The following is a 68,192-nucleotide window of genomic DNA, read 5'->3' as shown; positions in this document are numbered from 1 at the left end:
TCTCTGCTCCCATGACTGGAAATCTTGTTTGTACTTGATTGCTTCGTTTCTTTTCCTTTCTCTCAAAGACTATGAAATATATCAAAATATATCATCTGTTGGAAAGAGTACATATAATGCATGTATGTTTTAAAATAAGAGGAAGATTAAATAAAGTAGACATTTGCACTCATCTCTCATTCTAGGAAATCAGATATTTCCATCATCTTTCACTGTGTGCCCCTAACGGATGTATCACTCCCTCTCTCCTCTAGAGGTAAGCATCAATGTGCTTTTCTGTGATAGTCATTAGCTTTTCTTTGGAATTGTTTTACACATGTAGATATCCCTAAACAGTACATTATCTAGTTTTGCCAGTTTTTGAACGTTATATACATGGAATCACACTGTATGTGTTCTGTGACTCGTTGTCTTTGTTTTTGAGATCCACCATCTTGATGCATTTAGCTTTGGCTCATCCATTTTCACTGCTGTGTAGTATTTCAAATATGAACAGTCTATGTTTTTTTCTTCTCCACTCTACTGTTCCAGAAATTTGGTTTGTCTCCATCTTTTTGCTATTATGGGTAATGCTGCTCTAAACATTCTCATAAATGTGTCCTGGCACACACCTGCAAGACTTTTTAGGGTATGTGACCAAGAGTGGAATTTTTGAGTCTTAGAATGTGCATATATGTCGTGTTATTAAGTGAGGCAAGACTATCTCCCAAGGGTTGTATTTCTTACTCTTCCTCCACTGGCAGATGAAGTTGCAATTGAACCACATCCTCAGCATCACTTGGTATTGTCAGACTTTCAACTCTTTGCCAGTCTGATGTGTGTGAAATGTTATCTCATTTTAGTTTTTGTTTCCATTTGCCTAATTATTAATGAGGATGAGAATTTTTCATTTTTCCTTCTTTTTTTGCCATTTGTATGTCTCCTTCTGTATAATGCCTCTTATGTCTTTTATCCATTTTTCTGTTGGGCTGTTTTAAAATTTATCTTGTGGATTTATGGGAGATATTTGTTTTTTCATATATTCTGGGGACTAATTCTTTGTTGGTTGTATGTGTTACACATATCTTCTCAGAGTTTCTGGCTTGTCTTGATGGTGTCTTTTGATGAAGAGAAGTTCTTCATTCTAAAGTAGCCGAATTTATCATTCTTTATGTTGTGGATTCTGGGTCTAGTTTAATAAATTCTGCCTTGTCCCAAGATCACATAGGTAATCTCCAGTATTATTTCATAAACATTGAAAAGTCTTGTGTTTCAAATTTAAGTCTTTAGTATACCTGGATTAATTCATTTTTATGTTTGGAGCCAGATATGGATTTGTTTCTCTTTTCTTGATGGTTATCTGATTATCCCAGGACCATCTATTGCATATGCTCTTTATCCATTTATTCATCCTCCAATACTTGTTGAGCACCTACTTTGTGCTAAGTACTTTTATAGATGCTGGGGCTCCAGCAGAACAAGAGAGACAAAAATTTCAGGGGGGCTTACATTCTAGTGAGGGAAGACAAATAATGGACAAAATAAATAAATATTTGTTACGTTACGTGTTGATAAAGGATCCCTATGGACAGTTCACACAGAAAGAGAAACAAAATAGCCTTCAACATGAAAAAATGCTTAACCTCACTCATAATAAAGAAGGAGCAAATAACACAGGGATTTTATTTTGCACCTGTCAGAATAACAAAAGTTTGGCATACACTTGATTGGCAAGACTGTGAAGAAACAAGCCCTTTCATTTATTGCTTGTAGAATCCAACTTAGGATAAACCTTTTGAAAAACAATTGGCAGTGTGTGTCAAAATTGCAGGTGTATATACTCTTTTTTTTTTGTGGTATGCGGGCCTCTCACTGCTGTGGCCTCTCCCGTTGCGGAGCACAGGCTCCAGACGCACAGGCTCCAGACGCACAGGCTCAGCGGCCATGGCTCACAGGCCCAGCCGCTCCGCGGCATGTGGGACCAGGGCACAAACCCGTATCCCCTGCATCGGCAGGCAGACTCTCAACCACTGCACCACCATGGAAGCCCTGTAGGTGTATATACTCTTAAACCCTGCAATTCCACAATTCCATTTGTTGGAATTCATCCTACAGATATGCTTACACACATGCAAAAAAATTGTACAATTTTCTTCATTGCAGTTTGTCTTAACAAAAGATTGGGAATAATCCATACATCCATCAATTTTGGACTGGCTAAAATTTTATACACACACACACACACACACACACTCACAGGAGTACTATGCAATGAAAAACTAATCACAATGCAGGAGTTCTGTGTGTACTTTTGGTAAGATCTCCAAGATATATTGCAAGTGGAAAGAGCAAGGTGCAAAACATTGTGTATAATAGGCTAGTTTTGTGTTTAAAAAAAAAAAAAAAAGAGGAGGGAACCAAGAATCTCTTGATAGTTTCATAAACTGGAAGGTACACAAGAAACTAAAGAAGGTGGCTCCCTGTTTGGAGACGAAGCTTGAACTAGACAGATGGTGGGCGCGATTGGGAGCAAGAGCCTTCACTGTCTCTACTGTGGCAATGAGCGCTTCTTCAGACAAATGGACAAATAAGGGAAGGGTGTCCGCATAACGCGGAAGCTGCATTGTGTCACATGCAACTGTCCCAGTATGTGAATGTTTTGCTCTGAGTAGCAGCAGCTGAGTGCAAAGTACCACATGTAATTGAGCAGAGCAAGCTGCGGGAATATGATGCTATAGACAATGCCATTCACCCCACCTCCTTCCTCTCCTCTCAGTATGGACACATTCTGTATCTTGAAGTACTTATTAAATAATTACCCCGATCTTCATGAAGTTTAAAAAAAATATTTCCTTATTTATTTGGCTGCGCCGGGTCTTAGCTGCAGCATACAGGATCTTCATTGCAGCATGTGGGATCTTTGTTGCTGCATGCGAGATCCAGTTCCCTCACCAGGATGGAACTCGGGCCCCATGCATTGGCAGCGTGGAGTCTTAACAGCTGGACCACCAAGGAAGTCCCTTCATGAGTTTTTTGAGGACGAGACTAGTAAATGCTGGTGCTGTACGATTCTACACAGGAATGGCAACAAATTTGTTTGCTGATGCACCCCTCAAAAGTGTGGAAGAAAAATGTCATTAGGCTGCCCTACAAGAGCTTTCCTAGGTGTCTTCTGCTTTTAAGTAGAAATGAGACCCATTTGCAGTCATAGAAAATGATGATTTTGGTGCAGTCTGTGCTCTGTGGCACAAGGTTGTATTTGGAGCTCTGTAAGCTGCTTCTCAATAAAAGAAAGAAGGTAACGAGGCAACCAAAAAAAGCCAGTGCAAAAGAACAAACACGAAACAATGAGCCAAAGCCACCCATCATCAGCACCTACTTTTTGTGCAAAGTCTCAACTGATTTTGTTCAAAATCACAAGCAAATATAAGTTCCTGATATGACTTCCCTAACAGTCTCCCTTGACTCCCAGAACCATTCCCCTTAGAATAAGGTGAATAACCATTCACCTTAGATAAGGCAGGTACCCCAGATCCTGCTTCTCTCTCTGTCTGCACTCTCTCTTAAACTTCCTCTGTGGCCCCTTGAGGCATGCTACGTACCTCCTCCAGCACCTGTGAATAATAAACTTCCCTATTTCCATTTCTCTTGTGGTCTGTTGTTGAGCCATGCTCACCATCTAGCACTCTGTGCTCTACTTAACAAATGTTAATTTAACAGTCATAAGATGAGTCTTATGGGACTAAAATCAAGATGTCAGTAGGGCTGGTTTCTTCCGGAGGCTCTGAGGGGAGGATCCATGTCTTTGCCTTTTTCAGAATTGGATGGACAGATTCCTTGGCTTGTGGTTCCTTCCCCTGTCTTCGAAGTGCATCACTCCAATTTTTTATTTCTTCTTTTCTGTAGTCTAATTTCATTCTGCCTCCCCCTTATAAGAACACTTGTGAGCACATTTAAGGCCCACCTGGATAATCCAGGATAATCTCATCATCTCAAGATTCTTAACTTAATCACATCTACAAAATTCCATTTGTCATATAAGAAAACATTCACAGGTTCTCAGGATTAGAGTATGAATATCTTTGAAGCCCATTATTCAGCCTACACCCTCTGGCCCCCCAGAATTCATGTCCATCCCTAGGACAAGATATATTCACCCCATCTCAGCCATCCTGAAAGTCTCAACCCATTACAGCATGAACTCAAGTTCAAAATTTCATCTATACATCACCAACTCAGAAGACCCAAATCTCATCATCTAAATCATTAAACCAGGTATCAGTGATCTCTGGGTATGATTCATCCTGGGGCAAAATTCTACTCCAACCATGGACCTGTGAATCTAGAAAACAAGTTATCCTCTCAAAATTCAGTGCTGGGACAGGTATATGAAAAGCTATGTTTCCTATTCCAAAAGGGAAAAAGTGGAAGGAAGAAAGGAGTCACTGGTCTGAAGCAATGTTAAAAGCAGCAGGGAAAATTCCATTTGGTTTCAAGGCCCAGAAATAATTCTGTGGCTGGCAGCTCCATCCTCTGGGCCTAAGGCTCTGCCCTCAGAGTCACCCTTCCTTTTTCTGGAAGGGTAGCACATACATGCAACTGAGTAGTTTTTTGCAGCCTGTTTCTTGCTTGGGAAAAGGTCTCTGGTGCTTGGCCTCCCATTGTGGACTGTGGAGGCTCCTACAAGGAGGTGGCCACTTACTCTTACAGATGCTGGTATTACTACTGGGGGTGGACAAACTACAATCGCTCCTGGCCTTTGGGACGCAGCCTTGGACCTTGCTAACACCTACTTTTCTATAGTCCTCCAAACAGGATCAGTTTTTCTTTCTTTAGCAAGTCATGCAATATATTTTTGCTATACTTCCACAGGGGCTTTAAAGTATTGTTCAATATGCCATCAATGGGTTGAATAAAGCTCAGCACAAGGTAAGCCACTGATATTATATGGATAGCAGTCCCCAGTGAAGAAACTGTTCAGCCCACACTGCATATCTGGCTAAGGCTGGGTGGGCCTCGAGTGAGGATAAAATCCAGGGCTCTGTATCTTCCTTGGGAGCCATTCAGACAGAGCCCAAAGAGACCCTCCACCACCCAGAAAAGATAAACTGTTAGCCTTACAGCCTCCAACTGCAAAGAAAAAGTGCCCTCAACCTCCTGCCAGTATCTGATTAACCTTTGGGTATTGGGGGCAGCACTTTCCCTGACTTTGTACCAAATTCCCAGACAAGAAACAAAATTTGAAGGGGACTCTGGTAACAGGAAGTCACAAAAGCATCCAAGCAACTGTAAAGAAGTCCTGCCGTTGGTCTCCTTGCCTTCTTCAGGCCTCACAGAGCAATGGGCGACTGTGACCAAGCTTCCCAGCGTCTCTGGCAACAAGATTCTTCCAGCACCTGCCAGCCCCTGGGCTTTGGACCTTATGAACTTTCTCCCTGTGGAGCAGGACAGCCCCTTGCACAGCAGCTGCCAGCTGTTCCTGGTCCAGAAAGAAAGCTGGTCCTCTGGTCAAAGGCAAAGTTGTCACTCTCCAACTAGGCATCCTCATCCTGCTATGAGGTCTATTGTGCTGGGAGTATAGATAATTTTTTTTTTTAATCTTCCTGTGGTTTATTAATTTTCTTTGTTTAAAACTTTTTGAATAGTAAGGGACTCACATGATTCACATAATCAAAGAGTATAAATATATAACCACAAAAATAACAGGGTTTATGGGGAAAATAGGGTTTTGGCAGACAACTCAGAATGTATACTTCTTTGTAACCTTAACACTAACAAAACAATCAATAACAATCCAAATAAAAACACTAGCATTGTTTTTAAAAGACTTGTTAAATAGCTAATAGATAAAGATTATGATATAAGGTAAAGGACTTTTATTGAAAAAAAAAGGTAAAGATATGTTGAGAGGGTAAGGAAAGATGGAAGCTGGTGGTTTATAGAAACAAGGCAGGGGGTCGTCACCAACAGAAGTTGCAGGATAAGCAGTTGATAAGATAAGTATCTTTGATGGAAAGGTTAACTCAGCAGGCCTGGGTTGCTCAAACCCTGCACATTCCCAAGAAGGGCCTGTTTTCATGACTGACCTTTGGCCAACTCCTGGGAATTGAACTCTTAGAATGTTCTGACTGATAAAAATGTTTTGCATGATGTGGTGTAAGCCTTAAAATTATGTAATTAATATTATAAAATTATAATGAGCTTAATATTATATGCTGCCTTGACATTGGGTAAAACTGGGGGAGCCCTGAATGGCCTAACTGCAAGTTCCCCTCCCCACTCTGTTCTTGTGGATAAGGGTCCTAGCCAAACAACCCTCCTTATCAAAGGGACCAGGCACAGTTCCTGCTTAACCCTGAGTGGTGAGTGGTGTCAGGTTCCTGACAGCCTGAAGAATTATTCAAACAAGCCAATCACATCCTCCTCCAAGAACCAGGGGTCACTCAGCTTCTTGATACTACAAAGCTGGCCTCCCACAGAACCTAGCTGCTGAAAGTGTTACCAGGTGCAACCCCTTGGTGCCCCTGCGTGGTGTATCATGGGGTACTTTGCCTTTGCACACAATCTTTGAAAGCAAGACTTTAACTGCATCTACCCTTCTCCAGAAGAACAGGTATGATATTACACTGATGACACTGTCCTCTGAGAAGATTCATTTGACACACTCATTCAGGACATAGAAACAAAGGAGCTCACAAAAAAGGGGTGGCCCCACACGTAGTACAAGACCCTGCCAACCACCTCTGTTCAATTCCTAAAAATTATTCAGCAGGTCAAGGGCTGCTCCATCCCCTACACACTGTTAAGAAACCTTTGACCCTCTTGCCATCCACAATGTTAATAAAAGCTCAACCTTTTGATCTTTTGGGGGGATTCTGTAGACAACTGTGGCGAGCATTGCCCTCTGAGGAATGCGCCATTAAGACCCTCATAAGCCTCAGGGCCCGATTGTACTCTCCTTGGTATGCATCCTGGACTTTATGGTTTGAACGTAAAAAAGGAGATGGCCTTTGGCCAGATCGCTCCAGAGACCTGCTCAGTTACTGAGAGTCCCTGGTTGTTCCCTAAAGCTAGGAAAAGCAACCCTGGAGGGGAAGTTGGTGCCTTTGTGGAACAAGCAATAAACCTGCTGATGCAGATATGGTGGCGACTAGCCGAGAGGAAAGCCCAGTTCTATTGAAAAATGTCTATGCAAAGTCCCTGCTTTACAATAACTATGCAAAGTTCCTGCTTTAGGGGTATATATATGGCTATGCTTTGTTATTAAATTTGCCTTGCAATCATCAGTTGCTTGTTCCCTTCAGATCCCATACCTTGATGCTTTCCGTTCCCTACCCCCTCTCGTCGATTGTTGCTGCACTTTGAGGACCCGCCGCGGCTGGCGGCAAGTGGCGCCCGAACAGGGACCCGACGAGAGGGACATCTGAATCTCGGTAGGTGAATCCCCGGAGTTTAGAGTGGCCACATAGTAAAATTGATAGTAACTCGGGGCAATAGTCAGAAGTAAAAGAATATGGGACAGAAAGTATCTAAGGAGCAACAATTGTTCTCTCAAGTTTTACTTTCGATGTTAAAAGCTCGCGGCACTACTATGACCGCTTCTCAAGTTTCTGATTTTCTACAACATGTTTATGAAGTCTCTCCTTGGTTTCCAGAAGGGGGCTCTGTGGATGCCGCTATATGGAAGAGGGTTGGAGAGGATCTAAAAAGGCATTACGATAAAAACGGACCGGGTGGGGTACCGTTATTACGTTTAGTCTATGGAATTTGATTAAAGACTGTTTCGAGCCCATATATGATTCAGTACCTAACTTGTGTGATATTTCCCCTCCGGTCCCGACTGCTCCCCCCTTGATGGCTAAAATGGCTCTTGAAACCTCCTCTGACGAGGACGTCTCTTTCGATTTAGCTGATACGGAAGCTAAATATGAAGCTGAAAAATACCCCGATGAACATATTCTGGCTCAGGTGGAACAGTCTGTTAAAAATTTACCTTTATCTTCCTCTGCTCCTTTAAAACTGAGCCCCTTACAGCAGGCTGTTAGAGGGGCATTATCTAGGGGCGAGGATCCTTTATTTTGTTGCCCTGTGGTCGAACGGCCGGATCCCCAGAATCCCCCAACAAAATCTTCGAGAGTATCAGCCCTTATCTTTTAAGATACTTAAGGACTTGAAATCTGCCTGTGCCCAGTACGGGCCCATTGCACCACTTACTATAACTCTGCTTGACACCATTGCTGCTGAAGCATTGCCCCCTGCTGATTGGAAGTCGATAGCTCGTGCTTGTTTGAATGGAGGGGGGATTATTTGCTGTGGAAGTCAGATTATTATGAGAAGGCTGCGGAGCAGGCTGATCGCAACGGGGCTCATAATTTGCCAGTAACTTATGAAATGTTAGTAGGTGAAGGACAGTATCTTGCATTACAGGATCAGTTAGCTTTTCCTTTTGTAGCCTATGCCCAAATTAATCACATTGCTCTTCTAGCCTGGAAAAAGCTTCCCGCTTCTAGTCGAACGGAAGATCTTTCTAAGATACGTCAGGGGGCTGATGAACCTTATGCTGATTTTGTTGATAGACTACTACAAGCTGTTAGTCGTATTACTGCTGATGGCCCATCTGGTACAATTATAGTGAAACAATTAGCTTATGAGAATGCAAACAGTACTTGTCAAGCAGCTATTCGTCCTTGGAAGAAAAAAGGAACTTTAAAAGACTACTTTAAAGTTTGTGCTGATATTGGCCCATCATATTTACAGGGAGCTGCCATTGCTGCCGCTCTCACTAAAGCTGGATTTGGTCCCCAAACTAAAAAGGCGCAGACATGCTTTAAATGCGGCAAGCCAGGTCATTTTGCCCGAGTATGCCGCCAGGCTATATCAGAACCTGGCGCGGTGAAACCAGAAAATAATAATAACACAGCTAAACCTATGGGAATTTGCCCTCGATGTCAACGAGGCCGACATTGGGCAAAGGAATGTAGATCCCAAACCCATAGAGATGGGACTCCTTTGTCGGGAAACTTCCTTCGGGGCCAGCCTCGGCCCCAACAAACAATAGGGGCAATGTCAGTAATACCCCCTCAATCGGTTCAGAAGAATTCAATGACGGGACCAACAATAAATTCCCCATGTCTGCCTTACAGCGGGCTACAGCAGGGAGTGCCGGATTGGACCTCTGTGCCTCCTCCGACCTCTTATTAACCCCTGATGTGGGACCCCAAATAATAAATACAGGAGTTTATGGGCCCCTTCCTAAGGGAACAGCTGGCATTATACTAGGGAGAAGCGGCATAACCCTAAAGGGCTTAACTATATTGCCTGGATTAATTGATGAGGACTATGAGGGAGAGATCAAAATTATGGTACAGTCTCAAAAATCTCCCGATTATGATTGAAGCAGGTACACGTTTAGCTCAAATTTTGCTTGTGCCATATATTCCCGAAGGGCAGGTTTTGCAACATCAGAAAAGAGGTACTAATGCTTTTGGCTCCTCTGATGCTATTTTTGGGGTTCAACAAGTTAAAAAGAAACGGCCTCAGCTTGAATTAAAGATCAATGGAAAAATATTCACTGGATTAATCAATACTGGAGCTGACGTCTGTTATTTCTTGGATGCACAGGCCGCAACAATGGCCTACTCATTCTACAGTTACTCATTTACAGGGTATTGGTCAGTCCCATTCTCCGCAACAAAGCGCACAATTGCTGCATTGGCAAGATTCTGAAGGTAATAATGGAATGTTTAAACCATATGTTTTACCGCATTTGCCTATTAACTTGTGGGACAGAGATGTGTTAGAAAAAATGGGAGTCTTATTAATAAGTTCTAATTCAGCAGTTAATCATATGTTATTGAACCAGGGATTTGATCCCAGATTAGGATTGGGAAAAAATCAACAGGGTATTAGAAACCCACTTGCTGCAATTCCAAAGTCGTCTAGAAAAGGTTTGGGTTTTTCTTAGGGGCCTTGGATTCTCCTACAAAAAATAAAAAAGGGGGAGTATAATAGGACTCCACAGAATATGTTATGGCATGCAGTATTTATTTTAAATTTTTTAACAGTGAACAGATTTGGTCATACTCCTTATGAACGCCTTTTTCCCTCTACTTTGCGGAATTATGCTGAGGTTAAATGGCGTGATCCCTTAACCTATGAATGGAAAGGCCCTGATCCTGTATTGATGTGGGGTCGAGGTTATGTTTGTGTTTTTCCAAAGGATTCTGAAGCTCCCGTTGGCTCCCTGAACGATTGGTACGACATTATCATGCCTCCCACAATGGCCAATCTGACCCGAAGGACGCGGCGTTTCTGCCTCAGTCGACCAGTGAGTGTCCCTCGAGCCCCACGAATACCTCGCAGGATGAGACGGAATCGAAGGCAGAGGAGGCGCCTGATACAGGAGGGAGGAAATGAATAAATAACTTAGTTTCACTTACAATGTTTAGTTTTTCAGGCACGGCGGTTGATGGAAGAAGGGCCAGCACCCCGTACCGCACTTACATTATTTTTGGCTGTGATTGCAGTGCTTGGAGCTCCACCAGTTGAAGGCCTTTCTTATTGGGCCTACATACCCGATCCACCTTTATTACAACCAATTACTTGGGCAGAGGCTGATTTTCCTGTGTTTTATAATGATTCTACTTTTGGGAGAGTAATGGGGAATCTTCCCATCATGAATATGTCCATAAATTACACTAATTGGTTTAATTCTTTTCCTGTTTGTTTAAGCCCTTTGAATATAGAGTCAGGATGTGTTAAAGCTATAGCTTTGGAACATGCAATGGCTTATGAAACAACTATACAATCGCAATTTTATTCCAAGATTATTTCTGAATATAAGAAAGTAGGATCATCTGTACTTCTTCCTTGTAAACAAACTGTTTCTAAATGTGGGGATTTGACTACCGATGTGTTTTGGTATAAAGATCATAAGCCTGTTCATTTTCAAGGTCGTATATCCAGACTTAAGGTTATAGTGATCCCTTAGATCATTCTATTTTTATTGATCAGGTTCAGATGTCTGATACAGGATACTATTTGTGTGTTGAAGTATATGTAGGAGGACAAGGGACTTTACTGGCCGGCCATAGTTTAAAGGTAGTTAAAGCTGTTACAAGTTTGAAGTTTTCCTCCTTTTTTCCTTCTGATTTTCCCCAATCTGATTTTGCAGTATGTAATGATACTTGGAGTAATTCTCGAATCTGGTGCACCTTAAATTATAATAATGGTACCATTTTAATTTCTTCAGTTCCTGTTACTAATAATAGTTTGGTTTTTTATAAGCATTGGGATTTTTGGAAGTTTGCATTGTCTTATTCTTATCAACCGGTTATTACTTGTGTTGCACCCCCATATGCCTTGCTAATAGGAGATTTACAGATTGAGTTTACTTCTGGTTCCATAGGATATAATATAACTTGTCAGAATTGTATTTTTAGTACTTGCATTCTGCCTATGAAAGGAACTTTTTCTGTTATGGTGTTAAAACAACCTTCCTATGTAATGCTGCCTGTAAATATTTCTGAACCATGGTATCATAGTACTAGCATGCAAGCTTGGCTAGAATTATCTGAAGCTTTATTTAAAAAGACCTAAACGATTCATTGGAATCATATTAGCCTTAGCCGCTTTATCAGCCACAGCCGCTACAGCTGGTTTAGCATTAAGTAAAACTGTACAACAAGCACATTATGTTAATCAGTTGTCTAAAAATACCAGTATTGCATTAGCATTACAAAGTCATATTGATACTCAACTAAAAACTGAAGTTGATGAGTTAAAAAATGTTCTCATAGGTTTAGGAGACAGAATTATGGCTTTAAAATTGAAAATGCGTTTGATTTGCCATGCTAAATATACTGGGATTTGTGTGACTCGACACGCTTATAATGAAACTGACTGGAATTGGAACAAAGTAAAAATGCACATTTTAAGTGTATGGACTGATGGACACATTAGTTTGGACATACAAAAACTTAATGCGGAAATACAAGCAATTCAAGAAGCTCATCTACAAGAAGACGGGCCCCAACAATTAATTCAAGGACTCTTGGATCAGCTTCAATTGTTAAACCCAATGCATTGGTTTCAAAATGGACTCACAGGATTGATTACCGTGGGGTCATGTGTATTGTTGATTTTAATTGCATTACCTTGTTTATTACACTTTATTGTTGGCCATCTTGCTGCTCTTCGTCAGGATGTGTATGGGTTGAAATTGCATTATCAAGCTTTAAAAAATAAAAGAGGGAAATGTGGCGAGCATTGCCCTCTGAGGAATGTGCCATTAAGACCCTCATAAGCCTCAGGGCCCGATTGTACTCTCCTTGGTATGCATTCTGGACTTTATGGTATGAACGTAAAAAAGGAGATGGCCTTTGGCCAGATCGCTCCAGAGACCTGCTCAGTTACTGAGAGTCCCTGGTTGTTCCCTAAAGCTAGGAAAAGCAACCCTGGAGGGGAAGTTGGTGCCTTTGTGGAACAAGGAATAAACCTGCTGATGCAGATATGGTGGCGACTAGCCGAGAGGAAAGCCCAGTTCTATTGAAAAATGTCTATGCAAAGTCCCTGCTTTACAATGACTATGCAAAGTCCCTGCTTTACAAAGACTATGCAAAGTCCCTGCTTTAGGGGTATATGTATGGCTATGCTTTGCTATTAAATTTGCCTTGCAACCATCAGTTGTTTGTTCCCTTCTGGTGCTTTCCGTTCCCTACCCCCTCTCATCGATTGTTGCTGCACTTTGAAGACCCGCCGCAGCTGGCGGCAGACTACTTATTCCTAATTTACAAATTTTACTTAATCTCACTTTTGCTGTTACCTGCAAATCAACCCGCTGTTGATTTGGCCGTCTCCATCCACAGGCTACAAGAGGCACTCTTATTGGTTTCTCCAGAGACTCCTTCACTGTAGAGGATTTAGCAATCTCCTCTCATACCTCCTGGAGTCTCTGGACTACCCATGTTTGCCATAAGTTGTTCATTGGTTTCTGAAGCAAAAACTTGCCTTCCTTAGTTCTGTGCTATATATCATTAGAGGAGCATCTGCTAGCTGCTTATTGTGTGCTTCTGGAAACAGAAACTATTACAGGCCCTGTATCTGTGACCCTTTGTGCCCAGCTGCCCATTATGTCTTGGATCATGAAAGCACCCCCCAGCCCAGCATAGCTACCCAGGCCTCCTTGCTATAGGATGGAGCCAAACCTGGACCCTTTGGCATACTTACCTGCAGGAGGGGATGTCCTCCTCTGTCCTCAGTCCCTTGCCAGATTTCTTGGTGCTAGAGGAAGTCCTCTCCCAGACCTCTTGGCTACCTGGGATGCCCCTAGGGACCAACCAAGTGAACAGTGATGGGAGTTTATACGATTTGCAGATGGTATCATCACCATAATACATAAAGGAGCTCAGTGGTACATTTTTGATTTGCACCCCTTAACCAGGATGTCCCTAATAAAGGAGAGGACCCAAGGGTCAGAACAATTGGCCACACTTCTGGAAGTCATCTTAGCACTGAATGCCTGGCCAGCAAATGGCCACATCTGTACTGTTTTACAAACTCTTGGGCCATTGCCTAAGAGTTGCCCCCTTTGGGGTAAAGAATTCTGGGAATATCTTGCCTCACAGATACCCAAAATATAAACTGAGGTAACAGATATCTCTGCATATACTAAGGCCCCAATACAAGTTTCCCTCCCAACTCTGCTCCTGCAAATAAAGTCCTCTAGTCAAACAGACTTTCTTATCAAAAGAGTCTGGGCATAGTTCCTGCTTATCCCTGAACAGTGTGTTTCAGTTCCTTGCCAGCCTGCAGAATTATTCAAACAAGCCAATCACATTCTCCCACAAAAACCAGGGGGCACCTCACCCTCTTGATACTACATAGTCTGCCTCCCACAGCCACTGGTTGGTCACTGTTCCCAAATGCACCCTCCGTATGTGGCTCTGCGTGGTATGCAGTGTTCTCTTTCCCTGGGGTGTGAGTAAATGTGACTATTAAACTGCTGTTGAACTCATTTGACTCTTGTTGGTACACCTTGGCCAGATCCTTCAGCTCTTTGAGGATAAATATCTTTCCTCTCTTAGCAGGCCCACAATTCTCCAACTCAGTAATTTTGACAGCCATAGTCATTGATCTAATGGACAGGAGGAGAGGTTAGCCCTTGGTCCTGAGAGGAGTACATATTATGTTGCAAGGCAGAGGTCACTACGTCATCTTTTAGTAAGGGTGCATGTATTAGTTTCTGAGGGCTGCGGTAACAAATCACCACAAACTAGGTAGCTTAAAACAACAAATGTCATCTCTTATAGTTCTGAAGGCCAAAATCAGAACAAAATCAATGTACCAGCAGAGGTCACTCTCCCCAGAGGCTCTAGGAGAGCTTCTGTTCCTTAGTCTATTCCAGCTTCTATTGACTCTGGGCATTCCTTGAATTGTGACTGTATTACTTTAAGTTCTGCCTCTGTCTTCACATTGCCTCTTCCTTTTCTCTGTGTGTCTCTTATAAGGACATTTGGATTGAATTTAGGGCCCACCCTGGTAGTCCAGGATGGTCTCATCTCAAGATACTTAGCTACAACTGCAAAGACCCTTTTACAAATAAGTTAACCTTCACAGGTTCTGGGGATTCAAGCATACACATATCTTTTGGGGGGCCACCATTCAACCCACTACTGGGGAGGACAGCCCATAACAGGAAGGAGTGGGCCACTTCTCTAGGCCAAGAAAATGCAGAGGAATCTGAGTAGTCAAGTCTTTATCTGGCTTTGGTGTCAGGGTAATGCTGGCCTCATAGACCTAATAACCTGTCTGGCCTAGAAGCAGTTAAGATGTAAATTCCATGCAAAAATGTTTTTTCACAGCTACTATGATCTTTTTCACCTTTTGTGCTCCTATTTGGTTTTGGGATTCAGATTTGTTCCCACTGATTGGTTAGTTATATGTGACATTGCACTTTGCCAACATACATGCCTAGTCTGAGGTAAAAAATAATGGGTGTCTGGCATCACACAAAGAGTTGGTAAGGCCTTACACATCCCTCCAGGGAAAATATAGAAGAATTCTGGGATACCTGTGGATATGGCTGTCCAGATTGGTGGAACTCCAATGGTCCACGACCTCTCCAAAAGGCTAGGGTGTGGGGTGGGGTGAAGCACTTGGAATTTTCAAAAGGGCAAAAGCAAATGAATAGTGAAAATGGCAGAAGCACCTGACTCTGGATGGGTGAACCCCCCAGTACAAAGGGTAAAACCTCCACCTGTAGGTCTGGGAAACTAGACGCCTGCCTGGGAGCATGGGTGCCCAGCATTGCCAAGCAACCATAGGGTTCGCTCCGGGGCCACAGGGACTTGGTCTAGGTGAGGGCAGCCATCTTGGCCAGTTGGTCTCTGCTGCGTTGCCTTCCTTGCTCTGATTTGTAAAATGGGCCTACCAGCGCCTTTGTGCCCTGACGCACAGGCTTCTTGAAGATCACAACACGGCACAAATTATTTTAAAAGCATTCGTAGCTGGTGAATCCCCCTGGTGCCGCTGGGCCTTCCTTTTCCCTGCCGACCTGGACGCGAGGGGCCAGACGGTGGACGCGTGGGTCCCTGAGCAGCGGCTACAGTCCTTGGGCCGCCTGGTGGAGGCCGTTCCTGAGGGTCCAAGACATGGCTCTGAGGGGCAGGGGTCCCGGAGGCATAGGCAGGGCTGGGGTTGCCCAGAAGGGCCCGGCAGTTGTCGCAGAAGCTCCAGCAGAGCCCAGTGACTGAGGCCTTGTCTGCGATTAGGCGGCAGGTGGTCCAAGTGAGTCCAGGGCTGGGCTGGAGAGGCCACGGAAGGGTGGGCCAGGCGCTGTGATGATGGATGCACTGCAAAGGAGACAGAAACACGAGGGTCAAAGCAGGGGTCCCTGTGAGGCTCAGGATGGCAGCTAAAAGTGAAATATTAGCTCCCATTTCTTGGTGTGGAAATAATAACGGACATTCTATAGGGCATTTTGCTTTGCAGAGTGAGTTTCATTTATTTACCTGATCTCACTGAATCCTTTCTGCAGTCCTCTGGGATGTGGGGGTTATTATTATTATCTCCCTTTTATGGGGGTGATGGTGGTGGTGGTAGGGAGCTTCATGGCTGGGTTAAGGCCAACTGATGCCCTAAGAACAGCTCTACAGTGGTGCCTCCTTGGCCTTTCCATGGTTTAACATAACATCTTAAGAATACTGAGTCCTCCAAGCCATTAATATATTTCACCATTTATTTAGATCTTCTTTGATTTCTTCCATTTTTTTTTAATTTTTAGCTTACAGCATAGAGATCTTACAGATATTTTGTAAGATTTACACCTAAGTACTTCACGTTTTATGGTATTATTGTAAATGATGCTGGTTTTTAAAATTTCAATCTTCAGTAGTTTATTTATTTATGTGTATTAACAAACAATTTTTAAAATATTGACCTTGTATCCTGTGGCTTTGTTAAACTCATTTATTAGTTCTGCTCCTTTTTGTAGAATCTTTGGCATTTCTTTTTTTCCCCCAAACTCTTTTGAGATATAATTGATACATAATGTTGTGTAAGTTAAAAATGTACATGTTGATTTGAAACACATATACTACGATAAGATTACCACCATTGTGTTAGCTAACACCTCCGTCACATCACATAATTACCATTTATTTTTTGTGGTGAGAACATTTAAGATCTACTCTCTTAGCAGTTTTCAGTTATATAATACAGTACTGTTAACTATAAGAACAATGCAATGCATTAGGTTCGCAGTTGTTCACCTAATAACTGGAAGCTTGTACTTTTTGACCAATATCTTCCCAACTCCCCCACTCTCCTAGCCCCTGGTAACCACAATTCTACTCTCTGTTTCTGTGAGTTGTTTTTCTTTTAGATTCCATGTAAGTGATATCATATAGTATTTCTCTTTCTCTGTCTGATTTATTTTTACTTAGCACTATGCCTCAAGGTCCATCCAGGTTGTCACAAATGGCAGAATTTCCTTCTTTCTCATGGCTGAATAACATTCCATTATATAGATATAGATATATCATATCTTCTTTATCCATTCATTCATAGACGGACTTGTAAGTTGTTTCCATATCTTGGCTATTGTGAATAATGCTGCAATGAACATGGGAGTGCAGATATCTTTCTGATATCCTGTTTTTATTTCCTTTGAATATATACCCAAAAATGGGATTGCTGGATCATATGGTAGTGCTATTTTTAATTGTTTGAGAAATCTAAAAAAATCCAAACTCATAGATATGAAGAACAGATTGGTGGTTGCCAGAGGTGGGGGTGGGGGTGGGCAAGATGGGTGAAGGTGGTCAAAAGGTACAAACTTCCAGTTACAAGACAAATAAGTTCTAGAGATGTATTATACAGCATGGTGACAAAAACGTGTATTCTGCTGCTGTTGGATGTCTGTTAGTTCCATTTAGACTAAAGTATGGTTCAAGTCCAATGTTTTCTTGTTGATTTTCTGTCCGGATGATCTGTCCATTGCTTGAAGTGGAGTATTGAAATTCCCTGCTGTTATTGTATTGCTATTTCTCCCTTCAGATCTGTTAGTATTTGCTTAATATATTTAGGTGCTCTGGTGTTGGGTGCATATGTATATATATTTTTAAAATATATATTTATTTATTTATTTATTTTGGCTGTGCTGGGTCTTAGTTGCGGCATGCGGGATCTTTTTTAGTTGCGGCATGTTGGCTCATAGTTGGGGCATGTGGACTTCTTAGTTGCGGCATGCGGACTCTTAGTTGCGGCATGCACGTGGGATCTAGTTCCCCAACCAGGGATTGAACCCGGTCCCCCTGAATTGGGAGTGTGGAGTCTTACACACTGGACCACAAGGGAAGTCCCTGATGCATATATATTTATAATTGTTATATCTTCTTGATGAGTTGACCCCTTTATTATTATATAATGACCTTCTTTGTCTATTGTTATTGTTTTTAGCTTAAAGTCTATTTTATCTGATATAAGTAAAGCTACCTTTGCTCTCCTGTTTTCCACTTGCATGGAATATCTTTCTCCATCCCTTCACTTTAAGCCTATGAGTGTCCTTAAAGCTGAAAGTGAGTATCTTGTAGGCAGCTTATAGTTGGATCTTTTTTTAATCCATCTAGCCAGTCTGTGACTTTTGACTGAAGAATTCAATACATTTACATTTAGAGTAATCATTGATATGTAAAGACTTACTAATACCATCTTATTGATATCTTTCTGGCTGTTTTGTAGTTCCCTTTTTTTCCTGTCTTGCTGCTTTCCTTTGTGAATTGGTGATTTTCTGTGGTGGTATGCTCTGATTTTCTTCTCTTTGTCTTTTGTGAATCTACTGTAAGTTTTTTTTGCTTTGTAGTTACCATGAGGCTTACATAAAACCTCTTATTAGATGTATCAGCATGCAAAAACTTAATTTCACTAGCATGCAAAAACTCTGCCCTTTTACTTCTCACCCATTTATACCTCTAATGTCAAAATTTACCTCTTTTTATATTGTATATTCATTAAAAATTATAGTAGCTATAGTTATTTTTAGTACTCTTGTTCTTTAACCTTTATACTATAGTTAAGTGGTTAACACACCATCATATTACAGTAATAGAGTTTTCTGAATTTGACTGTATACTTACCTTTACCTGTGTTTTGTATATATATGTATGTTTTCATATTACTAATTAGCATCTTTTCATTTCAGCTTGAAGAATTCCTTTTAGCATTTCTTGTAAGGCAGATCTAGTGGTGATCAACTCTCTCAGTTTTCGTTTGTCTGTTAAAGTCTTTATTTCTCCTTAATAAAGGACAACTGTGTCAGAGAAAGAGTTCTTCGTTGGCAATTTTCTTCTTTCAGCACTTTGAATATATCATCCCACTCTTTTCTGGCCTGTAGGATTTCTGCTAAGAGATCCACTGATAGCCTAATAGGAGTGCCTTTGTAGTTTACAATCTTCTTTTTTCTTGCTAATTTTAGGATTCTGTCTTTGTCTTATATTCTTGGCAGTTTTATTATAATGCGTCTTAGAGAAAATCATTTCAGACTGAAATAATGGAGTGATCTAATAGTTTCACGAACTTGAATATTCAAATTTCTCCCAGGTTTGGGAAAATTTTAGCCATTATTTCTTTTAAATAGTTTTTCAGTCCCTGTCTCCCTTTCTTCTCCTTCTGGAACACCAGTGATTCAGATATTGTTTCTTTGGATGGTGTTCCATAGATCACATAGGCTTTCTTCACTCATTTTTATTTATTTCTCTTTTTTAAAATTTTAAATAGCTTTTATTTTTAAATAGTTTAAAATTTATAAAAAGTTATGAAAATAGCTCACAGGACCTCTGTGTACCCTTTTCCCCATCGTCTGCCAGTGATAACATCTTATGAAACAAAGAAATTGACATTGATACAATACTATTCACCATGGCTTAAAGTAAAAGTGCATTGTTTAATCCCAAATGTTTGGGGATTTTATAAATATTTTTTTGTTCTCTATTTCTAGTTTAGTTCCATTATGGTTAAATAACATATTTTGTATAATTTCAATTCTTTTAAATTGTTAAGGTTTGTTTTATGGCCCAGAATATGTTCCTTTATATGAATATTTCATGTGCACTTGAAAAGAATGTATATTCTGCTTTTGTTGGGCAGAGTGTTTTGTCATTGTCATTAGGTCAAGTTGTTCAGGTTTTCTTTATCCTTACTGATTTTCTGTCTAGTTTTTCTCAGTCTTGGAGAAAGGAGTGTTGAAGTCTCCAACATAATTTTGGGTTTGTCTATTTCTCATATCAGTTCCATCAGTCTTTGCTTCATGTGTTTTGCAGCTCGGTTGTTGCACACACATTTGTGATTATCATGTTTTCTTGGAGAATTGACCCCTTTATCATTAAGTAATAGCCCTATCTATCCCTTGTAACATACCTTTTTCTGAAGTCTACTTTATCTAATATTAATATAGCTACTTCAGCTTTATTTTGGTTAGTGTTTACATGTTACGTCTTTTTTAATTCTTTTACTTTTAGTATATCTATATTATTATATTGATATTTAGTGTGGGTTTTTTTGGAGATAAAATATAGTTTGGTATTTTTTTAAACCAATTTGATAATCTCTTTTAATGGGCGTGTTTAGACTATTCACATTTAATGTAATTATTAACACTGTTGAACTTGGGTCCACCTTTTTTTTTTTTTTGCGGTCCGCGGGCCTCTCACTGCTGTGGCCTCTCCCGCCGCAGAGCACAGGCTCTGGACGCGCAGAGGCCCAGCAGCCATGGCTCACGAGCCCAGCCGCTCTGCGGCATGTGGGATCCTCCCACACCGGGGCACAAATCCACGTCCCCTGCATCGGCAGGCGGACCCCCAACCACTGCGCCACCAGGGAAGCCCTGGGTCCACCATTTTATCATCTCTGTTTTGTACCCTATGTTTTTTACTCTTCTATTTCACTTTTCCTGCCTTCTTTTATTCTAATTGGGTTTTTTTGATTTGTTTTGTTTTTTGTTTTTGCAGTACGCGGGCCTCTCACTGTTGCGGCCTCTCCCATTGCGGAGCACAGGCTCCAGACGCGCAGGCTCAGCGGCCATGGCTCACGGGTCATGGACTCTCAACCACTGCACCACCAGGGAAACCCCAATTCTAATATTTTTAATATTCCACATTAACTTACCTATTGGATTTTGGCTGAATCTCTTCATATTACTTTTTTCGTAGTGGTCTCTGGGTTACAATATACATACTTTAGAGTTAAAAATCTACTTTGAGTTAAAAGTTTGCAACTTTAAGTAAAATGTAGAAGCCTTACAACCTTATAGGTCGCTTTCCCTATAGTTGTCTTATGTATTACATCTACATACATTATCTCTCTAACAATGCTACAATTTTTGCTTCCAACCCTACGTATTTTAAAGAATTTGTGAGGTATGAAATAGACTACTGTATTTATCCAAATATTTACCATTTCTGTTGCTTTTTCTTCTGTTCTGTTGCTATTGCTGAAATTCCAAATGTCCCTTTGGAATTTCACATCAGCCTGAAGAACTTCCATTAACAATTCTTTTAGGGCAGGTTTGCTGGTGACACATTCTCTCAGTTTTCCTTCATCTAAAAATATTTATATTTTGCTTTCATTTCTGAAGGATATTTCACTGGATTGACAGGTTTTTTTCCTCCAGGACTTTACAGATGTTTCCTCCACTGTCTGTTGGCCTCTATGGTTTCTAATGAGAAATCTGTTCGGATTCAAATCTGAATGACTTGAATCGTTATTCCCCTCATTGTGATATGTTATTTTCTTCTGATTGCTTTCAAGATTTTTTCTTCATCTTTGGTTTGCAGCAGTTAGATTATGATGTATCTGGAGTGGTTTTCCTTAAAGTCATTCTGTTTGGCATTTGCTGGGCTTCTTGAATCTATAAATCTATGTCTTTTGCCATATTTGAAAAGTTTTCAGCCATTTTTTTCTCTAAACATTTTTTTCCTTTACAAATTTCTTTCCCTTCTCTGGGACTCTAATGACATGAATGTTAGACCTTTTGATATTTCATAGGTCACTTGAGTTTCTAATTTTAAAAAAAAATCTTTTTTTTCTCTCTATTATTAAGGCTTGATAATTTTTATTGCACTATCTTCAAGGTCACTGGCTCTTTCTTCTATTATCTGCATTCTGTTGTTAAGGCCATACAGTGAAATTTTTATTTCAGACATTGTATTATTTAATTCAGTGACCAGATATCAGAGGTAGTAGTGAAAGAGAATGAGCTGTCTAAAATCACACGTAGCTTTTGGCTTGGGTCATGGAGTGGTTGTTGGTACCTTTAACTGAGGAGTAGAAACAATGAGGAAGATAATGCATTTGGAGATGTGAATTTGAGGTGCAAGTGGTATATTCAAGTGGTGATACAGTAGGCTTCTGTAGCTCCCTAGAGTTTGCATTTCTGGGTAGAGGTCAGGGTTAGTGATAAAGTTGTTGTGGTTTAAATCAATGTTTTTCAAAGTGTTGACTGCAATACCTTGTATCATGGCATCAATTTTGTGGGTTATAAGAGGCATTTAAAAAAATGGACCACAGGGACTTTCCTGGTGGTCCAGTGATAAAGAATCTGCCTTACAATGCGGGTCACGTGGGTTCTATCCCTGGTCAGGGAACTAAGATTCCGCATGCCGTGGGGCAGCTAAGCCCACGTGCCACAACTAGAGAGAAGCCCACGTGCTGCAACGAAATATCCCACGTAACGCAACTAAGACCCAGTGCACCAACTAATGAACCCATGCACTCAGGAGCCCGGGCGCCACAACTAGAGAGAAGCCTGCGCACCACTACGAAAGATCCTGCATGTGTCAACTAAGACCCAACGCAGCCAATAAATAAATAAATAAAATATAAAAAAATAAAAATAAAAATAAATTGCTCTAAATGATTCAACAGTAGAGAATAAGAATTACAAAAATTTAGGGCTATATTTTAAAACTCATTTGAGAGTATGAGAGTTAGATTATTAGAAACCACTATGTTCAATCATAGGTCTGTTATTCATACTCTGCCTGGAAAAGCTCATCATCATGGTTTAAACTAAGGGTTTTCAAACATTTTTTGAAACATCACAGTAAGAAATTAATTCACAATCCAGCCTAATACACATGCACATGCATACACACACACACATACACACACACTAAAACACAAGTTTTGTGAAATACCATTTACTCTTTAGTATATGTAATATACTGATTTTTTAAATTGCAGTCCATTTTTTTAAAGATTTGTTATTTATTTATTTATTTTTGGCTGCGTTGGGTCTTCATTGCAGCACATGCGATCTTTGTTGAGGCATGTGGGCTCTTTCACTATGGTGCGCGAGCTTCTCTCTAGTTGTGGCATGCAGGTTTTCTCTCTCTAGTTGTGGTGCGCAGGCTCCAGGGCCTGTGGGCTCTTTAGTCGTGGTGCGCGGGTTCCAGAGTGTGTGGGCTCAGTAGTTTTGCGGCAGGCAGGCTCTCTAGTTAGGGGCGCACGAGCTCAGTAGTTGGCCATAGACATATGCATCACCTCCCAAAGTTTCCTCCCACCCGCTTTATTATTATTATTATGTTATTGTGTGTGCGTGTATGTGTGTGTGTGAGATAAGAACACTTAGCATAAGATCTATCCTGTTAGCAAATTTTAATTATATAACACAGTATTGTTATCTATAAGCACTATGCTGTAGAGTAGATCTTCAGAACTTATTTATCTTGCCTAACTGAAAGTATTACCCTTTGACCATCACCACCCCTTTTCTCTCCCCTCCAGCTGTTGGCAACCACCATTCTATGGTCTGCTTCTATGAGTTTGACTACTTTCAGACTTCTCATATAAGTGAGATTCTACTGTATTTGTCTTCTGTGTCTGGCTTATTTCACTTTGCATAATGTCCCCCAGGTCCATCTGTGTTGTTGCAAGTGCAGGATTTCCTTCTTTTTTAAGGCTGAGTAATATTCTATTGTATGTATGTACCACATTGTCTTTATCCATTCATCCATTGGACATTAGGTTGTTTCCATATCTTGGCTATTGAGGATAATGCTACAATGAACATGGGAGGGTAGATATCTCTTCGAGATCCTGATTTCAATTCCTTTGGATAAATATCTAGAAGTGGGATTGCTGGATCATATGGTAGTTCTATTTTTAATTTTCTGAGAAACATCCATTGGGTTTTTCATGACTGCCAGTTTCCATTCCCATCAGTAGTGTAGCAGGGTTTCCTTTTCATCACATCTTCACCAATACTTATCTTTTGTTTTTTAAATAATAGCCATTCTAACAGGTGTAGGTGAAGGTTCAAATTCTGTAGCATGGAAATTTCTTGGCAACGTGTTATCCTTTGCATTTGGATAATAAACTGGTTTGTTTTCATATCTTTTATAATAGCAAGTCTGTCCCATTGCCTTGATGTTTTAGTTTCTGAGGCAATCAATAAAGTCTCAACCAGCAGTATAGAATACCAGCGCTCCCAATAGCCCTCTTTTTTTTTTTTTTTTTTTTTTTTAACATCTTTATTGGAGTATAATTGTTTTACGATAGTGTGTTATTTTTCCCTCTACAACAAACTAAATCAGTTATACATACACACATGCTCCCACATCTCCTCCCTCTTGCATCACCCTCTCTCCCACCCTCCCTATCCCACCCCCCCAGGTGGTCACAAAGCACAGAGGTGATCTCCCTGTGCTATGCAGCAGCTTCCCACCAGCTATCTAATTTACATTTGATAGTGTATATATGTCCCTGCCACTCCCCCACTTCGTCACAGCCCACCCCTCCCCCTCCCCATATCCTCAAGTCCATGCTCGAGTAAGTCTGTGTTTTATACCCGTCCTACCACTAATCTCTTCATGACATTTTTTTCCCTTAGAGTCCATATATATGTGTTAGCATACGGTATTTGTTTTTCTCCTTCTGACTTACTTCACTCTGTCCAATAGCCCTCTTGATACATAGCTTCAAATTGTGTGTTTCTAGCACGTTATTGTAAAAATATTTTTGAGAATATTGCATCTTGTATGTTTTCTTTCAGAATTTAATTTCAGGGAAAATACTATTTTTTCTAACTTACTAGTATTTTTTTCTCCTGTCAGCTAAAGAATTAATGTGATTCATTATTTCCCTTTTCTCCTTGGTTGATGGGACTCTTAAAACCAATTTAGTCATTCTCTTAATGATTTGGAGTTAGTACATATGCTTTCCTTCATTTTTTGTGTTGATTTTCTTTTTTTATTTCTATGTTATCAATTAATTTTAATATAAATTGTCTATATTTGTGGTGGAAGGAGACAGTGTAAGTATAAATTAAAACTACACTACAAGTCTTAGTAGTTGCAATGATAATAAATCATTATTTTATCTCACTTAATTTCTTCCAGTTTTATTGAGATGTAATTGACATACAGTACAGTATAAGTTTAATATTCATTTTATCTCACTTCTGAAAAACTGCTCTAAGTTAACATAGCACTCACTTTGTTTCTTCTTCATTAAGTAGGATGGAAACTATTCCTTCCTAGTTACCTTATTATACTACATAAGGTCAAACACTATCTGATTTCACTCTGGAATCATTTTGCAGATCTCTTTTCTTATTGAGGGCATTTTCATCTTCATCTTAATATTACCCATGTTTATTTCAATATGGTAAAATTCTAAACCATCTGAAAATTCTGAAGGGAGACAGGGACAGGATTCGGAATTTTCAGTCTACTGGACAAGATGAGATTCAGGCCCTGCTGGTAAGAGAAGTCTCAAGCGAATGTTCTGTGTACCTGTGTTGGGTGGGAGTGTGTGTGTGGGAGTGTGTGTGTGGGAGTGTGTGTGTGTGTGTGTGTGTGTGTGTGTGTGTGTGTTGGGAGGAGGGGGGATATTGAAGGATGGGGAGAAGGAGGGTGTGATGAAAGGGATTCTTGTTCTGAACTCATTCCCAGATCTCGCAAATGTTCTGGTGTTTCCTAGCCTCTCAGAAGAAATCCTCTTCCTCTTTCTGCCTTTACTGTAGGCAAAATTCCAGAACCACAAGCAAGACATAAGCATCTGTGTTTGAGCAGGGCCATCTGTTCCTGAGAGAAAGGGAGCAGTACCTGTTGGAGTGGCTGGGTGGGATGGAGCAAGAGCTCACTGAAGGGAGGAACAGCCGTGTCACCAAGGGCTCTGATGAGGTCATCCGGCTTGAGACCCTGATTTCTGAGTTAGAGGAGAAGGCTCAGCAGCCAGCACTTGGACTTTTGCAGGTGAGGGACCAACTAAACTGTACCTGAGTCCCCTTGCTCCAGGATGCAGTGTAGCCCTCCATTAGCATGAGATTTGGGCAAGGAGTCAGGAGAGACAAGTTTTTGTTCTCATTTGTTGAGTTCTTTAATAAGTTAATCAGCAAAGCAATAGGTTTTAAGTCCCAAATTGCAGTGGGCAAGGGACTGTAATAGGCCCAGATCTTACAGTGAGATATTAAGATCTATACATTTATAATTATAAGAAATAATCGAGTGTTAAATCTTGTGGTCAGACAGGAAGCCCCAGGAATTCTGGAAAAGGCTAGGTTTAGTCAGGGAAGGCTTCAAGGAAGAAGCAGCTGTTAATGGCAGCCTTGAAGAAAATGTAAAGATTTGGATTAGCAGGAAAGAGGAGTTGGACATTCCACTTGGTAGAGGTGCATTGGTTAAAATGAAATAAATGAATGTGATAATAAGCTTAATGAGTGTGATAATAAAAGGGTGGGTATAGGTGCTGAGGAAGATAGGTTGGAAGGTAGAAATGGTACATAGAGTGAAAGGAGCTACCTTTCTGGAGGAGTCAGCTTAAGTGAGGAAGAAGTTAAAGGGAAGATGAGACAGGTAAGACGGGGTCAGCTGAGTAGAGGCCTTCCAAGGCAGGCTGAGATTTCAGTCTTAACCTGGTAGACGGTAGGATTCTTAACAGATCAAGGAAGGTTTCCTGGAGGGCATAGTCTAGCACTCAAATAAAGGAAAGGACGGGGAAACATATGTCCCCATAAATTGATACTGCAGTGGAGAACAGAACAGGTCCAGGCTCATCAGAAAATTCTCTGTACAGTCCTGTTGTGTACCAATTCCCCAGCAAGCCCATCGTAGGGAATGGTGTCAGCTCCTGGGAACCTTATTTCCATGACAGTCTGTCTTCTCTTCCTTTCTAGGACCCAAGCAACATAACATAATAAGCAGGAAAGTGCTGCTTGCTTTTTTTTTTTTTTTTTTTTTTCTTTTTGCGGTACGCGGGCCTCTCACTGGTGTGCCCTCTCCCATTGCGGAGCACAGGCTCCGGACACGCAGGCTCAGCGGCCATGGCTCACGGGCCCAGCCGCTCCGCGGCATGTGGGATCTTCCCAGACCGGGGCACGAACCCGCGTCCCCTGCACCGGCAGGCAGACCCCCAACCACTGCGCCACCAGGGAAGCCCGCCTTTTTTTTTTTTTTTTTTTTTTTTTTTTAAACCACTTAGGTGTTCCTTTGTTTTTTCTTTCTGTCACCATAACTTATTGAAATGTGGCAAGGGCTGGAAAGGGGTTGTTTGGAGGAAGAGAGGTTCTTCTAGAAAGGGTAAGTTGAAAGGTATTCCATAGAATGGAGGAGGGAGTTCTAGAAAAATTATTGTCATGGAACTTATGTTAGGATGGTAATGGGATAGGGAGAAATGAAATGGGAGGAGATTATGGGAGAGTATTAGAGAAAATTTAGAATACACATTTGTTTCTAAAACCCGATTTCCTTTTGTTCTTTCTGTACTTGATTTCCAGCTGCCTGTCCTGGCCACAGCTTCCCTCATATTCTGTAGAGCACATTTCATCATCAGACTGTCCTCCATGCTTGCTAGTGATGGTTTCCTGCTCTCTGCCTGACCATAAGAAGAGGACATCTATATGAGTCATAGAGATAATGGGTTCTTGAACAGTGGGTCTGAGGGAATGTGTTAGGCATTTAACATTGACAGTTTTCAAAAATTATACCCACACGATACTCAGAAGCTTTGAACAGAGATAAAAGGGAGGTATTTTAATACACTGCTCATCCCAGAGACATCCAGGACTCTTGGCATATACTGAACATTTACTGTGGACCAGTTACTGGGTGGAAAGGGGTGTAATGAGATAGGTTACCAGATTCTGGCTGGGGAGACTAGATAGAGACAATTAGAGATGAGTAATTATATGAGAAATGAGAGTGGTACAGAATGGGTAAGACTTCTTGCCTGAAAGTATTTTGTCTGATATTAGTAGAGGTATTCTAGTCTTTTTTTTGATTAGTGTTTGCATGCTATTTAACTTTTTATCCTATAACTCTCAACCTTTCTCGGTTGTTATTTTTATGTACCTCTTATAAGCAACATAAAATTTTTTTTTCTTTTTAAATAAATTCATTCTAACACTTTTTAATTGGAATATATAGCATTTATAACTCCTAGAGTATCACCATTTTCATGTATATTTTCAAAAATAGTTGCATACTAGGCCCGTGAGCCACACCTACTGAGCCTGCGCGTCTGGAGCCTGTGCTCCGCAACAAGAGAGGCCGCGATAGTGAGAGGCCTGCGCACTGCGATGAAGAGTGGCCCCCGCTTGCCGCAACTAGAGAAAGCCCTCGCACAGAAACAAAGACCCAACACAGCCAAAAATAAATAAATAATTTTTTAAAAAAAAGAATTCACACACATTAATTTAAAAAAATATTTGCATAATTTGCCAAATAATGTCCTTAAATTTAATTTTTTTATGTCTGAATATATTTGTTTGTTTTGTGTATTTCTACTTTTGACTCCTCTACTTGCCTCTCCCTTCTTTTTTCCATTTTTAATATTTTTTAATTTTTGTGTGTGTATATCTATGAGCCCTGCTTTTGTCATAGGCCAAAATTTCTACTACTTGGTATTTTTATTGTTTTCTACCTATTTTGAAATTTTAAATTTGATTTGCTATTTAACATAAGATTTGAGAAAGAGGATATCAGTGGCGCTGGGTTTTTTTTTAGTAGTTTCATGTTTCATAGTTTTTAAATCCTGTGATCAGACAAGTTTGTTGCCATTTCTACCATTTTGGACTTTATTGAGGCTTTCTGTATTGTATGTTGTAAATTTTTGTACAGTTCTAAACACTTAAAAAGAAGGTACATTCTCTGTGTTCCTAAAATAGGATTTGATATAGCTCCATGAGGTTTTCCTTAGTAATTTTGTTATTTAGGTATTTTGTATTGATACTTAATTTTTGACTTCTTGATATGTCAAGGACTAAAAGAAGTCACTCAAAGATTCCTATTAGCAATGAATTTTTGCCGATTTTTTTTGTATTCTTATAGTTTTTGCTTTTTTATATTTTGATGCTTTCTTTTCTTTTAAAGAGAGTTATATCTTAATTGTGGATTATAATCTTCTTAGTAACATAGAATACCCTCTGTTGTCTTATTTAATATTTTTTGCCTTGAATTTAATCCTGTTTGATAAGATCAAGACCTCAGATTTCTTTCATTTTGTATTTAGCTTATATATGTCTGCCCAGCTATACCTTAATTTTAAATTTAAAGCTTTTAAAAATGTATATTTAAAGCTTAATTTTGGGGCTTCCCTGGTGGTCCAGTGGTTAAGACTCCACACTTCCATTGCAGTGGGCATGGGTTTGATCCCTGGTCAGGCAACTGAGATCCCGCATGCTGCACAGTGCAGCTAAAAAAGCAAGCAAAAAAAGCTTCATTTTAATTTTAACTTCTCTAGTTTATATACTCAGGTAATTTCTTTAGAGGTTGTAGTATTATTAGCATGTTTCAAAGACTTTCAAAGGCAGAAAATGGCTTTCTCTCTTCTTTAGCATTGTCTATAAATGACATATTGGTGGGTAGAGAATCCTTGGATCATGGCCCTTTCTTCAGAACTCTATATATCTACTCTTTGACTCTGATGTTGAAACCGACCACTTGGAAAAGCAGCTTTTACTCTCTGCCCCTTGGGTCCATTGTTGGTGTTTGTGCGCGTGCATGTGCTGACGACGGGAAATCATGCCTTTCTCTCAGGAGTTCTAACCGTGACTTCATTTTCTCTAGATGTCCCCCGAAGAAGTTCTGGATTGAAAAGCCTATCAGTCCTGCAATCAAAAAGCAGACAGAAGAATTTTCAGATAAACTTCTTTCTTTAGAGAAAGGACTCAAAAGATTCCACGGTAAAGGAAGGGGTTCTGAGCCTAGAAAAACTTCTTTCTTTCTCTCTAATGTTTCCTTAGGTTTTGATTGTGGCCGTGGCTTCTCAGAGTTCCTGCTCTTGTGCACGTCACTCACACCACACAAGGACGTTTGGGAGGGAATCTAAGCAAGTCCAAACCAGAGAGCATTCCACATGATGGTCTAAGAATGTTGCCTAGACTAAAGCAGAATCATAGTCAATAGGTCTCAGAGTTGGTGAAAAGATATTTCACATTTAACAGAGAGGTAAAAGAAAATTGGGAGGCTATGGAAAACAGTGTGGCATTTCCTCAAACAATTAAAAATATAATTACCATATGATCCAGCATTCCCACTTTCCAAAGTATTAAAAGCAGGATCTTGAAGAGATGTTTGCACCCCCCTGTTCATAGCAGCATTATTCGCTATAGCCAGGTGGTAGAAGCAACCCAAATGTTCATCAGTGCGTGAATGGATGAACAAAATGTGGCATATGGAATGTGTAGACAATGGAACATTATTCAGCTTAAGAAAGGAAGGAAATTCTGACACATGCTACAAGATGGATGAATCTTGAGGACATTATACTAAGTGAAGTGAGCCCATCACAAAGGGACAAGTACTGTATGATTCCATTTTGAGGTCGTTAAAGTAGTCAAATCCCTAGGAACAGAAAGTAGATTAGTGGTTGGGAGGAGGGGGAAATGAGGAGCTGTTGTTTAACGGGTAGAGTTTCACTTTTGAAGAATGGAAAAGTTCTGGGGCTTCCCTGGTGGCACAGTGGTTAAGAATCTGCCTGCCAATGCAGGGGACACAGGTTCCAGCCCTGGGCCGGGAGGATCCTGCATGCCGCGGAGCAACTAAGCCCGTGCGCCACAACTACTGAGCCTGCGCTCTAGAGCCTGTCAGCCACAACTACTGAAGCCCATGCGCCTAGAGTCCGTGCTCCGCAACAAGAGAAACCACTGAAGTGAGAAGACTGCACACCGCAATGAAGAGTAGCCCCCGCTCACCGCAACTAGAGAAAGCCCGCTTGCAGCAGTGAAGACCCAATGCAGCCAAAAATAAATAAATAAATAAATTTATTTAAAGTGAGAGAGTGGCACGGACATATATACACTGCCAAATGTAAAATAGCTAGTGGGAAGCAGCCACATAGCACAGAGAGATCAGCTCAGTGCTTTGTGACCACCTAGCTGGGTAGGATAGGGAGGGTGGGAGGGAGACACAAGAGGGAGGAGATATGGGGATATATGTATATGTACAGCTGAGATTCACTTTGTTATAAAGCAGAAACTAACACACCATTGTAAAGCAATTATACTCTAATAAAGATGTTAATAATTAATTAATTAGTTAATTAAAATACAAAAAAAAAGAATGGAAAAGTTCTGGAAATTGGTTGTACAGCATTTTAAATATACTTAATATTAATGAACTGTACACTTAAAAATGGTAAAGGTGGTAAATATTATGTGTTTTTACCACAATTAAAAATTTAAAAAATTTAAACAATACTGGGAGAATTAATCTAAAAGAGGTATCCTTGAGAGTGGAGAGAAATAGTGTGGTTTAGGACTAGAAGTTTACGACTTACTTTAAAAACAGGGAATATGCCCAAAGGTACTCTTTAATGAAGCACCAGGTGCGTTCAGCGGATCTTGGCGGGGATACTTACATGGGTGTCTCCTGAATTGATTTCTATGTTTCACTTGAGCTTTCATGGTGCCCTGTCATCTTTTAAAGTTATATTAGCCAACAGTAAGAGAATTTGACCTAGAAGATGTGGTGTCAGATTTGCTTAATATCCTTTGGTCCTTTTATTCTAGGAAAATAGATGAGGGATCTGGAATATAAAACAAGTGAGCATCTGGAGGGGATAGTGGCTGAAGTTTGTTAATTGCAGCTTTCCTATGAAGCTCCATTACTTATGGGTCAGCTCTTTCGTTTTAAAGAGGAAGGTCTTCGTGTGACTAATGTATCCAAATTCTTTATCCTGAGAATTCAGATTTCAAAACCACAAACCTTTCCCCAGATTTGTGCAGCTGCAGTGATCTCAGTCCTTACAGTTTTTCCCTCTCAAGTCTCATCACACTGCCTGTGCCCTTGAATTTTCTGTGTTCTCTTCATTTTCCAGATATGGTTGCTAATAGTATGAGCACAAGGTCAAAAGCAGTTTCTGACCTGGGCCCCTGCGGAGTCTCCCCCCATTGTCATAAAGGCCCGAGAACCTGTGGGATAAATCTCATTTGCTGTCTTTTGTGATGCCACACCTTTATCTCCTCGTCCCCACAGTGAGGAGCATCCTGAATTCCCACACAGCCAATGGCTGCCTCTCTGAGTTTCCAAATGGGAAGAGCATGATATTCACTGCCTTGTGGATGAACACATAGCAGCATGGTCAGCGATGTGATCCGGAGCCTGGTGTGCTGGGCAGTAAGGGCTTCACGTGGGGCAAAGCATACTGGGAAGTGACAGTGGATAGGATCTGGTGGGGAGCAGAGGAGGTGGAAGAAGCCGAGAAATACAGGGGTGGAAGCAGAGGTGTGTTTGGCAGTAGCTATCTTGGTGGATTTCTGGGCATCCCTGATGGGTCTAGTTCTCCTGGACATAGAGTTGAGAAGGAGGAGTCGGAAGGGAATGGTCGCAGGAGAATGCAATGTGGCCAGAATTCTGCCTGGTGAGGGTGGCAAGAGAGTCAGTGGTGAGAAGAGGGTTTCTCAGCTTCACCCCTGAGGAGGGGTCCTGGACTCTGCAGCTGTCTTCAGCTGGGGTCTATATATGTACCGCCCCTGAGCCTTGCCAGATCCTGTCCTACTGTCCAAGGCTGACTGGAGCTGCTCTGGATTATGATGGTGGGAAGGTAACCTTTACTAATGCCAGAACTCGTGAGTTTCTCTATGAATTGTCATCTTCCTTCACTGGGAGAATTTTCCCTTTCCTGTGGCTTGACTGCATGAGATCCAGACTTATGCTGAGAACCTGAGAGGAGACCTCCTGGGCACAGCCCTCGGTGTTTCCATTGATCCTCTGCTCCTTTACATCATTCCGAGCTCTCTGCCTCAGCTAGGTGGTCCTGCTGGGTTTCTGAATGCACTTAGATGACTGGAGCCTTATGGTAGACAGGAGCCTCTTGTCCTCACTGCTTTGTCTCTAAAATGGGAGTAGTAATGCTTGGTCTGCTTTCTCTACAAGGGAATCGTTGAAATGTCTTTAAAGTACTTATTAAAAGGTGTATTAATTATTAATTTTTGTCTTCTGTTGTCTTTGATTTGGTTTTTTACATGCCACTGAGACAAAGGTATGAGAATGAGTGACTGTATCATAGGACTGCAGCCCCTGCCATGAATAGGAATTGATTACAACATCCATATCCATTTCTAGAGCACCTTTTCAGTCACATAATTTCTCCTGCCATCCTTCTAAGCACCTGAGAAAACAGTAAATGTTTTGCAACTCATACCTGCTTACCATTGATACATTATGAGACTTGAGCTATCTGGAGTGGAATTGGTTTATTTCTTTCTGCTATGTTCTGATAATTTTTGCAATAGGGGGAGTGGAAGCCATGTGAGGTTCAGGTGTTTATGAGTTTTTGGAGGTCACTTGGTCCTGAAGTTCAGTCTTATGTCAGCTGTGTTTTGAGATGGTAGAAATAGATACTTAGCTCAATATTAAATTAGTAGTCTTAAGTATAAGCAGCAGAAAACAAATTTGGCTAATTTCAGAAAAAGGGAAATTTATTAAACGTTACTGGGGCTTGTAGAGTGTAAAGAGGGAGGGATATGTGTGCCTCCCTGCTTGCAAATTCTGCCCCAAGAGAGCTGGGAGTCAGTGTGGGAGCTGCAGTGACAGGGAGGAGCAGCTGGGGGAGTCCGCAGGGGTGACAGGATTGTTGGGATCGTCAGTACCTAAACAGAACACACCATGCATGATGACAAGCTAGTGGAGAGGGGATGTGACCTGGTGCAGGGCAGAGGAGGAAGAAGTAATGAATACACACAGGGGTGGAGCCAGAGGTGTGTTTGGCAGTAGCTGTCTTGGTGGATTCATAGACCCAACTGATGGGTATAGTTCTCCTGGATATAGAGATGAGAATGAAGAGTTGAGGAGGGAATGGTCTCAGGAAATTAGTGGATAGAACAGGCCGAAGTTCTGCATGTAACTAACTCCTAAATCAAAATCTGGCATAAGTGCACCACATTGCAAGAGAATAGGATGCCTGCCAGTGCCCCAGCAACATTAAAGGATAGGAAAGTGTGCTTTGGGCTTTTGTAATGAGAGGTGGTCTCATCACGACTCACGTAGTTTAGCATTCTCAAGACATGGGAGCAGATTCTAGTTGCCTAAGAAGAACATCCCTTATTTAAACTGCTGGATTCAAGAGATGTGGGTATATTTGCTCTGATAGCTCTGTTGTATAACAATGTTGTCTCAAAAAAAATATGACCAAACAGCACAAGATTCCTATACCCTGTAACTGTATCTGTCAAAACAAGCAAGTACAAGTCGATTGCTGACGTTGTACGTTCCGATCCTCATTATAGCAGGGACAAAGCAATGCGCAACCAGATTTTTTCTATATGGTGAGTGGCCAAAGGTTTAAACTATTATATTCAATTACGGCGCAGTCCATGTTTCACTTACAGGACTGAAGGGAACAGATTTTATGGGTTAAGGGTGTAGATAGAGGATGTTGCAGTGATTTTGGTTAGATGTAATTATGAGATGAAATATGAGTAATTACTAAAGAACAGAGTCAGAATTTAGCAAACCAATGTTGAAACCGTTCCTCTTTAGAATGTTTCTTAAGTCAAAGATTAATGTTAATAAGATACTTATTAGACAGATAAATAGAAAAAAAATCAGAAAAAAGAAGCCAAGAAAATAAATTATGTCTGATACTAGAACCACAGGGAAGAGTCCTCTGGGGATTCCAGATTCTGTGCCAAGAGAGTGACTCTGAGGGCCCGCCCTTCTCACAGGACAACTAAGGCATCCAGTCTCTCCAGGGATGGAGGGGAAGACAATCCCCGAAGTAACTGATTAGCAGTTCCCTTTGACTCCGGCAGCAGCAATGGGCACTGTACTCTGGGCGACTTTCTCTCTCTCAGGCCTTGTTCTCTGCCTCACCCTCAATCTGTCTGGAGGTCTGACTCCAGCTTTTCTCAGTTACTCAGCCCCCACAGGGGGCAGGACCAGAACTGGTGTTCTCCAACCCAGAAACCTGGAGCCTCTTACTCTGAGTTGTCTCAACCTGAACTTACAGCTATCCAAGGAACAGGAGATCATCCCAGACCCCAAGTCCAAGCTGGTGTCTTTCTCCCACCAACTCAACTGTCCTGTCTGTTCTCAAGATGGTCACATGAGTGCTACTGGAGTGTCCCATGAGGGATGCAAAATGTCTGAATTTTCTGATTCATCCCCTCAGATTCCCCCAAAGACACATGCAACCCATCACTCTATCTCTGACGGTGAGGTCACCCTAAGATGCTGGGCCCTGGGCTTCTATCTTGTGGAATAACCCTGATCTGGCAGCATGATGGGGAGAACCCAACTCATGGCACAGAGGTTCTGGATAGAGAAAAATATACCATGCTAACACTAGTCTAATGAGAGCAAGAATAGCTATATTAATTTCAGACACAGCAGACTTCAACACATGGAAGGTTATCAGAAATAGCAAGAAAGGCGTCAAATACTGATAAAAGAGTCAATTCTCCAAAAAGACATAACAATCTTTAATGTGAATGCACCTCACAACAGAGGGTCAAACTATGTGCGGCAAAAACTGATAGAATTGATAAGAGAAATAGATTAATCCACTCTTTTAGTTGGAGACTTCAACATCCCTTGCTCAGAAACGGACAGAGCAAGCAGGCAGAAAATCAGTAAGGATATAATTGAACTCAAAACACTATCAATCACCTGGATATAATCAATATCTATAGACTACTTCACCCAACAACAGCAGAATACACAGTCTTCTCAAGCTCACATTAAACATTCACAAAGATAGACCACATTCTGGGCCATAAAACAAACCTTAACAAAATTTTTTTAGAAATAAATTTATGTATTTTCTTTCTGGCTGCGTTCGGTCTTCCTCGCTGTGCATGGGCTTTCTCTAGTTGCAGCAAGGGGGGGCTACTCTTCATTGTGTTCTGTGGGCTTCTCCTTGTGGTGGCTTCTCTTGTTGCAGAGCATGGGCTCTAGTCACACGAGCTTCAGTAGTTGTGGCTCACGGGCTATAGAGCACAAGCTCAGTAGTTGTGGCGCATGGGCTTAGTTGCTCCACGGCATGTGGGATCTTCCCAGACCAGGGATCAAACCCGTGTCCCCTCCATTGGCAGGTGGATTCTTAACCACTGCACCACCAGGGAAGTCCCTACCTTAACAAATTTAGACGATTAGAAGTCATACAGAGCCTGAACCAAGATGGTGGAGTAGAAGGACGTGCTCTCACTCCCTCTTGTGAGAACACCAGGATCACAACTAGCTGCTGGACAATCATTGACAGGAAGACACTGGAACTCACCAAAAACGATACCCCACATCGAAAGACAAAGGAGACAATAAGATGGTAGGAGGGGCACAATCACAGCAAAATCAAATCCCATAACTGCTGGGTGGGTGACTCACAGACTGGAGAACACTTATACCACAGAAGTCCACCCACTGGGGTGAAGGTTCTGAGCCCCATGTCAGGCTTCCCAACCTGGGGGTATGGCAACGAGAGGAGGAATTCCTAGAGGATCAGACTTTGAAGGCTAGTGGGATTTGATTGCAGGACTCTGACAGTACTGGAGTAAACAGAGGCCCCACTCTTGGAGGGCACACACAAAGAAGTGTGTGCATCGGGACCCAGGGGAAGGAGCAGTGAACCCAGGGGAGACTGAACCAGACCTACCTGCTAGTATTGGAGGGTCTCCTGCAGAGGCAGGGGGTGGCTGTGGCTCACCATGGGGACAAGAACGCTGGCAGCAGAAGTTCTGGGAAGCAATCTTTGCCATGACCCCTCCAAGAGTCTGTCATTAGCCCTACCAAAGAGCCCAGGTAGGCTCCAGTGTTGGGTTGCCTCAGGCCAAACAACCAAAAGGGAGGGAACCCAGTCCCACGCATCAGTAGTCAAGCAGATTAACGTTTTACTGAGCTCTGCCCACCAGAGCAACACCCAGCTCTACCCACCACCAACCAGTCCCTCCCATCAGGAAACCTGCACAAGCCTCTTAGATAGCCTCATCCACCAGAGGGCAGACAGCAGAAACAAGAGCTACAATCCTGCAGCCTGTGGAACAAAAACCACATTCACAGAAAGATAGACAAGACAAAAAAGCAGAGGGCTATGTACCACATGAAGGAACAAGATAAAACCCCAGAAAAATAACTAAATGACGTCGAGATAGGCAACCTTCCAGAAAAAAAATTCAGAATAATGATAGTGAAGATGATCCAGGACCTCGGAAAAAGAATGGAGGCAAAGATCATGAAGATCCAAGAAATGTTTAATAAGGACATAGAAGAATTAAAGAACAAACAAACAGAGAGGAACAATACAATAATTGAAATGAAAACTACACTAGAAGGAATCAATAGCAGAATAATTGAGGCAGAAGAATGGATAAGTGACCAGGAAGGCAGAATGGTGTAATTCACTGCTGCAGAACAGAATAAAGAAAAAAGAATGAAAAGACATGAAGACAGCCTAAGAGACCTCTGGGACAACATTAAACGCAACAACATTCACCTTTAGGGGTCCCAGAAGGAGAAGAGAGAGAGAAAGGACCCGAGAAAATATTTGAAGTGATTATAGTCGAAAACTTCCCTAACATGGGAAAGGAAAGAGCCACCCAAGTCCAGGAAGCACAGCAAGTCCCATACAGGATAAACCCAAGGAGAAACATGCCGAGACACATAGTAATCAAATTGGCAAAAATTAAAGACAAAGAAAGGGCTTCCCTGGTGGTGCAGTGGTTGAGTCTGCCTGCCGATGCAGGGTACATGGGTTCGTGCCCCGGTCTAGGAAGATCCCACATATAGCAGAGCAGCTAGGCCCGTGAGCCATGGCTGCTGAGCCTGCGCGTCCGGAACCTGTGCTCTGCAACAGGAGAGGCCACAACAGTGAGAGGCCCGTGTACCGCAAAAAAAAAAAAAAAAAAAGACAAAGAAAAATTATTGAAAGCAGCAACAGAAAACCGACAAATAACATACAAAGGAATTCCCATGAGGTTAACAGCTGATTTCTCAGCAGAAACTGTACAAGCCAGAAGGGAGTGACATGATATATTTAAAGTGATGAAAGAGAAGAACCTACAACCAAGATTAATACCCAGCAAGGATCGCATTCAGATTCAATGGAGAAGTCAAAAGCTTTACAGACAAGCAAAACCTAATAGAATTCAGCACCACCAAACCAGCTCTACAACAAACGCTAAAGGAAATTCTCTAAGTGGGAAACACAAGAGAAGAAAAGGACCTACAAAAACAAACCCAAAACAATTAAGAAAATGGTCATAGGAACATACATATCGATAATTACCTTAAACGTGAATGGATTAAATGTTCCAACTGAAAGACACAGGCTTGCTGAATGGATACAAAACAAGACCCATATATATGCTGTCTACAAGAGACTCACTTCAGACCTAGGGACACATACAGACTGAAAGTGAGGGGATGGAAAAAGATATTCCATGCTAATGGAAATCAAAAGAAAGCTGGAGTAGCAATACTCGTATCAGAAAAAAATAGACTTTAAAATAAAGAATGTTACAAGACACAAGGAAGAACACTACATAATGATCAGGGATCAATCTAAGAAGAAGATATAACAATTATAAATATATATGCACCCAACATAGGAGCACCTCAATAAATAAGGCAACTGCTTACAGCTGTAAGAGAGGAAATCGACAGTAACACAATAATAGTGGGAGACTTTAACACCTCACATACACCAATGGACAGATCATCCAAAATGAAAATAAATAAGGAAACAGAAGCTTTAAATGACACAATAGACCAGATAGATTTAATTGATATTTATAGGACATTCCTTCCAAAAACAGCAGATTACACGTTCTTCTCAAGTGCTCATGGAACATTCTCCAGGATCGATCACATCTTGGGTCACAAATCAAGCCTCAGTAAATTTAAGAAAATTGAAATCATATCAAGCATCTTTTCTGACCACGCTATGAGATTAGAAATGAATTACAGGGGGAAAAACGTAAAAGACACAAACACATGGAGGCTAAACACTATGCCACTAAATAACCAAGAGATCACTGAAGAAATCAAAGAGGAAATAAAAAAATAATAGAAAATATGAACAGACCAATCCCAAGCAAGGAAATTGAAACTGTGATTTAAAATCTTCCAACAAACAAAAGCCCAGGACCAGATGGCTTCACAGGTGAATTCTATAAAACATTTAGAGAAGAGCTAACATCCATCCTTCTCAAACTCTTCCAAAAAATTGTGGAGGAAGGAACACTTCCACACTCATTCTATGAGGCCACCATCACCCTGATACCAAAACCAGACAAAGATACTACAAAAAAAGAAAATTACAGACCAATAACACTGATGAATATAGATGCAAAAATTCTCAACAAAATACTAGCAAACAGAATCCAACAACACATTAAAAGGATCATACACCATGATCAAGTGGGATCTATCCCAGGGATGCAAGGATTCTTCAATATATGCAAATTAATCAATGTGATACACCATATTAACAAATTGAAGAATAAAAACATATGATCATCTCAATAGATGCAGAAAAAGCTTTTGACAAAATTCAACACCCATTTATGATAGGAACTCTCCAGAAAGTGGGCAAACAGGGAACCTACCTCAACATAATAAACACCATATATGACAAACCCACAGCAAATATCATTCTCAATGGTGAACAACTGAAAGCATTTCCTCTAAGATCAGGAACAAGACAAGGATGTCCACTCTCACCGCTATTATTCAACACAGTTTTGGAAGTCCTAGCCTCGGCAATCAGAGAAGAAAAAGAAATAAAAGGAATACAAATTGGAAAAGAAGAAGTAAAACTGTCACTGTTTGCAGATGACAGGATACTATACATGGAAAATCCTAAAGAGGCCACCAGAAAACTACTAGAGCTAATCAATGAATTTGGTAAAGTTACAGGATACAAAATTAATGCACAGAAATCTCTTCCATTCCTATACACTAGTGATTAAAAATCTGAAAGAGAAATTAAGGAAACACTCTCATTTACCACTGCAACAAAAAGAATACAATACCTAGGAATAAACCTACCTAGGGAGACAAAAGACCTGTATGCAGAAAACTATAAGACACTGATGAAAGAAATTAAAGATGATACTAACAGATGGAGAGATAGATATACCATGTTCTTGGATTGGAAGAATCAATATTGTGAAAATGACTATACAACCCAAAGCAATCTACAGATTCAATGCAATCCCTATCAAGTTACCAATGGCATTTTTTACAGAACTAGAACAAAACAATCTCAAAATTTGTATGGAGACACAAAAGACCCTGAATAGCCAAAGCAGTCTTGAGGGGAAAAAACGGAGCTGGAGGAATCAGACTCCCTGACTTTAGACTATACTACAAAGCTACAGTAATCAAGACAATATGGTACTGGCACAAAACCAGAAACATAGATCAATGGAACAAGATAGAAAGCCCAGAGGTAAGCTTGAGGGAGGAGATATGGTGATATATGTATACATATAGCTGATTCACTTTGTTATACAACAGAAACTAACACACCATTGTAAAGCAATTATACTCCAACAAAGATGTTAAAAAGAAAAATGGGGCTGGGTGTCGCTGCCAGCATGATCAAGGGCTCAAATCCAGGCGGCAAGGGGATGAAAAGAAAGTTTAAGAGGAAAGAATGAGGACGGGAGGGACACCAGGAGCCATTGCAAACAAGTGTCGATTTTATTGTTTATATGCACAGCTTTTATAATATGCAGATACAGGAAGTTCAGGGAGTTAAGGCACACTAGGTTCTGTTTAAAATTAGGTTAGTTTTTTCCTTTGGGGGTCAGTCAGTCCTTCATCTTGCTAACTTATTGATAACAATATTTTTATCTTCCCTGTTTGTACCCAAAGTTCCTGTTATAACTGGGCATAATGTTCTTGACCTTTTGATAAACATTAGTAAAAAGGGGCTTTTATTTGTCCAGAATGGGCTTCACCTGCATTCGTCATGCACTGATCACCTCGGGGAAAACATGGGTGGAGAAGTCCCAAGAGCGTAGGCTCAACCTTATTGAGGCATGCATGAATGCCTGCCTCTATTTTGGGAGCCTGTGCTCAATTGGTCATGCTCCTCCAGGCCGAATACCCTTAACAGGCATGGCGCACTCCACAGCTGGGACAGCTGGACATGCACATGCAAAAATAAAAACAAAAACGAATCTAGGTGTAGACCTTACACACTTCACAAAAATTAAATCAAAATGGACCACAGACCTAAAGGTAAAATGCAAAAGTGTAAAACACCTAGAAGTAACATAGGAGGAAACCTAGATTACCTTGAGTATGGCAGTGACTTTTTAGATAAAACACCAAAGGCACAATCCATAAAAGAAATAAGTGATGAGCCAGACTGCATTGAAATTAAAAACATCTGCTCACAGAAAGGCAATGTCAAGAGAATGAGAAGACAAGACACAGACTGGGAGAAAAATTTGCAAAAGATGTATCTGATAAAGAACTGTTATTCAAAATAGGCAAAGAACACTTACAGCTCAACAATAAGAAAACATTCTCATTTAAAAGTGGGCCAAAGGGACTTCCCTGGTGGCGCAGTGGTTAAGAATCTGCCTGCCAATGCAGGGAACACGGGTTCAATCCCTGAGCCGGGAAGATCCCATATGCCGTGGAGCAACTAAGCCCGTGCACCACAACTACTGAGCCTGAACTCTAGAGCCCATGAGCCACAATTACTGAGCCCACATGCTGCAACTACTGAAGCCCGCGCGCCCAGACCCCGTGCTCCACAACAAGAGAAGCCACTGCAATGAGAAGGCCATGCACTGCAATGAAGAGTAACCCCCATTCGCCACAACTAAGAAAAGCTTGCGCACAGCAATGAAGACACAAACGCAGCCAAAAAAAAAAACGGACCAAAGACCTTAATAGACACCTTACCAAAGAAGATATACAGATGGCAAATAAGCATATGAAAAGATGTTCCCATTATATGTCATCATGGAAATGCATATTAAAACAATGAGATACTACTGCACACCTATTGGAATGGCCAAAATCCAGAACACTAAGAAGACCCAATGCTGGAGAGGATGTGGAATGACAAGAACTCTCATTCATTGCTGGTGGGAAGGCAAAATGGTACAGCTACTTTGGAAGACGGTTTGACAGTTTTTTACAAAACTAAAAATACTCTTACCAGACAACCCAGTGGTTGTGTTCCTTGGTATTTACCCTAAAGGAGTTAAAAACATGTCTACACAAAAATCTGCATATGATTGTTTATAGCAGTTTTATTCATAATTGCCAAAACTTGGAAGCAACTCAGACGTCCATCAGTAGGTGAAGGGATAAATAAACTGTGGTACATCCAGACAATGGGATATTATGTAGTGTCCAAAAGAAATGAATTAGTAAAACTTGTAAAGACATGGAGGAACCTTAAAGGCACACTACCATGTGAAAGAAGCCAATCTGAAAAGTCTATATACTGTATGATTCCAAGCATATGACATTCTGGAAAAGGCAAAACTGTGGAGACAGTGAAAAGATGTGTTGCCAGGGGTTGGGTAGAGAGGGGAGGAATAAGTAGGCAGAAAATAGAGGATTTTTAGGGTAGTGAAACACTCTGTCTGATACTATAATAATGGACACATGTTCCTATACATTTGTCCAAACCCACAGAATGTAGAGTTCCAAGAGTGAATCATAATATAAACTACGGACTGTGGGTGATGATGCTGTGTCAGTGTAGGTCCATCAGTTGTAACAAACGCACTACTCTGCAGGGGACATTGCTAATGGGGCATGCTATGCATTTATGGGGTCAGGGAGTATACGGGAAATCTCTGTATATCCCCTCAACTTGCTGTGAACTTAAAACTACTCTACAAAAATTAAGTCTTCATCACATGTGAACAAGTGTTATCTAAATACCCAGCATCACAGAAAAGTCTGCCTTCTTGTGAGAGGACTCTTTTGCTACAAGTTAACAAAACTCGAATGAATCTAGCTTTGGCAAAAGAGGTTTAACATGTTGATTTACGTGGGAAGGCCAGGGGTGAGGCCAATTAGAGACATGATTGGACCCGGAGACTCAAACTTGTCATCAGACCTCAATTTCTCTTCTCTTTCACTATTCCTGGGAAAGACAGACAATATGATCTCTAACCCCCTCACATTACCCACTTTCACAACTTTAGCAGAAAGATAAACATCTTTCTCACATTGACCATACATAAAGTACTGGAGAGGAATGACTACCCTTGGACCAATCCCTGTTGCTAGGTGGATGTGGTACGACGTGGTAACCTGACTGGTCAGACCTGGGTCATGTGATTTCCTCATCCCTCGGTTCATTATATTTCCTACGTTATTTAAGGTCATGCTGATTATTAAACCATGTAACTATTAAACAAAAAGACTTTTGCAAATTCTCAGAACCATAAGAAAATAAGCGAGAACATTAACTATTAGAACTGCTTGGTGTCTTTTTATTTCTTCTTCTTTATATTTCTACCTAGCCTTTTACCTCTTCCAATCCCCAAATTACCTAGAAGACTGGGCTACCTTTCTGGGATCATAATTTTATCCTGTATTCCTGTGGGATGAACACAAAATCCCTTTTACCTCAGCTCTGATCTCTGCACTCCTGGCTACAGCCCTGTGAGATGCCACACTTTCAGGTGGTTGCCAGAGTCCCCCTTGTGGTGAGCACACTTCTAAGATGTGATTCCCATCTCCTGGTGTTCATGCACTTGTGTAATTCCCACCTTTGGAGTATGAGCTGGACCTAGTGACTCATTTGTAATAAAGAGAATACAGTGAAGTGATAGAATTTTATGATCACCAGGGCACAGGATATGAGGGACCAGAGGTCAACTATCCAAAAGTCAGCTGTTCAAACCAGTTGGGGGAAGCACAGACTCCTCATGGAATCTGAGGCAGAATGACCCTGCACTCCTTTTCTACCTGAGGGGTTAATCCTCTAGATTTCCACCTCCACAATCCCTGTCATCAGACAGCATGATGAGCAGGTGACCAGCAGTGATTCTGATTCTAGGTAGGATGAGCAGGAGATCTGGTCTGCAAAGAGGACAGGAAGTGAAGAAACAAGGACTCCCAAATCTAACACCCAGTGACCCAAACACTTCCCTAGGCCAGACCCTGTGGCTAGAAAGATGAGGAGGGTAACAATCTCCAATCTCCCTGTGCTGTCCCCTCTGGCCCAGTTCTCCCTTCCTCTAACTCACAGTAATGTCCCAAGAGCCCACAGAGGTGACACTAAATATATCTCTGCTCATCTCCAGAACAAACCACCATGGCCACACACTCCTGGGAAGTTCTCTCGATATGTATTAATTCAGTATGTGCAGCAGAACTCAAATAACAGTGGTCTCACAGGATGGAAGCTTGGGTGTGTCTCCCATGACAGTGAGGTAGGCAGTTCCAGGGCTGCTAGGGTGGCTTTGCACCACGAGGATGTCCAAGCATCCAGGTCTCCTTGACCTTTTCTTTCTGCTGTCCCTGGGATGTTGCCCTTATTAGCATGACCCAACATACCTAAGACCATGTCATTGGTCCATGAGCAACCAGGGAAAGCCGGAGAGGAGGGAAAGTCTCATTGTGTATCTCCATCAGAGCTCTTGGGTGACCAAGTGCATCGTCAGTGAGCAGTAATATTTTGAAAGGAATCTTTTTCTCAGCAGTAAGTTTCGACAGTGGGATGAAAATATTTAGTCCACCATGTTGTAAACAGATGTGCTCTCATCTGGGCTTTGTTGTTCTATTTACAGATCACAGGCAGAGTAGAGTTAGCATAAACCTTAAAGGGCCTGGGATTTGGGGAATGGTAAATGAGCACTGTGTTCAAGTTAAAGTCACCAGCTGGGCTTCCCTGGTGGCGCAGTGGTTGGGAGTCCACCTGCCGATGTAGGAGACACGGGTTCGTGCCCCGGTCCGGGAAGATCCCACATGCCGCGGAGCGGCTGGGCCCGTGAGCCATGGCCGCTGAGCCTGCGCATCCGGAGCCTGTGCTCTGCAACGGGAGAGGCCACAACGGTGAGAGGCCCGCGTACCACAAAAAAAAAAAAAAAAAAAAAAAAAAACTAAAGTCACCAGCTGCATTAGCTCCTAACAAGAGAGTCAGCCTCGCCTTTGAAGTTTTGAAGTCAGGCATTGACTTCTCCTCTCTAGCTATGGAAGTCCTAGATGGCATCTTCTTTCAATAGAAGGCTGTTTCATCTATATTGAAAATTTGTTATTTAGTGTAGCCACCTTCATTAATGGTCTTAGCTAGATCTTCTGGATAACTTGCTGCAGCTTCTACATCAGCACGTGCTGCTTCACCTCGCATTTTCATGTTACAGAGACGGCTTCTTGCCTTAAACCTCATGAACCAACCTCTGCTAGCTTCAAACTTTTCTTCTGCAGCTTCCTCACCTTCTCGGCCTTCATAGAATTGAAGAGAGTTAGGGCCTTGCTGTGGTTTAGAATTTGGCTGAAGAGAATGCTGTGGTTGGTTTGATCTTCTATTCAGAGCACTAAAACTTTCTCCACATCAGCGATAAGGCTGTTTTGCATTCTTACCGTTTGTGTGTTCACTGGAGTAGCACTATTTATTTTCTTCAAGAACTGTTCCTTTGCTTTCACAACTTGGCTAACTGGTGCAAGAGGCCTAGCGTTCAGCCTATCTAGGCTATTGACGTGCCTTCCTTACTAAGCTTAATCATTTCTAGCTTTTGATTTAAAGTGAAATGTGCAACTCTCCTTTCACATGAACATTTAGAAGCCATTGCAGGGTTTTTATTCGGCTTAATTTCAGTGTTGTTGTGTCTCAGGGAATCAGGCGGCCTGAGGAGAGGGAGAGAGATGAGGGAATTCTGGTCAGTGGAGCAGTCAGAACACACAGAGATTTATCCATTAAGTTTATTATCTTCTATGGGAGTGGTTCCTGGTGCCCTCAAACAATTACAATAATAACATCAAAGATCACTGATCACAGACCAGCATAATAAATATAAAAATAAAGAAAAGTTTGAAATATTGTGAGAATTACCAAACTCTGATACAGTGTATGGTCAGGCCACTCAGGATGGCTGTTATCTTGTTCTCTTGTACATCCCCTGTCCGACCAAGGCCTGCTTCACCTATACCCTACTCACATGACTGACCTCCTACATACTTGCTCCTGGCCGTAGCTAGTGACTGTTCTTATCAGGGAGGATGTGAGGGGTGTACCCCTCTCCTGGTTTCCCTGGTAACTAATGAGCCCACCTGATGTCAATTCCCCTATAACTGGTAATATACCCCCTGACCCCCGCACAGTGGGGTGTCGCTCCAGGATGTTGCTTCAGATGTGTAAGCTTCCCCATCCATTAAACCACTGACGTCTCTGTTGCTGACTCCAAGCCTTTCTTCTGTCTTGAAGCTGGGCAAGCACAGGCCTTGTAGGCCTGCGGGGTGCAGCCCAACACTCAGAGACACGAAGTGAGCAAATGCTGTTGGAAAAGTGGCGCTGATGACTTGCTCACTGCAGGGTTGGCACAAACCTTCAATTAGTAAAAAATGCAGTATTGGGCTTCCCTGGTGGCAGCAGTGGTTGAGAGTCCGCCTGCCGGTTCAGGGGACACGGGTTCGTGCCCCGATCTGGGAAGATCCTACATACCGCGGAGCGGCTGGGCCCGTGAGCCATGGCCTCTGAGCCTGTGCGTCCAGAGCCTGTGCTCCGCAACGGAAGTGGCCACAACAGTGAGAGGCCCGCGTACCGCTGGAAAAAAAAAAAAAATGCAGTATCTTCAAAATGCAGTAAGACGCAGTACACCTGCACAGGTCGACACAAGTTACTTAGCTTGAAACTTTGTCTAAAACTCTAGGAAGGGAGGGGTGAAATCAAACAATGTCTATTTCACCTCCTTGGGGGAAGCTGTAAGATTACACTGGGTAAAGCTATTGTTTACTTCTCTTTTCTGGAGCTCTCCCATCTCTCCCAGGCTGGCCATTCTGTGTAGCAGGAGACAGATGATCGCAGGCAAAACCCAGGCTTTTTCTCCCACCCTCCCGTCCTTCTTTCTTTACCATTAATATTGCGATCATCAGATTCCAATATTCCCATATTTGGATTTCCCCTGCAACCCCATTCACTCAACTCTGACTCTACCGCGGGCACCGTCAGACCCCACAGGTTAGTGCTCCGTCCTGCACGCCCGCCCGCTCCTTAAGATGCCAGTCTCGAGTCCAGGTTGTCACCTGTGTTTCTGACAGACTGGCTACAGATTGGATGTTCTAATGATTCCCCCACTCCGGTTTGATTAATTTACTAGAGCGGCTCACGGAACTCAGAGAAACACTTTCCTTACTAGACTACTGGATGTAAGTAACTCTGGAACAGCCAGACGGAGGAGACACAAAGGGCAAGTGTGTGGGAAGGGCGTGGAGCTTCCGTGTCCTCTCAGATTGGGACGGTCTCCCCAAATCTCCGTGTATTCACCAGCGTGGAGGCTCTCTGAACCTCATCATTTTGGGGTGTTATGGAGGCTTCATTACATAGGCACGATTGATTACATCATGGGCCATTGCAGTTGGTGAAACCTCCAGCCCCTCTCGGCTCCCAGGACATGGGGGATGGGGTGGTACCGGAAATTCCAACTCCCTATTAACATGGTGGCTTCTCCTGGTAACCAGCCCCCACCCTTAGGTTCAGTCCAAAAGCAAACCTTTAACATAACAAAACACACCTCTGTGGCTCTCATCACTTAGGAAATTCGAAGGATTTTAAGAGTTCTGTGCCAGAAATATAAAATTAGGAAAATGAATGAATGTGTTTTCTTCCAAGTGCACGAGTTTACTGAGGGCGTGGGGGTCTACAGGACAGCCCCAGGTGCCTGTGGAGAAGGCCTGCCATCGGCCTAGAGGGCCGCGGCCCCGCGGGCAGCCGGGGATGGGGTCACCAAAACCTGAGTTTACTTGAAAGTGTGTCTCTCCGCTCCACCGCGCCCAAAGCCTTAGGGTCCGACCATGGCCCCGTAGCAGGGTTGACTGCAACAGGGCTTGCCGTCATGCTCAGTGTGTCCCCTCCCCCCGAGGTCAGCGTCTTTCCACATTTCTCACACTTCAGGCAAGGCCATGCCAGTCCTTCCCCAGGAGGTCACCCGCTCAGCCAAGTACACCTCCTTGTCGCACTTGGGGCACTTGGGCACGGTGGCACCGGGTCCGGGGCGGGTGGCTGCGCAGGAGCACACCGGAGCGCGGGACTCGTTTAATTCAATCAGGATAAAACATTTAGGTATCAATTTAAAGAAAGTGCGCCACATAAGCACACTGAAATTATATAGTTTTGCTTAGAGTTTCAATCTCTTTGGTAAAGTATTCCTTCTGTTCATTCATAGTATTCCTGAGCTCCTTATACTGCCTTTCTGAATCTTCGTGTAGCTTGCTGCGTTTCCTCATGAGCTGTTTTGAATTCTCCAGCAGTTATGTCACAGCATTCCATGACCTTAAGTTTGGTTTCTGGAGAACTGTCCTTAACTTTTTGTGATGCAGTGTTACTGTGGTTCTTCGTGTGCTTGCTGTGCTGTTCCTCTGCCAGCACTGATGAAGTGGGGAGCACTTTTCTGCTTGATTCTAACCGTTCATAGAGAGCAGAGGCTTTTCTCTTCTCTTCCAGGAGGTGGCGCTAGAGCACAGGTTTGGGGTTCTCCTACGTGCGTTACCTGCTTGTGGGAGTTGGCACCTTCCACCTCCCATCAGGGGTGTGGTCCCGTGCCCTCTTATTGCTTCTTGTGCCTCCAGGGATTTTGGTGCCTTGTTGCTGCCAGTGCCACTGGCATCGCTGCCTGGTGACCTGGGATTGTGGGCTCTTCCCTCGTGTCCGGGATCCCCTGAACCACGGGGGAGGAGGGGGGCGTGGGCAGCTGGGGTGGTGCAGGCACCTCTGCCATGTCCTGTGCTGTAAGGTTCTCCGGCTCTGCTGCTGCCAGTGGGTGGCTGGAGGGGCCAAAATCATGGGCGTCTCAGGGGCTGGTGGCTGGGGTCCCAGGACCCACTTCTGCTGCTGCCTAGTTACCTGGGGCCCTGGGCACTGCTGAGGCTGGAAGGCTGGATTCGTGTGTCCTGTTGCAGCTGCTACTGGGTGTTCTGGGGCTTCCAGCTCAGTGGCCGCAGGTGGAGAACAGGATCGCAGGCTCTGCCTCTGCTCTTCCCTCGGTTCAGCCTCGTCTCTGTGTTCCAGTCCACCCACCTTTCCATGCACACTGTGTGGGATTCTCCGGAGTCCTAGTGTGTTGGGCAGTCACCTGCGGTGTGTCGTGGATGTTTACTGGTTGTGGATGGAAGGGGGGAGAGACAAAGGCAGCTTTTCACTCCTCTATGTGGCTGATGTGGCTGATGTGTCTCCTCCAGGTCCCAGTTTTATGTAGAGAATCTGCCGATTCTGTTCAGCTGGAAGCCTGGCTCAGCTGCAGCCCGTGGGACCCTGGGGAGCCTCCCCTGACCCCTGACCCCGAAGTCCTGGGTCAACATCAGGGCCAGAAATTAGATCTGAGTCCAGGACCACAGGGCCTTTAATTTCAGGTTTGGAAGTGGCTGAAGGGATCCAGACAACTGGTCCCTGTCTATTAGGTCCACGAAGGGGAAGAAGACGCAGGACACTGGGGTGTCCTGGGCTCTCGGGACTGGGGAGGAGGGGAGAGGACGCTTGAGGCTTCAAACAGTGGCGGATTTGATGCCTGGACAGGAGGGGCCATGCTTGGTGTCCTTGGGTATGGTGTTGGGACACCTGGTCCTGTCGGTCTGGGGAGGGGGGAGGTCGTTTTCATGTCTCAGGGAAATGTTACGCGGACCCCCAGGCCCTGACTCATGGCTGATCTCCTTGTCGCCATTGTGGTCTCCAGGCTGCAGTCCACGTCCTGTCCTCTGCTCTCCTGTCCTCTGTTCTCCACCTCCATGGCCACCAGCTGGGCAGTTCTTTTCCAAAGGTCTTTAGCCAGTCTTTTTGGCACAGTGGTCCCCACTGTCTTAGCTCACAGGGAGACGATGTTCAGGTAGCCCCGGGCTGTGAGCTGGGATGGACTGTCCCTTCTTTGAGTCTACCTGCTACGCCCCAGCACCATGTGTGTGTGGGGTGAAGTGAGGACTGAGGGTGAGGTTATTTCTCTGGAAGAGAGGAATTCCTTTAACCACCTCCCCTCTCTCCTTTTCTCTTTTCTTTCTTCCAGGTGTATTTGAGTTATACCATACCTGTAAGGACAGGAAAACACCTAAAACATAAGCATAGTTTACCAGCAAAATATAGAGCTGATACCTGTGTACTTATCATCAGGTGAAAAACAGAGCCTCAACCAGCACCCAGGCCAGAAGCCCCTGTGCCTCTCCCCACACAGACCCCACCCTCCCCACACACGTGTCCACTGAGTGACCCACCCTGCCCCTCTCCTCTCTCGTTCCTCCCCCTCCACTCCTGTTGGCCTCCATCCCCTAATGTCACTGTTTCCTTCCTCTCCTCACTTCTCCAGGAGCCTCCCCATCTTCATAGGCAGATACCTTAGGGGATCTCCTCCCCCTCCCCCTGCCCCTCTCCCTCCTCCCCCTCTTCTACCCCATTCTAGGGATGGAGGTTCCAGAGTTATGTCCCTGGAGGAAGAGTCTATTACCCTGTCAGCAGCTGGAAGAAGTGACAAGGACTTGGGGTTCAAGGTCCCACCCCTGGAGACTGAGGACACCCAGTATGTTTGTGGGATCCACCCTGGACCTGGGAACCAGCTGTTAATGGCCTTGAAATCTGATCCTCCCGGAGGCCAAAGTCCTTGCCGGTTTGATGGGGAGAAAAAGCTCCGTGTCAGCATGTATTCTGGGTAACAATTCAGACTTTGAACTTGACACTGGATGAACTCCAACTTCTGTGCGCAGCACTGACCCACTGCTAGGAGCCCAAGGAAACCCTGGGCAGGTCTTTTGTAAGGGGGTCAAAGGGGAGCTCACGTCTCCTGTCATCAGAAACTGTGGCCACACGGGGGCGCCACCACTCCGCCCTCTCCTATTCAGCACAGGGAAGGGAGAGGATGGGCTGTGGTCTGAGTCAGACAGAGATGGCTGCCCCGGAGGCTGGTCAGCAACGGGGGGATGAAGATGCTGCCTGAGCAGCTCTGGGGTCCGGCTCGGGGACGGGGCGGGGATTAGAGGGGAGGAGAGCCCTGGAGCCCTGCCTTGTGTCTGAGGTTTCCATCTTTCCTCTCCACAACCCGTCTCTCCAGCTCTTTGATGAAAACACTCTGGAAAACTCAAAGCTGATAATTATTTCACTCCCTGTTCGTTTCTGGCACATATTAATTTTTTTTTCATTTTAGTGTAGTTTGAGATTCACAAAAAAAGTAGCAAAGTTAGTATAGAATTCCTGTAAATCCCATGCTCAGTCTCTCTGTGGTAATATATCACCATCATACATTTGTCACAGCTAATGAAGCAATATTGACACATTATCACTAAACTCCAGAATTTATTGGGACTTCATTAGTTTTTCCTTTTCCTGATCTACGATCCTATCAAAGACACATTGTGTTAAGTCCCAATCATGTCTCCTTCAGGCTCCTGTGGCTGTGACAGTCTCTCAGAGGTCCCTTGTGTTTGATGACCTTGATGTTTTTGAGTACTGCTCAGGGATATTGTAGAATGTCCCTCTATTCAAGTTGGTTGACTGGGGCAAAGTATTTTGGGGAAGAAGACCACAGACATGAAGTGACATTCTCCACACAACAAGGGTGTATACTCTCCACTCGATTATCAGTAATAAGTTCACCTTATCACCCGGCTAAGGTACATTTCCCAGGTTGCTCCTTGTGAACTTTTATTTTTACTTCCCTACTTTCCATACTGTAGTCTTTAGAAGGAAGTCACTATGTGCAGCCCACACTTGAGGGGCGCTCTGCTATAAACATTGGTGTGCAGGGGGTTGTGCATAGAAGTTTTCAGATGAGTTGCATGAGGACTAGAGTGCTCAGTAGACTGGATGGAGGGTCTATGTGTAGCTTTATAAGAAACTGCTGACCATCATTTCTAGGGGCTGTGCTGCTTCGTATTCCTGCAGCAGTGAGTGAGGGTTTCTGTCGCTCCACATCCTGGATAGCACTTGGTATCACCAGTTCTTGGATTCTAGCTATTCTAATAGGTGTGATGATACCTCATTTTTTAAAAATTTACATTTCCTAATGTAATGATGCTGAGCATCTTTTCATATGCAGTTCCATTGATAGATCTTGAAGAGGTGTCTGTTCAGACTTTCCTTCATTTTTAAATTGCTTTCATATTATTGAGTTTAAGCATTCTATGTATATTCTAAAACAAGTCCTTCATCAGATATGTGAATTAGCAAATAATTTCTCCCAGTCTGTGGCCTGAGCTCTTTCACTGACATAACAGTATTCATTAATGCATAGATATATTGGGGGAGAAGGAAAATGAGAAATTGCCAACTGCAATGCTTTCCAAGTAGAGGACTTGGGCAAATGGGGGATGAGAGGGAGAACACGAATTATTTATTTTGTATACCCTTGAGTACCTTTTCAATCCCCTTCTGTGTAGGTAAATATGCTTTCAAAAATTACATTAAAATCCCTTGCACTTGTAAAACACCTGACAGATCCTCTTCAGATCATGTATTAGGACACACATTCTCTACTTTGGCACCCAAAGTCTTTTAACTGAGCTATTCTGCCACAGAAATTCCATTACTGGAAAAGATGGGCTGGATTGTAGGGAGAATTCTGCTCACTGAAAATAGCTGAAAATGCCATGTAAAATATAAAAACCATCTTAAAAGCATCAAAGAGGTGACAAGGTCCTAATAAGTGACCACACTGAAAAAAGAAGGGAAAAATCCTGCTTGGCCTCCAAAGAAAACACGGTCCTAAGAAAAGGAGAAAAGGCTGTGTGAGTTCGCTGCCCAGAGCTCAGGCACGGAGCCCAGCACGTCCAACTCTGTGCCCACAGCTCTTCACTTTTTCTGCCCACTTGCCTTCCTTTTAAAAATTTAAACAAAGCTTTTAAATTCTTATTATGATGTATATGTACAATGTATAATATAAGACATAATGTATATTCACTGTAAAACAAGTAATAACGTGTTGAAAGTGATAAATGACAAAGTGAAAAGAATGTAATCCTCACATTTGGAGATATTTTGTTGCATTTTTCTTAGTTTCTTATACATCCTCCTGTTGTTGCCCAAGAGCTGGAAATTTCTCTAAGCTGAGCAGCCCAGACCTCAGTGGCCCCCACCCTGCACTCTCCAGATGCCATTTCCCAGTCAGCTCACTCTCACTCCCCTGAGAGGGCTATTTCTCATTTCCTCCTTTCCCCTCAGACCCCTCCACTCATCCCCCACTCCCTGTTCTTTTTTTTTTTTTTTTCCCTGTTCTTAATGATGAGCTTTTTTTGTTTTTGTTTGTTTGTTTTCGCGTTACGCAGGCCTCTCACTGTTGTGGCCTCTCCTGTTGCAGAGCACAGGCTCCGGACGCGCAGGCTCAGCGGCCATGGCTCACGGGCCCAGCCGCTCCGCGGCATGTGGGATCTTCCCGGACCGGGGCACGAACCCGTGTCCTCTGCAACGGCAGGCGGACTCTCAACCACTGCGTCACCCAATGATGAGCTTTTTTTTTTTCACTCAGAAAAAGAAAAAGGACTCAGGTGAGAATTACATCCTCCTCCTCCACTGTTCCCACATCTGCACCTGTATCCTCACCTTCCCACCAGTGATGATGGATGGTCCCCTCCTGTCTAAGGCTGCCCCTCAGAGTGGGTACAGGATCCGACTCCATCCTCCCCTGTATCATCAGTTTCCCACTCTCTACTGCTCCTTCATCCCAGCCTACAAACATGCTGCAATTCCTCCCATTAAAATTAATCAAACTAAACTAAATAAATCAAAACAAAATTCTCCCATAAACATCCACCACTCTGTATACAGTTTCTTTCCAACTACTGCTCCATTTCTATGACTCTTCTTAACAATTCCTAAGGCCAAAGACCATTCTCTCATCTACTAGGTTGTCTTTTTATTTTTAGCTAATGGATATGTGCACATAGTTTTAAAAAGTAAGATACTTCTACAAGACTTGGTATCTAGACCAATGTCCCCAATCTTCCATGTCCCCCGTCTCTTGAATCTCAGAGAGAAGCTGTTTTAGTTCTTAAGCTGATTCTCTAATTGTTTCTTCTATGTCTCTAAAAATCATGGCTTTAATACTCCTTTGCTTTCAGTTTTATGTATCATTTTTAGTTAATTGGTTTTTCTTTCACACACCCCTGTCTTCCCAAAATAGTTATAATTTATAATTATAAATCTATCAGTTTTGTAATTTTGATTAGCTCTGTGTGCAATATTTGCATTATTATGATGATGGAAATGCTAGTCACAAGTGAGCATTTAATACACTATGATTACTTTTCTTGAATGGATATTTAAAATTTCACTGGAATAAATAATATCTTATTTTTGTTGTACTCTTTTTTTTTTTTTTAGTTTATTTGCCTGCTTTGGGTCTTCATTGCTGCATGTGGGCTTTCTCTAGTTGCAGCGAGCGGGGCTACTCTTTGTTGCGGTGCCCGGGCTTCTCATTGCTGTGGCTTCTCTTGTTGCGGAGCATGGGCTCTAGATGCGTGGGCTTCAGTAGTTGCAGCAGGCGGGCTCAGTAGTTGTGGCACACGGGCTTAGTTGCTCCACAGCATGTGGGATCTTCCCAGACCAGGGTTCGAACCCTTGTCCCCTGCACTGGCAGGAGGATTCTTAACCACTTCGCCACCAGGGAAGCCCCATGTAGTACTCATTTTAAATCATTCTAAAACTCTGTGCAGAATCTAAGTCTTTCTGAATACATTCAAGCACATCAGACATTCCACCAACTTCACTTCTTTGCACAGACTCTCTCACAGCCCTCAGTGCTGCCACACGGAGACTGGTTCCCTGCACACTTGGGGCAGGGCTGACGTCCCGGATCTCCTTGCCTCATTCTGGGCAGCCCTCTGCCTCTCTCTCCTACTGTATAATTGTACAAGGCTTCCCTGTTGCCTGGATCCCATGTTTCCCTGTTGTTGCTTTTTTCCATCATTTCCCCCACACTTTGTCTAACAGTATCCTGAAGAAGGAAACATGGAAAGGAAAACATTGTAACTCTGAAATGTCTCAGGCTACCCTAGGACTTATTCTCATCTTGACTCAATATAGAACTCTGTGTTGGAAATACTGATCTTTTTCCTTAGAATTCAGAAGGCATTGCTTCACTCTCTTCTAGCCTCCAGGCCCATGTTTTTTGCCTCGTGAAGTTTTCAAGGTCTCTTCTTTTCCATCCTTTCTGCAATTTCACTGTGATGTTTCTTAGTGTCGGTCTCTTTTCATCTACTGCAGTACGAGTTTGCTTAGGCCATTCCAGATGTAAATTTTTGTCTGTAAACTCCGAGAGGTTTTCTTGAAAACATTTTTTTATTATTTCCTACTCTCCCTTATTTTTGAAACTTGTATTGCTTACTCGCTGGAATCTCTTGATTGATAGAGGAATATTCTTATAGGTCTTCTCTCCTCCTTGCCATTACTTTTCTATTACTATTACTTACTGTGAGTATGACTGTAATTTTTCAATTCATCTACTGAATTATACACTTCTATGACATTATTTTTAATTTCAAAGAGCCTTTTTGGTTCTATGATTTTATATAATTGTATAGAATTCTGTTTTTGTTTTATATACTATATATCTTTTACATCTTTCAAATATTATTGATAATAGTGGTAGGGAAGCTGTCAGGTCTCTTGGTCATCTACTTTCAGGATATCATGAACTTCACCCTCACAGCACTTAGCTCAGTAGTGATTTACATTTATCTTTGTCATTTCTGTCCATCACCACAGTGCCTGTCGCACATCACCCAGCACCTAACTGTTCTTCACTTTTTCTCCAGTGTCTCCAGATCCTGACTGAAGGTGGCCTTGAAATATACACTTCTTAACCTCTCTGAATCTCCCCTTCTGTGTCTCCTCTCTCTGAGTCTCTCTCTATGTGTCTGTACAAAGGGATCACATGTTGGGTGCCTCATGGGTTTGCTTTTTTTAAAATTAATTAATTTATTTATTTATTGGCTGCGCCAGGTCTTCATTGCGGCATGCGGGATCTAGTTCCCTGACCAGGGATTGAACCCGGGCCCCTTGCATTGGGAGCTCGGAGTCTTAGCCTCTGGACCACCAGGGAAGTCCCCTCGTGGGTTTGCTTTGAGGAATAAATTTGATCCACTATGTAAATCACATGGCATTATTGCTTTAATTCTTATTAAGTGTTCCTCTATTCATAGTTACCATCATTACAATGACTATAGCATTTAGATTGTTTCCATTGTTTGCTTTTATAAACCACAATTCAAGAAACATCCTTGAATATATATTTTTGAGAACATGTGTGATTATATTCGCAGGATAAATTTCTGAAAGAGAAATTTCTATGTCAAAATGTAAACATATTGAAGGCAACCCTCCTACACTGTTGGTGGGAATGTAAATCAGTACATCCACTAGGGAGAACAGTATGGAGGTTCATTAAAAAAGTAAACATACAAGTACCATGTGACCCAGCAATCCCAATCCTGGGCCTAGATCTGGAGAAAACCATAGTTTTAAAAGACATGTGCACCCCAACGATCATGGCAGCACTATGTACAATAGCCAAGACATGGAAGCAACCTAAGTGTATAAGGACAGATGAATGCATAATGAAGATAGGATACATATACACAATGGAATATTACTCAGCCATAAAAAGGATGAAATAATGCCATTTCCAGCTACAAGGAAGGAAGTGAAACAGGAAAAGACAAGTATCCTATGATATCACTTACAGGTGGAATCTAAAAATGGATACAAATGAACTTCTTTACAAAAGAGAAACAGCCTCACAGACTTAGAAAAGAAACTTACGGTTACCAAAAGGGAAAGGTGGTGGGCAGGGAAAAATGAGCAGGTTGAGATGAACGTATACACACTACTATTTATAAAATAATCAACAAGGACCCAGTGTATAGCACAAGGAACCCTACTCAACATTCTATAATAACCTATATAGGAAGAGAACCCAAAAAAGTACATATATACATCTATGCATAAGTGAGTCAAGTGGCTGTACACCTAAAAAAAAAAAACCCCTGCAACACTGTAAATTACCTATACACCAATACACAATAAGAAAAATTTTTAATGTAAATATACTGAAATTGAGACGTTTTGCATAGTGACCTTTAAAATTTTTGTACCAGTTTTCAATCCTATCAATCTTTATGACAGTATATTCTCCCTAAATTCCTGTCAATACTCTCCTCATACTATTATCTTTGCCAAGATGATAGATTTTAATTTATTCCCATTTCTTATTCCACATTTGCATTTTTCTTTACATTTATTTGTTATATATTTGACATTTGCATTTCTTATTTTCCAAATTGTTTTCAAATACACTTTAATTATGTTTTCTTTGGGATTTAGTTATTTTAAAACACTGAATTCAGGAAGGACAAAGCAGCCTCCAACATCAGAAACTGGTCTGACATTTACCTTAGGCCTCAGCGTTGTCAGAAGCTGGGCTGGTGCTCACCACGCAGCCGTGTTCTTCTCCTGTTGGACATATGTCACCTCACAGAACATCAACATCAGACAAGGACACCTGAGACCATGATACAGTGAGACAAAACAAGACCACGGCATCATTTTGTCCAAGCACAGACCAAACAAGGCAGCACTATGCACCTCACAATGTATCAAACCTCTCCCTGTGCTGATACCAGCAACCACGGCTTCTTTCCAATTACAGCTGCACCCTCACTCTAGTCTTTCCTCCCTACAGGGAAGATTCACTGACATGCCCAGTCATAGAATTGCCCCCACTTCCTGACAACACCCAATCTAGAGTAAGCCCCTCCTCCATACACCCTCCTCAAAATCACCCGACCAAGGCCACATCCTGTATATGTTCTATCTAGCACCTCACACTAAGACACCATGGTCCCCGATGGTGTGTCATCTCCCTCGCTGCATCCAGTAATAACTCCAACTTGTTTGCCCACACATTTGCTCCTGGTGGTCTTTGGCTGAAAAGCATTGCTACCTGTTTGTCAATGTTTTTGTCTTTGAGTTTGATAGGGGCATGTGTTAGTATCTTTGTGAATGTCTGGTTGATATAGAGAAAATTTATGATTTTTTAGTGGTTTTTCATCTTTGGGTCATACAACTCTTCATTCCCCAAATGTAAAAAATTCATGTATTTTTTTGTCTAGGAGAGGGGGGCCCAAGGGTGAAGGGAAACAGAATTGATTGAATTTGGGGGGAACGAATAGCAGGAGCAGTCAGTAAAGAATTCTAAGGTGGTGGATTCTCCTGCTTTATAATTTTACAAGTATGTACAGGTCCTACAAGGTATTTGATATATGTTGTGTTCAGTGAATACTATCTCTTGGGCTAAGTGAGGACTTCAGTGTCTGCTTATATTTACCAGGTTAATGAAAAGAACAACAAGAGCTCAAGGTTATAAAGACAAGAATTAGCTCCAGCAGTGGGCAGTTTGGAACACATATGACCTTAAGGTGATAAACCACAGTGTCCTTAATGTCTGAACAGTCTAGTCGTTAAAATACATGTTAATGAAACTTTCTGCACATGCTACATTTTAAAGATATATCCAAGGCCCACATAGACAAATCCATGATTTCCATATGAAGGTTCTTTTAATATGCATCAACCTATGAGTCACACAGTATCTTTTTGGGGGAAGAGACTGGAAATTAAGAACATTATAGATATGCAATGCCCAATAGGCTAGCTACTAGTCACATATGGCTATTTAAACTAAATTAAGGTGCTCAGCACAATAGCCACGTTTTTCTTTTTTTTTCGGTACGTGGGCCTCTCACTGTTGTGGCCTCTCCCATTGCGGAGCACAGGCTCCGGACGCGCAGGCTCAGCGGCCATGGCTCACGGGCCCAGCCGCTCCGTGGCATGTGGGATCTTCCTGGACCGGGGCACGAACCCTCATCCCCTGCAACGGCAGGCGGATTCTCAACCACTGTGTCACCAGGGAAACCCCAATAGCCACTTGTGAGGTGCTAAATAGCGACCTGTAGCTAGTGGCTACCTGATTTTGACAGTACAGATATACAAAAATTCCTTCACCACAGAACATTCTATAGGACAGGACTGCTCTTCATGCTTTCTGGGCCTTAAGTCAGATATACTGGACCCATGAAAGGGCCAATATTATTTCTCTTAGAGATGATGTCAGGTTTCTGTCTGGGATATGAATACATACTTAGCTGGTGTGTAACAAAACCAAACTAGGTTATGAGTGGGTATGGTGCCTTCAGGCACAAACTGTTTCCAGGTCCAAAGGGGAAACACCTGTCCCCCTACCTCCCTTCCCAGACTGAGGACACTCTCTGCGATCCGTTTCCAAGGGGTGAGTTCTCTCCTAGAGGACCCCAGGGGCAGGGACCTCAGCTAAGTGTGGGGAGGCAGGGAGTCCAGCTCAGGGAGAGGGCTTCTCCAAAACGAAGAGGAGGCAAAGGCAAGGGTCAGTTGGGAGATTTTCCCAGGTTTATTTGAAAAGCAGTTCTCAGAGTGTGATGTGTGGAACCCTTGAAGTCACTGAGACCCTTTCATGAGATCCATGAGGTGAAACCTACTTTCATAGCATTACTAAGATATTGCTTGACTTTCCACTATGTTGACATTTGCTTTGAGGTATAACTTAGCAGTGATGGAGACTACTGTAGCAAACTGCAATATAATTATTTTCACCACAAACTTACTTGCAGAAAAAAGAAAGCAGGTTTGCTTTAAAACATTCTGGTTGATGCATTACAAATTTTTAACTTTCCTTAATAAGCTATAATGGAAAAGAAAATGCAAAAGAATGTGTATACACATGTATAACTGAATCACTTTGCTGTATAGTAGAAATTAACACAACATTGTAAATCAACTATACCTCAAAAAATTTTTTTTAAATAAATAAAAGTTCTTTTGTTTCCTAAATCATCCTTAAATCCACTTCTTTTTTCTTTTTTTGGCCACACCCCACATTATGTGGGATCTTAGTTCCCTGAACAGGGGTTGAACCCTTGAACCCAGGCCATGGCAGTGACAGCTCTGTCCTAACCACTGGACTGCCAGAAAACTCCCTTATTCCACATTTTAAAAGTATCTTCTAAGATGACATGGGAAGTACCCATCAAGCCCTTCTGCTACATTCCAAAGTACTATGTCGCAAGGAAAATAATTTGTGTGACCTGAACTACCCTCTTCTTCATGGAATACAATGTTTACTTGAAAGAACGACTGACACTGGAAGTTCTACATAACTTAGTGAAACAACGTACGACTTTAAAAAAAATCTTACGTTAGTACAAGAGACATTAAATGTGCAAAATAGGGTTATGGATTTTAATGTAACAGAATAGGAAATATTCAATGGTATTGTTTCAGGTCCACTTTGAAAATAACCTTTGAGAACCTACCACTTGTGTAGTTTTAGTTTTGTATCAAAGACTAACATCCATGACTATCTGAAAAGGTTATTAAAAATACCACTCCTATATATGTGTGGGCCTTTTTATTTTCATAGACTTCAATCAAAATAACAGATTCAATGCAGAAGCAAACATGAACATCCAGGGTCTTCTAATGAGACAGACAAGAAAGAGAGAGACTTGCAAAAATTATAAAAATCTGAAAAGTTCCACTTTTCCCACTACCGTCTTTATTTTGGGAAGTAGTTATTTTTCATATTAAATCATGGGTTATAATATTATTTTAAATAAATTAATTTAAAAATTTTAAGCTCCATATTTCTACTTTGGAAAGTATCGATAGAAGTATCCACATAAACAAAATTATCTTTGGGGTCGTCACTAGTTTGTAAGACTGTATACATATTCTGACCACAATGTTGTGAAAATCGCTGACTACACAGTCCCTAGGCCAGGACTCAGGGAGACAGTGTGACAAAGAGCTCTCGGTGCAGGAGGGGAGGGATCAGGCAAAGTCCCAGGTCCCGGGAGGGGCAGCCTCTCAGGCTCTCAGGGTGTCAGGCGGTCTCTGGGACGGGGACGCTCCGTAGTGGGGATTCCCTGTCTCCCCGAGTTTCACTTTCTCTCTCACAACCTGTGTCGGGCCCTCCCGCACGGACACTCGTGACGCGGCCTCACTTCTCACTCCCATTGCGTGTCCGGTTTCTGGAGAAGCCAATCAGCGTCCCCGCGGTTCCCAGTTATAAGGTCTCCACCGACGCGCCTCACTCCGTTTCTGCCCAGACCCCGCGGATGCTGGTCATGGCGCCGCGAACCCTCCTCCTGCTGCTCTTGGGGACCCTGGCTCTGACCGAGACCTGGGCGGGTGAGTGCGGGGTCGGGAGAGAACGGCCTCTGCGGGGAGGAAGAGGGGACCTCGGGGGTCAGGGAGGCGGGACTCCCAGGGAAGGAGCCACGCCGCCGCCCCCGGCCCAGACCCTTGCCCTCACCCCGGTCCCAGCCTGTCCCTCCCTTGCTTCCCGCCCGCTCTTCTCTCCCCCCGAGGTGCCGGCCCTTCTCCGACCTCCACACCTTTTCCGTCTCACGAGCCCCTCGCCCCTTTCCCCTCCCGGCCCCGTCACCTCGGACCCGGGGACCCGCACCGGGAGGAGGGTCGGACCGGGTCTCACCCCTCCTCGCCCCCAGGCTCCCACTCCCTGAGGTATTTCTACACCGGGGTGTCCCGGCCCGGCCAAGGGGATCCCCGCTTCTTAATCGTCGGCTACGTGGACGACACGCAGTTCGTGCGGTTCGACAGCGACGCCCCGAATCCGAGGATGGAGCCGCGGGCGCCGTGGGTGGAGCAGTTGGAGCAGGAGTACTGGGATCGGGTGACGCGGATCTCCAAGGAATCGGCACAGATTTCCCGAGTGAACCTGAACACCCTGCGCGGCTACTACAACCAGAGCGAGGCCGGTGAGCGACGCGGGCCCGCGTCCGGGTCACGACCCCCATCCCCAGGGACGGGCCGGCGTCGCCCCGAGTCTCCGGGTCCGAGGGTCACCCCAACATTGCGGGACCCGCCCGGCCCCCCGACTCGGGAGGAAACGGCGGGACTTTACCCGGTTTCATTTTCAGTTTGGGTTTAATCGCTGCGGCTGGTCGGGGCGGGGTCAGGGTCTCACACCTTCCAGGTGATGTACGGCTGCGACGTGGGGCCAGACGGTCGCTTCCGCCGCGGGTACACACAGTACTCCTACGACGGCGCTGATTACATCACGCTGAACGAGGACCTTAGCTCCTGGACCGCGGCCGACGCGGCGGCTCAGATCACCAAGCGCAAGTGGGAGGGGAAGAGTGTTGCGGAGCAATTCAGGATCTACGCGGAGGGCACCTGCGTGGAGTGGCTCCTCAGATACCTGAAGACCGGCAAGGACACGCTGCAGCGCGCAGGTACCAGGGGCCGCGGGGCCTCCCTGGTCTCCCCTCGGGCTGGAGCTGGCTTCCCACAAGGGGAGGAAATGGGGTCCCTGTGGGAACACTGCCCCAACTTCTTGTTGGGAGAGGGAGGAATCCAACCAGGTTTTCATATTCTGTAGAAGACAATGACTCGCTGGTGGCCTCACTTCTTTGAAAGGCAGTTAAGGAACCCAGTCTCTTTGGGGAAGAAACAGGAAACCAAACCGGAAATAACTGACCAGCGGCGCCCTTTGACCCTGACCCCCATCTTGTGAACCACGACTTTCTCTCTCAAGACCTGTTCTCAGCCTGAGAACATCTTAGGAGGCCTGACTCCAGCTTTTCTGAGGCATTCAGCCTCCCCCAAAGTCAGGACCATTGCTCTGTATTCTCCCCTTTACATGGAGCCTCCTACCTTGGCTTTCATCCTTATTCTAGAACTTTCCAAGGACTGGGAGATTTTTCCCAGACCCCGGAGTCCAGGCTGGTGTCTGGTGTTTTTGCTGCTTCTTTTCAAACCTGTTGTGCTGTCCATTCTCAGGATGGTCACATGATGCTGCTTCAGTGTCCCATGAAGGTAACACTAAGTGTGAATTTTCTAATTCTTTCTCCTCAGACCCTCCAAAGACACACGTGACCCATCACCCCATCTCTGACCGTGAGGTCACCCTGAGGTGCTGGGCCCTGGGCTTCTACCCTGAGGAGATCTCACTGACCTGGCAGCGTGATGGGGAGGATCAGACCCAGGACATGGAGCTTGTGGAGACCAGGCCTTCAGGGGACGGAACCTTCCAGAAGTGGGCGGCCCTGGTGGTGCCTTCTGGAGAGGAGCAGAGATACACGTGCCATGTGCAGCACGAGGGGCTTCAGAAGCCCCTCACCCTGAGATGGGGTAAGGAGGGAGATGGGGGGTGGAGCTTCCTCTCAGATAAAGCAGGAGCCCTTCTGGACACGTTCAGCAAGGTTGGGATTCAAGCCTGAGGTCAGGGCCCCTTCCCTTTCCTCCACAGAACCTCCTCAGCCCACCGTCCTCATCATGGGCCTCATTGTTGGCCTGGTTCTCTTGGTCATTGGAGCCGTGGTGGCTGGAGTTGTGATCTGGTGGAAGAAGCACTCAGGTAGGTACGGGAGGGAGGGATCTGAGTTTTCTTGTCTCACTGGGGAGTTTCAAGCCCAGGTAGAAGCTTGCATGCGTTTTTATTTGGCAGTACCAGTCAGAAATATTGCTTGCCAGTCTGGAGGCTGGCACTTATCCTTTTGTAAAGCACGTGGAAATGAAAGACAGATTTTTTTCACCTTCATAATTCCAGTTGGGGACCAGATTACCAGCACTTGAAGGTCACAGAGGGAAAGTCCCTGCTGAGGACAGACCCCCAGGAGGGAAGAAGTTGATTCAGTCCCTCCACATCTCCTTTCTTCATGTTCCTGATCCTATCATGGGTTTTGGTCAACAGTTCTGGAAAGTTCTCTGTGGTGCAGGACTAGGGGGTTCCTCTAGGATCTCACAACTCAGTCTTCTCCCTGGCCTCTCACGTGATGTTTTCTTCTTACAGGTAAAAAAGGAGGGAGCTACGCTCAGGCTGCAAGTAAGTGTGGAGGGCGTGTGATTCCTGAGACCCTTGAGTGGGTGCAGACAGGAGGCCATGTGGGGCTCACCCTCCTAAAGGTCCTTCTCTAGTTTCTCTCCTGTGGGATCTGACCACGTCCTGGTTTTGTTCTCCCCCAGGCAGTGACTGTGCCCAGGGCTCTGATGTGTCTCTCATGGATCCAAAAGGTGAGACCCTGGAGGACCTAGATTGGGAGAGGTGTTGGGGCCGAGGGGATGCCCCGGGTAGTGGGAATCTTTGAGTGGGACATTTGAGCATGTGGGGGGCTGTTGGGAAGGTCAACACTTACATGACTGACCTGAGTTTGTTCATGATTATTTTCTTTCACAGTGTGAGACAGCTGCCTCGTGGGGACTGAGTGATGCACGGTCCCACTTTGTGGCTTCAGATCCCGTGACTCCTCTTTCTGCAGCTGCATCTGAATGTGTCTGTGTTCCTCGTAGCATAAAGTGAGGAGGTGGAGAGACTGGCCCACCCCTGCCCACCACGACTCCTTCCCACCCTGACCTGTGTTCTCATCCCTGATCCACTTGCTTGTTCCAGCAGAGGCAGGGCTGGGCCACCTCCATCCCTGTCTTAACTTCATGTTGCACTGAGTAATAATGTGTTACTTGCGTGTTGGAAATAAAATCTATATATGAATTTTGTTTTTTTCTAATTTCTGCCATGAGGGGTTGGTGGGATAATAAAGGAGAGGATTCCTAAAGTTTGAGAGAGGAAATAAATGGAAGCAGTGAGAACCTTCCAGAATCTGTGTGCTTGCTGTGCTGAATCTGCTGCAGGCGGGACAGGAGGAGGTGTGAGGAGTTGAGCATGGACGCGGCCTCTGCCCACTCCGTGCTCACTGCATCGTGGGCTTTGATGTGGTCACTGCTCTGCTAGGTCATCTTCACTGTTCGTTTGTCCTCGTCACTTCAGTAGAACCGTGTCCCACCAGGACCTGTGATCTCAGAGGCTCAGAAATCACCTGGGCCTTGTACTGTCTCCTGGACTGTGGGCAGCAAGGGCTTCCTGTAACCAGGTAGCCTTGGCTCGGGCCTTGCTCCCATCCTCGGACCCTGTCTTTATCGTGTGTGTTTATATTTTGCTTATTTAGTTGTTGCTGTTGTTTTTGGAATAATGACTTGTTTTTCATGTGCAGAGTTCTGGTCTCATTCTTCTCTGGGTGTCCCCATCTCTGAGAGCAGCAGGAGTCAGACATGTCCCCACAGCCAAGGGGGCCCTGCACACAGGATTCTCAGTAGTATCAAGAGAGCAATTTTCAGCCTCATCCAGCTCTTGCCCTCCTTCTAGAGATGTTTGCTGGATTCTTCTTTCCAACTTTTCCCCATCCTTTAAAAGGAACCAGATTCTGGAATTAGCAAAGAGAAGGGACCCAATAGTCTCTCATCTTGACTTAATTCTTGCTGGGTTTCTCTCTTGTCTGCAGCCTGGCCCCTTTTCTGCCCTTAGATCTTCTAAGCCTAGTGCTGACTCCAATCCAAACAGATGGATTTAGAAAGCAGAGTGTAACAGAGTCATGGTACGTTGGAATATAGGACACATAACTGCAGGATATTCTTTTCTGAAGAGAGAAGGAGCGTGGTGTGTGGTGTGCAGACTGATTGGTGTGGGAGGGAGGGGCGATCAACCCTTGTGAGAAAAGTACAGGCGGCATTGATGTCATTGCGAATGGATGTTGCGCTGTAGCTGCCACAAGACAGCATGAGGCCTGAGGTCACGTTAATAAAGACACTGTCTCTAGAATAGGGAGGTGCTCTACACTGATCATTCATTCAATTGATAATTTGTGTGCCAGATACATGACACACTATTTTTGCATCTAGGAAACCTCAGGGAACTAACAACAGACAAAACTTGTCAGTCATGTGGAGTATATGTTCTAGGGAAAAGGGCAGAGTGTGCAGTATGAGACTAGCAAGTGAGGGAAGTGTTTACATTAAAAGTTGGTAAGTGCTTTGAGGAAGGTGACCCAGCATGTAAGTGTGTGGGGACAGGGATGATGTCTGTTTTACTAGGGTGGTCAGTGCGGGCCTCATTGAGAAGGTGACCTTTGAGTAAAGATGCGAAGGACAGGAAAGAATGTCCACGAGGATGTCTGGGGCAAGTTCTCTCCAGGCAGGGGAGCCTCCAGTGCCAGTGCACTAGGGCAGGAGAGTGTCTGCGTGTTCAAGGAAGAGTGAGGAGGCCATCGTAGCTGGAGGAGAGAGGAACTGAGATGAGATCCACTGTCCGGACAGATCATATAGACCTAGACAATATTGCAAGGGTTTTGATTTCGTCTGAGTAAGATGCGGAGTTTACAAGGTGGTTTGAACAGAAGATTGACCTGGTGTGACTACTCTCGAGCAACATCTGGCTGCTGGACAGAATCAGGAGGTGAAGGGCAAGAGATTCCATAGAGGAAACTGTAGGAAATGGTGCAGTGTCCAGGCCGGAGATGCTGGTGCTTGTCTGAGGTGTGAGCAGGGAAGGTAATAGTAACTGATTGGATTCTGGATATATTCTGAAAGTGGCGTTTTACAGCAATTCCTAATGGATTAAATTTGGGTTATAAGAAAGCAGAATGAAGGAAGACCCCAAACTTTGAGATTTGCAAGTAGACATGTGGGGCACCTTCCGCAGAAATGGGGAGACTCTGGAAGCAACATATTTGAGGAGGCGGCAGCATTGGCATTCGGTTTAGGAAAGTGCAAACTGAGTCTGGGGTTCAGGTGAGATGACTTGGCTGGAGAAAGAGTTGGAGGAGGTGACACCCTATAAATGAGGTTTAAAGCTTTGAGAACAGATGAGGTCACCAGGGGAGAATTGGCTACAGAAGAGGAAGGACAAGGAGTGAACCCTGGATCCCCCAGCGCTATGCGATCTGATCAGACCACACACCCGAGCAGACCGCACGGTTCTGAACACCATGTCCAAATGGCAAAGAGACCTGGGGGTCCTGATCTTCCTTGTGCATCACCTGCACACCTCAGGTGGAAGGGAGCGTGAGAATCTGCATTTCAAACAAGTTTGGTGCTGATGTTGCTGGTCTTCAGATCACACATTTAGTAGCAACAATGTAGACCAGGATTCCCACGTGGCTGTGCATCTGCCTCACCTGTAGGGCTTGTTCATAAGGGATTCCTGGACTCCATGCCCACATTCTGAGATGGTGGGTCAGGAAGAGGCCTGAGTACTTTGTAACAATCCCTACAAGCAGTCCTGAGGCTCAGGCAGCTTGGAATCCACTGAGGTCAGGGGTCAGAGAGTAATCAGGGTGGGGAGGGGTTTTAAATCCGCATTGCAATGTTTTTTCCCTAGGAAGAAAAAGGACATTTTCTGGGAGATACATGTTTTCTCTCCCATGCAGTATAGCAAGGTGGAAAATGTAAGAAGCAGTTATCCGCTCAGCATAAAGAAAAGCTCTTGAGGGCTTCCCTGGTGGCGCAGTGGTTGAGAGTCCGCCTGCGGATGCAGGGGACACGGGTTCGTGCCCCGGTCCGGGAAGATCCCACATGTCGTGGAGCGGCTGGGCCCGTGGACCACGGCCGCTGAGCCTGCGTGTCTGGAGCCTGTGCCCCACAAGGGGAGAGGCCACAGCAGTGAGAGGCCCGCGTACCACCAAAAAAAAAAAAAAAAAAAAAAGAAAAGCTCTTGAGTTGCTAACAGGGTAGACCTAAATTTTCTCCACACACACGAAAAAGGTGATTATGTGGCATGATACAGTTGTAAGCTAATGCTACGGTGGTAATTATTTTGCAATATTAAGTGTATCAAGTCAACAAGTTGTACACCATAAACTTACTCAATATTGTAGATCAATCATATCTCAATAAAGCAGCGGGGAAGAGTCTCTGAATCCCTGCTCTCTCAGAGTTTCGCTACATGGTATTCTCATGCAATTCTTTATGGGCAAAAAAGGTTTCAAATGGTTCTAAATGGAACGAGCCGGGGGTGGGGGGAAGAGAGCTTGATTGTAGTTTTGTTTTATTTCAGGAAAAAGCCACAGAACAGCCCTGAGACTACACAGCCAGGAACAGAAACCACAATCCCACCCAGGTTGGGGCCCACAGAGGAACCCCTGCCCCTTCAGGTGGGCACAGATGCCACTGTTCACAGCACTGTCAGCCCTGATGCTGGACAGCGCACCCTCCGGCTAGGCCTGCTGTCTCTGCTGCTCCTGACAACTGGATGGCACTACTGCCACCTCTGCCACATGTGCCAAAGC

General features: G+C 43.5%; 1 protein-coding gene and 1 pseudogene across 3 annotated transcripts; one reads left to right on the top strand and one right to left on the bottom strand.

Annotated features, from left to right (window-relative positions):
* Positions 1-47,776: 47,776 nt before the first annotated feature.
* Positions 47,777-49,834, bottom strand: LOC131764214 (cysteine-rich protein 1 pseudogene; annotated as a pseudogene).
* Positions 49,835-60,995: 11,161 nt separating this feature from the next.
* On the top strand, positions 60,996-64,624 carry LOC131763351 (BOLA class I histocompatibility antigen, alpha chain BL3-7-like). 3 transcript variants are annotated; one of them, XM_059075470.2, is made up of 8 exons: positions 60,996-61,302; positions 61,623-61,892; positions 62,094-62,369; positions 62,992-63,267; positions 63,386-63,493; positions 63,929-63,961; positions 64,102-64,149; positions 64,313-64,624. In XM_059075470.2, exons 1-8 carry the CDS (start codon positions 61,230-61,232, stop codon positions 64,315-64,317), a joined length of 1,089 nt encoding a protein of 362 aa, XP_058931453.1. In that variant the 5' UTR covers positions 60,996-61,229; the 3' UTR covers positions 64,318-64,624. The 3 variants fall into 3 exon arrangements, 2 of the variants coding, with proteins under 2 accessions (XP_058931453.1, XP_058931454.1); XR_010835125.1 differs by having other exon boundaries at positions 61,195-61,302; positions 63,929-64,149; positions 64,313-64,401; XM_059075471.2 differs by lacking the exon at positions 64,313-64,624 and having other exon boundaries at positions 61,195-61,302; positions 64,102-64,238.
* The last annotated feature ends 3,568 nt before the right edge of the window (positions 64,625-68,192 follow it).

Source organism: Kogia breviceps, chromosome 10, assembly GCF_026419965.1.
Source record: "Kogia breviceps isolate mKogBre1 chromosome 10, mKogBre1 haplotype 1, whole genome shotgun sequence".
NCBI lineage: Eukaryota > Metazoa > Chordata > Mammalia > Artiodactyla > Physeteridae > Kogia > Kogia breviceps.
The sequence above is the reverse complement of the archived record's forward strand: the minus strand, read 5'-3'. Positions and strand labels throughout refer to the sequence as shown.

Coding starts and splice junctions, on each gene's coding strand:
- LOC131763351 (XM_059075471.2), top strand. CDS start 61,230: ATGCTGGTCATGGCGCCGCGAACCCTCCTCCTGCTGCTCTTGGGGACC. Junction 62,370..62,991: donor GGACACGCTGCAGCGCGCAG/GTACCAGGGGCC, acceptor CTTTCTCCTCAG/ACCCTCCAAAGACACACGTG. Junction 63,494..63,928: donor CTGGTGGAAGAAGCACTCAG/GTAGGTACGGGA, acceptor TTCTTCTTACAG/GTAAAAAAGGAGGGAGCTAC.